The sequence below is a fragment of the Marmota flaviventris genome, chromosome 18 (assembly GCF_047511675.1).
Source record: "Marmota flaviventris isolate mMarFla1 chromosome 18, mMarFla1.hap1, whole genome shotgun sequence".
Taxonomy (NCBI): Eukaryota; Metazoa; Chordata; class Mammalia; order Rodentia; family Sciuridae; genus Marmota; species Marmota flaviventris.
The window spans coordinates 5,568,801-5,625,825 of record NC_092515.1 but is presented as its reverse complement, the minus strand read 5'-3'; the positions used below and the strand labels follow the sequence as shown (position 1 = coordinate 5,625,825).

At 57.2% G+C, this 57,025-nt stretch overlaps 2 protein-coding genes across 2 annotated transcripts; one reads left to right on the top strand and one right to left on the bottom strand.

Annotated features, from left to right (window-relative positions):
- Positions 1–757: 757 nt before the first annotated feature.
- On the bottom strand, positions 758–42,481 carry Shank1 (SH3 and multiple ankyrin repeat domains 1). The gene is made up of 23 exons (XM_071605231.1): positions 42,227–42,481; positions 41,796–41,999; positions 41,212–41,283; positions 40,279–40,387; positions 39,921–40,072; positions 38,178–38,345; positions 37,632–37,748; positions 33,143–33,220; positions 32,878–32,944; positions 32,267–32,597; positions 31,220–31,413; positions 27,732–27,845; positions 27,479–27,554; positions 26,999–27,025; positions 19,526–19,608; positions 19,172–19,296; positions 18,559–18,694; positions 18,210–18,290; positions 17,352–17,420; positions 16,821–16,939; positions 7,452–7,548; positions 3,341–6,449; positions 758–1,475 (listed from the first exon to the last, which is right to left on the bottom strand). The coding sequence occupies exons 1-23, from the start codon at positions 42,479–42,481 to the stop codon at positions 758–760; spliced, it is 6,501 nt and encodes a 2,166-aa protein (XP_071461332.1).
- Positions 42,482–48,783: 6,302 nt separating this feature from the next.
- Positions 48,784–50,966, top strand: Clec11a (C-type lectin domain containing 11A). Its single transcript, XM_027920500.3, has 4 exons — positions 48,784–49,111; positions 49,325–49,511; positions 49,691–49,882; positions 50,276–50,966. Exons 1-4 carry the CDS (start codon positions 48,965–48,967, stop codon positions 50,719–50,721), a joined length of 972 nt encoding a protein of 323 aa, XP_027776301.1. The 5' UTR covers positions 48,784–48,964; the 3' UTR covers positions 50,722–50,966.
- The last annotated feature ends 6,059 nt before the right edge of the window (positions 50,967–57,025 follow it).

The window sequence follows — 57,025 nt, the reverse complement described above, 5'->3', positions numbered from 1 at the left end:
TGCATCATGGGTTCAGAGAGGCTGAGGAGTCTGAGGCTGTAGGAAGTGAGGTGTGCACAAGAGGGTCCCAGCGGAAGAGTGTGAGCAGAGTCAGAGCGGAGGGCGCAGAGCGGAGGAGGGAGCGAAACGCAACGTGTGCCAGGAAAATAGCGTGTCTGACAGCTGAGGGGGCCCCGGAGCCTGGACGCAAAGGCGAGTGTGCAAGACAGCGAGAGGGCCAATCTGTGCAAAACTGCAGCCCAGGGAAGCGGGTAGAGGCGAGTGGGCGTGCAATGGAGCGCACGTGCAGGAGGGGCAGCCGTGTGTGCAGGGGAGGGGCGAGGGGGGCTGGGGCCGGCAAGGTGGGAAGGCTGCTGAGAGGCGGCAGGTGGTGGAATCTGAGGGTGCCCCCTTCCCCTGTGGCCTGGGAGTCAGGCCCCCATCCAGTCAGGCTCAGGGCTGACCCTCTATGGCTCTGTCTGACCCCTCCCCCCAGAATCGACCCTTCCCTCCTTCTGGATCCCCGTGTCCTTTCTTCCATCGCCCCCCTCCGCCCCCTGTCACAACGCAGTCTTGTGTCAGCCGCCCCCTCCTGTAGGGCGCAAAGTGTCCGGCCTGCACAGGGCCACCTGGTGGCCCAAGGCCTTGGGAGACTAGGGCAGGGCGCAGTTTCAGCAGAGTCCCTGGCCCAGGGAGAGAATGGTGGTCAGGGTTCAGAGGTCAGGAGGCCAGCAGGCTCAAGGGTACTGTGGACGGGCTGGTCCGTCCAGGCCAGCCATCACCTCTCCAGGAAGAATTTGAGAGCCCGGTCAATGTTCATGCGGTGGCCCACCCTGGTCACACCCAGATCCACATAGTCCTCCTTGGTCAAGGCGGGCAGGTGGGAGCCATCGATCTCGTGGTCCAGGAACCGGGCACGGTGCTCAGCCAAGCCCAGCCACTCGAGCCAATCGGCCACATCGAACTTGGTCCAGAACCCCAGAGGTTTAGCGCCAAACGGCTTGTCCGGGGGCAGCGAAAGCAGGCGGGTGGGTGAGAGGGAGCGCGATGCCCCTGACAGAGCTCCTCCAAGGCCCCCGGACATCCCCGGGTGTGGTGGCACAAAGACAGGGGCAAACGGGTCAGCAGAGCCTCCTGCCCCTCCGGTGGGGGAGCCACGGATGTCAAAGAGGCCCGGATAGAGGGGTCCAGAAGGCAGGATGGGCAAGGACGAGGGCCTGGGCGCAGGGCTGACCTTGTGCTCCGAGGTGGGCAGCAGAGAGGGGCTGGGGGCCCGCCGGAGCAGAGGGGGCCGCATCTCGAACTCCACGCCCTGGAGGTGGCGGGTGGACGTGGAGGAGGAGGAGGCTGAGGGTGAGGTGGCCCCTGGGGCTGCAGCTGCTGAAGGGGGCACGCCAGTTCCAGTGGGGAGTGGTGGCAGAGGTGGTTTGGGCCAGTTCTGAAACAGGCTGCTGACTGGTTTGGAGAGGAGGGAGGACTGGGAGTCGTCGGAGAGCCTGGAAGGTGACCAGGGGCGAGGGTGGAGGAGAAGGGTGCAGGGGGCCAGGGCAGGGTGAGAGAGAGGCAGAGGTCAAGATATAGGGAGAGAGACAGGAGGGTGGGCAGAGAGGTGGAGAAGAGAGGCAGGGAGAGATGGGAGGAGCACAGGGGTCAGATGGACGTCAGGACAGAAATGAAGGGAGAGAGAGAGGAGAGGACAGGGACAGGGTGACAGTCAAGAGATGAAAGAAAAAGAGACATTAAGTGATAATAATAATAATCGCCATCACTCACTGCTGCTCACGTGTGCCAGGCATCGTTCTAAGTGCTTTCCATATTGCATCTCAATTTAATCCCCACGACAGCCCTGACGCAGGTTACTATTATTATCATCATCATCATCATCATCAGCACAGAGAGGTTAAGTAACTTGCCTAAGGACACACAGCCAGGAAGTGGCAGAGCCGGGTTATATGGCACCAAAGTCTGAGCTCTTAACCACTACTCTATACTGCCTTTCGGGTTATGGCCAGTCATAGCAGAGTGGAAGACAGGGAGACAGTGAGAGAGAAACAAAAAGAGGGTGGGCATTCAGGGGAGAAAGATGGATGGGGACAGGGGACAGAGAGAGAGAGAGAGAAAGAGAGATGAAGAGAGGGAGATGAAAGAGAGAAGAAACAAGGGGAGAAATAGGTTCCCCTCATCCCTTTACCTCCCTCCAGTACAGGCCCACCTCAGGGCCTTTGAACTGGCTGTTCCCTCTGGGTAGCTCACTCTTTCCCCAGACAGCCTGGTGATGGGCCCCTTCCCTTCTCCACTCTCAGCTCCTCTTGCCTGTTTTTTGAGAGACCTTCTATAACCATCCCATTATTTTATTTTTCTTAAGGATGGTTGAAATCATTCTGTGCCGCCCCCCCCCCCGCCCAGCCTCACTAGACTGTGGGCTGTGGGGTCTGTGCCCTGCCTTGTCCACTCTGGAGCCCTCCTCACCCAGAATGGTACCCAGCACATGGCAGGTGATACATTGTAAGGGATAAATTTGTTGGCTAAATTAAGTGTCCTCTCCTCAACTCAGAATATTCAAGAATCACGAGTGAATTGCTTTAGAATCTCAATGGCCTAATAAATCCACACTTGCATGTTAATCCTGATGATCCCCAACTCTCAAATGGAAGTCCAGTGCGCTCTGGGGACGGATGCCATTCTTAAGCTCTCCCTCCCTCCGTGGGTCTGATTCAGGACAGTAACCACTTTCCCTAAGGCTCAGAGGTCTTGACGGGTTCAGACTAGCTGTTGGGGGAAACTGGGGCATCTTCCTGTATTTACCCACCTACACGAGGCCCCTGTCCTCCTCCATCTCCTAACAATGGCCCACTTCAAACTCTTTTGAGCAGGCACTGTGCTGCCCCCTTCTACAGAGAGGTGGAATTCCTTTGTCTAAAATCACCTCGCTTCAGGGCTGGGCCGGGCCTGGGACCCAAGGAACTGGGCCCCAGAGCCACACCTGTAACCACTGTGTCCCCCAACGTTACATCCTGAGCCACACCACAGATCTCAAGGAGATTCCAGGGACTGTCAGAGGAATTGACCCCACCAAGGAGAGAGACCTCAGCAAGCCGCTCTGAGTCTCTTGTTCCTAACAGGGTCTCATCCTGGGGTGTGGGCTGTGGCGGGGATGGAGGAGGCCAAAGGGGCCACTGAGAGGAAGTCCGAGGCACTTGGGAAGGCATGCATCTTCAGGGCCAGGTCTGCAACCCAGCCTCGTTTCTATTTCCTTTCTGTCACCCAGAGACCCTAAAAGGACACAGCTATGGGGAAGAGGGACTCTGGTACCCACATGGGCCTCTCTGGCCTCCACTGCCAGCCACTAGCCCATGCTCACCTCTGCCGCTGTAGGGAGGAGGTCCTCTCGGGGACGTAGCTGGGTCCCCCGTGGTGACTGTCCCCGCTGCCCCCGCTGCCTCCCCGGGCCCAAGGCAGAGCCCCTCCAGCTGCCGAGGAGCCCCCAAACTGTTGGAGCTTGGAGCTGAGTTCACTGATGATGCTGGCTTTTACTGTGGCCAAGGCTGAGGCCTGAGGCTGGGTCAGAGGCCCAGGCAGGGGTGGTGGTGGCGGGCCGGGGCCCTCCTCCCAGGGCAGCAGCTTCCGAGGCAGGGAGGAGGCCGTCGGCAAGGGCACCGGTGGGACTTCTGGCTCTACTGCCACTGAACCCCCAGCTACACTTGCTGTCGAGGGTCCTGAGCAAGCACTCAGGGCCAGCAGCCCATCAGTTCCAGCCCCTGTCACCGAGACGGTGGGGCTGGTAGGGGTGACAGGGTCTCGCAGTCCCCCACTGGGGCCAGGCCGCAACCCTCCACTGGCCCCCAGTGCCCGGCTCCGGAGCTTAGAGGGAGTCATGAGCTGTGGGGGGTACGGTGGGCCAGGAGTCCCGCTCCCCCCGAAGGCCTGGCCGTCCAGGTAGGCCACATAGGTGTCCAGAAGCTCGGGCCCACTGGACACACCAGCCCCAGCCCCACCCCCGCCACCTCCACCACCCCCTGCGCTCCCACCACCTTCAGCAGACAGGCTGCTCAGCGTGGATGCACTACTGATGGTCTCCAGGGGGTGGTCACTGCTGCTCCGACTGTCCACCTCCTCAATACCAGAATCCGTGCCTGGTGGAGGGTCTGGACCCGGCTGAGGGACTGGGGGAGCCGGTGCTGCTGGGGCCGGAGGGCCTGGTGGAGGGGGGTCTCCAGGAGCTGAAGGAGCCCCCTGGGTCAGTGTGGCCACCTCACTGTCGTAGGACGTCAGGCTCGATGCGGTGGAGTCCAGGGTGGGAGGGGCGGGGGCCACAGCCGGGGGTGGCACCGGGGGTAAGGGAGTGGCGGGGGTGGGAGGGTCCGGCAGCGGGTGCGGAGGCCCAGGCGTGAGAGGCGACTCTGGCTTTTCGAAGCTGTTGGAGAACTCCAGAGGCGGAGGCAGAGGTTCCACAAAAAGGAATTCGCCGTCGTCCACGTCCACCGAAGGAGCGGGCGGCGGCAGGACCAGCAGGGGGAGCCCGTTCTCCTCGCCGCCCCGCGGGGAGGTGGGGGAGGCAGGCACGGAGCGGCGCGGGCTGGGCGGCGGGACTCCGGGCCCATCTTCCGACGGGGGCCCCCGTCCGCCCGACGCGGTGGCCCTCGGCTGGCAATTCTCGAGGAACCGCACGTGCAGGGGCAGCCTCTCGGGCTCTTCGGGGGCTCCGGACCGCCAGGCCTTGCTCACGGCAGGGTGCGGGGCCGGGGGCTCGGGCCCCAGCTGCAGCAGGAGCGGCCCGACCCCAGGAGCTGTGGGGGGCAGGCGGTGCAGCAGGGAGCGTCGCGCGGCCGGTGGACTGGCCGGGAGGGACTTCTCCTGGCTGCCCAGCCCTGCCCGGTACCCCAGCTCCCGGCGCGCGGGGTCGGGCGGCGAGGCCCCCCAGAGGCGCAGCACTGGCTCGTGGTGGGCGTGGGGCGAGTGGTGGTGCGGGGTGGGCGGCGGGGCCTCGTAGCGCGGCGACGGGGGCCGGGGAGGAGGCTGGGGCGCCCCGCCGCCCTCCGAGGACTCCTTCAGCGCCCGCTCGCGGGCGGCCAGGGCCAGCCCGAGCGGGGAGGCCGGATCCAGGGCCTTGCCGGTCAGCGGGTGGACCAGGGGTCGCGGGGGCAGGAAGCTGGTAAAGGCGCTGCTGCCCCCGCTGCCCCCGTAGGCGCGGCCGCCCGCTCCGTAGCCCCCGTAGCCCGCGCCGCCGCCCGCGCCCGCCGACTCCAGCCGGAGGTAGGGCTCGGCCGAGAACATGCCCTCGTCGATGGATTTGGAGTGGCGCAGCCGCGGCCCCGGGGGCGCCCCTGGGCCCAGCCCGCCGTCGCCGCCGTCCTCGTCCCCCGCGTCGGTGGACAGGAAGAGCGTGGAGCGCCGGCGGGCCTCGTTCTGCCAGCCCCCTTCCCTCCGGGCCGCCCCCACCAGGGCCGCTCCGAACTGGCTGGTGAAATCTAGAGTGGCCGGGCCGCTGGGCGAGGCGGGGGTGGGCACGGGCGAGGGAGACGGCGGCACGGGCGACACGGCCGGGGCGGGACTCGGCGAGGAGCCGCCGCCGCCGCCGCCGCCGGCTGCCTCGGGCTGGGTCGGGGGCTCGGCCTCGGTGCTGCTGCCCTGGCTGCTGCGGCCGCTGCTACTGGTGGACGGAGCCTTGATGATGATGGTGGGGATGGGGATGGAGTTTTTCTCGGAGGGCGCGGCCGCGGCTGGCGGCGGCTGCGGGGAGGCGGGGGACGTGGGCGACGGGGCGGGCGGGAGGCCACCCTTCTGGGGCTCGCCCTCCACTTTGGTCTGCTTGACCAGCGGGCCCTTGCGGCCACGGCCGGAGCGGGCTGGCACGTACATGGCCGCGCTGGCCGCCCTGGGCGGCAGCTGAAAGTAGCGCAGGGCCGGGGCCTGGGAGGAGCTGCTGACCCCGACCCCGCTACCGTGGTGTGAAGGGGACGGGGCTCCAGGGGTCGGGCTGGGCCCGCCGCCCCGCCAGCCTCTCAGGCTCGGCTGGGGCCCCAGAGCCAATCGGGGAGGGGGGTCGTCCGGGGAGCCACCGGTCTCCATCTCTGGGGGGTGAGGGGGGTGGGCGTGGTGGTGGTGGGGCTGGGGGGGTGGGGCGTGGTGGTGGTGGTGGTGGGGCGGGTGGTGGTGGGCAGGGGGGAGGGGGCCACTGTGGTACAGGCTCTTCTCACGGCCCCCCACGCGGGTGTCGGGAAGGGAGGGTCCATCAAAGGACGCGGGGGAGGAGGCCGGGAGGGGTCCACCTGAGCCTGGGTTGAAGGGGCCACCCCGGGGGGAGGGGGTAAGGCGGCCGGAGGTGGAGGGGGCCGGAGGTGTGCTGTAGGGAGGCTCTGGTGGGGACGTCGTGGGTGGTGGGGGGATGTCCTCCGAACCAGGCACAGACAGGCTGCGGCTAAACTTCATGGCTGGGGGTGCTAGGTAGGGTCTGTCATCCTCTGCAGCCCCTAGGGAGACAGAGAGAATCCAGGATGGGGCCTAGGGGCAGGAGTCTCCCGCTCCCCTATCCCATAGAAGACAGAAGCAGTAGTAGGGATGGTGGTGATGATGATGGTGATGATGATAACGATAACCTAGTATCACATGCTAAAAATTTCAGATATTAGCCCAAAGCCTCCAATTGATACACGTTGTGCACTGCCCAACAACAAACAGCAGAGGGAGGAAGAGGGCACGGGGAGAAATTCATCTGAATTTCCTCCTGGAGCCATGAGGGGGCGCCTTTTTCTAATTTGCAGAAAGGCTGCGGTCTGCTGGTGGTGGCTTGGGGTGAGCCAAAGTAGCTGGAGCTGGGAAGGGATCGCCGTGATTATGGGGGTAGTGTGTACTTCTTTTCATGTATATGCAGGAAGGAAATGCAGTCAGCGCCTCAGACCTGTGATTATACAGGTAGAATGCGCAGGGTGCAGCCAATGTTTAAGAGAAGTGATGGAGAAAGCACTGGGCACACAGTGAGACGCAGACAGACCCCAAAGATGCAAGACTCGGGGAGACTGTGAACACTGGACGCTGGGGAACAGCTGGATCCAATGGGCAAACCTCTCTGGGAAGCTTGGAGGAGTTAGGTCTTTGCCTGCTCATCAACTGTCAGGACTGTCTTTGACCCTCTCACCTGTTTCCCATCCCGCATCTGCCCTCCTCCCAACCTGTTGTCAACTCCCAGTTGACTAAGGGCCCCATCCTCTCTTCTGAGCACTAATCCTATATCCAGGAATGCAAAAATGTCCAAAGCCCAGAGCAGCCACCTGTTCCATCCAGGTCACACAGCTCAGGAGAGGAGCCAGGATTCACACCACACTTCCCCAGTTCCAAAGTCTGAGCTCTTTGCCAGACCTGACAGAACGTGGTCACATGTGGAAGTAGAAAACACCTCCAAGCGCCCTTGCTTGACACGTAAATGATCAGCCACCCACCCCATGTCCCTCACATGCACCCTTCCAGGGACATACCGATGGATTTTTGCCGGAGCATAAGCCCAGGTCCCGGAGGCAGGAAAGAAGGACGCTCATAACTTGGCTGGGAGCGGTGGTGGGGATCAAAGCTCGACTTTGGGGCGGCAGCCAGCAGGAGAGGAGAGAGCAGAGGAGAGTCAGTCAGGGCATGGAGCCTCCCGGTTGCCCACACAACCACCCCGCATTCCTCTGCCAGAGCTCGACAGGCAGGGGGGGACCGTGGGGAGAAAGTGGAAACACATCTAAGTCAGGGCAAAGTTTTTAGTGTGGGCAGGAGGAGAAAGGACGGAGAATAGAGCAGATGAGCAGCCAACCCCATGGCGCTACCATCACTAAGCTGGGCAGTTCCTGCCGTCACTTCCTGTGCCCATGTCCCCACTGGCGCTCACCTGGAGGGCAGCAGGAGCCTCTTTTTTCCTACTCCTGCCCCTACTTATCCCCACACCCCTTTCTGGGTTGCTGGTCATACAAAAGTCAAAGGGATGTTTTGAGAAGAAATTCAGGGCACGCAATTGCCCCGCCTGGACTTCTCAAGCAGCATCCCATGTTGGTTAGAAGCAGATCTGAATTCCCAATTCTGGTCTGCTGGTGCCCTGCAGACCCCTCCCTTCGAGCTCCCCGCCGTGGGCGGCTCCTGCTGGCAGCACCAGAGAATCGCAGGTTCCCCGAGGGAGCCAGCTTCTTTCTCAGAGCAGTGCCCAGGAGGGACTAGTAAGGCACAGGCACAAGGCAGGTCTGGCTCCGGGGTGCAGCTCACACTCCAGAGCTCCTTGTGGGATCAGGCTGAAGAGACTCCAGTGGGGACCAGTCTGCTGGCGTCACTCTCTGAAGGTTCCACCATAGCAAACGGCCGGCACGGGAATCACCATCTTGGGCTCCCATTCCAGATGACCCACGCTAAGACGCCCTCTGTCACCCGGCCCTTGCCTGCACCTCTCACTTGTTCCCTCTGTTCCCACCACACCCCACCTCTTCTGCTCCCCAACACCCCAGCTCTGTCCTGGCCTAGAGCTGACAAGTCCTGGCTCTTCTCCCTGCAGCCTGTCCTCCCCTGTCTCACCATCCTTTCATCTTTGACTCCTCCACCCCACCGTCCTCTGCCTGTCCCACAGCTGTCTGTCATGTTTTCCTGTCGCGCCTGTCTTCATCTGAAATGACCTAGTTCACTTGCTTGCTCTCTGTACCAGCCTCTAACACGGAAGCTCCCTGAAGGCAGGGCAACCTCTCCCGGCACTCGTGCTACCAGCTCTAGGGCCACAGTACTGCTAGGGGAAGTGTTTTAATGTCTTTTAAAAAGCAGAAGGAACAAAAGGAAGACAGGCCATCAACAGTCATCCTTTGGTATCCACGGTGATTGGTTTCAGGACCCCAGTGGGTACCGGAACCCATGGAAGCTCAAGTCCCTTATCTAAAATGGCACAGTATTTGCATACAACCTAGGTACATCCTCCTGTATACCTCAAGTCATTTCTAGATTATCTATAATACTTATGAGAGTGCAAATGCTCTGTAAAGAGTTGCCCTACTAATATTGCTCAGAGGGTAATAAGAAAAACGACATGTTTGGTACAGAGGCCATTTTCCCCCCACATGTTTTCAATCTGTAGTTGGTTGAATCAGAGAATTTGGAAATTGAGGGTACAGAGGGCCAACTGTATTTGCCTTTGTACCCACATAAGCATGGAATATAGGAGGGGCTCACAGAGGCAAAGTTCCCAACGCTCGGGGAAGTAAAAACAGAAATCTGCCTGAGGGCAGCCACGGGCAGCCCTCTCCCCTGCCTGATGCTCCACAAGCAACGGGTCAAATGAGGGTGACTGACCGAGAACCAGCCAGCGTCCCGCGCTGCTGGCGTACACTCCCCAGCTTCTGCCTGGTGGCCCTAGATGCCTCCCTTCTCCGTTTTTGAGACCAGAAGTGCAGAGACAGAAAACCGGATCAGGACAAAGTTCCCGCCTTTGGGACAGGACTCTGGGTGGCCACCAGGCCCCTCCTTTCCCCTTGATCCAGCCTCTGCGTTTCCTGCTTCAGAGCCTCAGCATTTGCCGGCCCCTCTGCCTGGGACAGCCTTTCCCTGTATTGCTGCTCTGCTTGGGAAGACTCCCCTCCATGCTGGCTGGCTGGCTCTCCTGGGCATCTGTGCAGTCTCAGGGCAGTCATTGACCATTTAGATGTAAATTTAAGTCTCTCTATGGCACTGGCTACTGGTGGCTACCATGCTGGGTGGCACAGATGTGGCACATTTTCATCATCACAGGAAATTCGACTGGACCGCCCTGGTGGCCCTGGTGCAGTAGAGCCCAGACCTTCCTAAGGTCTGGGCCACCCGTCACTGCACTGCCTTCCTGCATTGGTCCTGATTCTGTGTTTGTCTCATTCATTCTACAAATATTTACTGAGCACCTCCTCATGCCAGGGCTGATGTGATGCTGTAGATGCAGCAAATTCGACAAATGTCCCAGCCACATGAAGGGCAGGCAAGCCATAAACAAAATAAGTCAGTAAAATATAATGGGTTGACGAAGGTAAGTGGAAGTGTATGTCACTTCTGGGACGTCTCTTTAGCCATAACCCAAGAGGCAGCAAGGTGCCCTTTCTTGCCTTTCTGCCTTTCAACCCTGCAAAGTTCCTGTTACTTGGAATTGCTGGTGCAACAGCTAGAGCTCCAGCAGCCCTCTTGGGCTCTACATCTGCTTTGCAGGCAGAAGCAAAGCTAAGATACTGGAGCAGAAAGTGAGAAGAACCCCAGGTCTCCCTTACCATGAAGGCTGCCATCTTCCTGGGAATCCCTACCCCCAGACTTCTCTAACATGAAAGAGACATGAGTATTTACCTTGCCAAACCACGGTGATCTGGAAATTTCTCTCACATACAGCAGAACCCAATTCTGCCCCATCCCACCCCGCACGTGTAAGTTCTCTGAAGGAAGTGACCTCACTTGACTGGTTTACTCCTACAACCTCAGACCCTAGCAGTGGGTGCTCAATAAATACGTATAAAATGCAGAATTGTTTGAAGGCCATACAAGACCCACTGACAAGATGTGAGTGAACCCTGAGGGCAAAACAGTCCTGTCCTTCTGAACATCCCATCAAACAGCATAGCGCCAGCTCCCAAAGGGCACAGGACGGTGTCTTCCGAGCTGTGACCACTTCCCCTCCTCTGTTCTCCACTGAGTGGTCTCAGCCACCCAAGTCTCTCAACCTTGCTCAAACTTCTTCTCCTGCCAAAGGCCCTGCTTGGTTTCCCGTCCTTTCCTGCGGCTGTCTGTCTCAGGGAACAGAACCCTGTGAATGGTAAAGGTATTATTCAGAGGTGCAGAGAAAGAGGAGGGGCAGGTGAAGGGGACATCTTTGTGTGAGCCACTGGCCAGCTGCTTTCTACACAGGTCCCCCTAAGCCCTCAAACTCCTGATCTGGGGTCAATGAGGCTGTTCTGATGATCATGAAAGAGGCTGTGGATCAGAGGGGACAAGGATTTTGTCCTAGATCAGCCGGTGAATGAGGAGAAGATTAAAGAGGTATTGGAGAAAGCAGACCAGGGTGGTGGGAGAGCCAAGATCAAATACAGGTGGAAAGAGAGGGGAGGAAGCTGAAGCAGACGTGGGGCTGTGGAGGTGGAAGGCAGGGGAGGAGGGCAGGAGGCAGGAGGGTGGGGAAGGGCCCGGAAGAGCCAGGGGACTAGTGGGGTCAGGGAGATGGGGGTCGGGTGAGAGCAGCTGGGAACTGTTTGGAGTGATGCCCAGGCAGTCAGGGCGACCGATAAGCTTCAGGGTGAGAGCCCAGAGTGTTCCTGGCTGAAGAGGGTGAAGATCAGTGAAAGACCCTTCAAGGTGTTAGAGGAAGGAGAGAAGAAGATAAAAGAAGGGTCCGTTTCAGAGGTGTCCGGCGGAGACATTATACCGTTGGAGGCGTCGGTCTGACAGCCTGCGGGGAGAACTGGCTTCCAGATGTGGCAGCCCACCTCCATCACCAAGCCCAGGGCATCCTCTCCCGCGCAGGGCGGCAGCCAATCAGAGTGCGCCAGAGGCCCGTGACGTCACCGGCTGCCGGGCAAGATCCTCCTTAGAAGGAGTGGGCCCGAGGGTCCAGCTCTCCCGTGGCCTCGGGGAGGGTGCCCCGAGGCAGAGTGTGAGTCCTCCTGCTGGGGCGCAGGCTGCCAAGGGGCTGGGAAAGAGGATACAGCTCCTGAGAGGGGTAAAGGAGGCAGAACCATGGGTGTGGGAGGGCCCGGAATGGAGATGGAGGGGCAGATGGGGGCAGAGAGGGAGGTGGGGGCTCAGAAGGGCGGGAAAGACTGGGGGACAGGAGGGGAAATGAAATGCAACAGGGAGAAAGAGGGGCCCAGAGGGGCGAGCCTGGTAGGCCTGGAGGCGGGGAGGGCTGGGGCAGTTCCAGGCCACTAGCCCAGAGTGATGAATATAATTAGACGGAGAACCTTAAGTTGAGAGAAAGGCTGAAACTAGCACCCATACAGAGACTGGGGGGACCAGAGAGCAGAGACAGTGTTCAAGAAAGTGAAAGCCATGCAGAAGGACAGACAGGCGAACAGCAGATCCCTCGGAGGAGACATGGCCTGGGCCTTGGCCTTAATCTGCCTGGGCTCTGTGCCCCCACTGCAGCCGTGGGTCTCCCTCCCCACCCCTTAGGCTGAGTGTAACAATGTCCTGGGGAATTGAAACCTCTCAAGGCCCGAGTGCTGCCTCTAGTACAGACACAGAGGGGTCCACACGAAGGATGAAGAGGGAGAGAAGCAGAGGTGGAGATACAGAGGAGAATAACTCCCAGAAATTCGAGAGGCCAGTGAGATGCAGAAGCCTCCATATTGGCTGCCGGAGCAGGAAAGATGAGGTTGGCAGGTGGGGTGGAGCAGAGAGGGGCAGAGAGCCCCACATAAGAGGAGCTTTAGAGAGGACCCAGGGACAGATCCAGGGAGTGAGAAAAGAAACAGAGGTTCTACTGGGCAGATGGCCACAGGCTCCTGGACTCCCGGACAAGGAGCAACAGGAGGACTCAGAGAAGAAATCAGGCGAACGCCATGAGCTTCACTTCTAGGGGGAGAGAGCAGGTGGGCATCTGGTTTCATTACTGGCTGGTGGCTGAGCCCAGCTGGGTGGTCTTTGGAGCTCGGATGACTAGTTCAAGGCTCGGGATTTTGTCTCTCCTGTAACCAAGTTCACAGTGTGGCCCCCACACTGGGGCTTCAGGGCACTTCCTGGGGGCTCCATGTATTTGCTGAATGAATGAAAGTAAGATTTACTTTCACTAATCTGATATTCACGAGTCACAGTGGGGTCTCTCATCAACACCTTGCCATGCTAGAGTTACCCTCCATTAAGCCTCATCAGAATGGGCAAGGTCAGCTCTGACCCCATGTAACAGAAGAGGAAGTTGAGATGCAGAGAAATGAAGTAATGTGGCCAAAAGTGGCACATGAAGTTAGAAGGATTTAAATGCACATTCACCTAACAGGTGAATTACAGAATTTCTGGGGTCTGAGAACCAAGGGAAACACCTGGGGCAGATTCACAGGGAAGAACATTCAGAGAGAGCAGAGGCTGAGATGCCTCTGGAAGGAAAGGGAGGAAAGGAAGCCTGAGGAAAGAAAAGCCATCACGTGCCAGCCCACCAGCAAATCCTGAATGAGTGGGGGAGGGAACAGGATCGGAGTCCATTGAGACTGAGACTCTTTTAGCCTCAGAATGGTGAGGCAGTGGTGCTCAACCAGAGGTGGCTTTGCCCAACCGGCAACAGTGGGTCATCTCTGGGGACAGTGGTGGACTGGAGGCAGTCCTGGAGGATCTTCCAGGGACGCTGCCAGACATCCTACAACACACAGGACAGGTCCCGCAACCCAGAGCCATCAGGCCCCGAACACAAACAATTCTGGTTATCTGTGGTAGTTAGGGTCTGTAAAGTCAATTTGCATTTTTGTCAACCTGTCAGTACGTCACCTTGTTTGTATGTGTTCCTGTAGAGACATACCTTACTTAATATAGTTTGTGGATTGGCATTAAACTCACCGCCAGCAGCACCACAACTCATGCCTGAGAAAGCTCGTCTCCATAAGGCACATCACGGCCTTCCTGCACTCAGAAATACTAGGTGGCATTTCAGAACTATACTTGGGGGACATTTCAAACACTGAAATCGCCAAACAAAAGGCACAAAGATGAAAAAAAAAATCCATGGTATGAAATCAGTGACTCTAGGGTGCCAGTCTACAGGGGTGTGCACTGGGCAGAGCGCTGGCTTAGTCCACCTTAGTCAGGAGCACGCATGTTGGGTGACTTGAAAATTCTGCGACTCTGTCCATGTCCATGATGAATCACAGAAAGACCCACAGATATTGATTTGGGGGTCCAATTAAATTTTAGTGAGCAGGTGAGTTTGCAAATGTAGAATCCTCAATTACTGAGGATCCAAGAAACCCTGGTGTGTGTCAAGAGGACTTGGACCTCGGCTCTGATTGAACATACATTGGATGAGAGATCTAAGGCCAGCAAATTCAAATCTCTGAGGCCCTCTATTCATCCTCTGTTAAATGGGGATGCTTTCTCTCTCTCCTGCCCTTCCCTCCTGCCCTGAGAGAAGTTTGCTGGTACCAGATGGTACCAGAGGGTGAGGAGAGAAGACCACAGACAGAGAAAACAGTGACAAAAAGCTAGGAGCCCAGAGGGAGTAGATTTGGGCCTCATATAAGGAAGAACTTTCTGGAAGCCTGTCCACACATAGAAAACAGGAGGTGATGAGCTCTGAAGACAAGAGCTCTTTGTCTTCAAGCTCGGGCTGGAAGAGGATTGAACCAGTGAGTGGTAGAGAGAATCAATTAAAAAAAAAAAAAAAAAGAGGTGGACTAGATTCTGGCTGATGCTCCCAGATGATGGCCCAGGAATCTGTGCAACTCAGAGCTGGATGCGAAATTTCAAAAACCCCAGAGTGAAAGTTTTGGGAAGTGGGGAGATGATTTGCTCCAGATCAGAAGGTGATAGAAAAGCATCTCTGAGAAGAGGGAGGAAGAGCTGGGCTCTAGGGAGGCCACTATTTGTTGAGAACCTGCTACGTGAGGAGTTGGGCTCCTTTAATTCTCCTAAAAAGCAATACAGTCATCTTTCACCCCATTTTACAGAGCAGGAAAGTGAGATGCCCAGAAATTAAGTAGCATAATCCAAAATGATATAGTTAGCCAAGGAAGTCAGGATTTGAAGTCACATCTCCCTGACTTTCATGGCCACGTTTTGTTTTGTTTTTGCACCAGGGATTGAACCCAGGGGTGCTTAACCACTGAGCCACATCCCCAGCCCTTTCTGTTTTTATTTTGACACAGGTTCTCACTAAATTGCTTAGTGCCTTGCTAAATTGCTGAGGCTGGCTTTGAATTTGTGATCCTCCTGCTTCAGCCTCCTGAGCCGCTGGGATTACTGGCATGTGCCACCGTGCCTACGCTCCACTTGACCATGCACTTTTGAACTTTTGAACTTGTGGGGAGGTGAGCATGGAAGATAGACTCATAGCTGCAGGGATTTCAAACTTCTTTGGAAAAGGGCATAAAGACAGGGCCTGTTGCTTACAGGCACTCCCCCAAGCTCTGAGAAGTGGCTAAAGACCTACTGCCTCTAAACTGGACAGAAATTCCAGGAGTCCTGGGGCAAAATTGGCCACCAGTTCTTGAATCTCGTGAAAGTATGAGACCCTCTATAGGATGCGGCCTAACCCTTGGGGAGGCTGTGGGTAGACTTCAGGCACAACTGTGCACTTAGACAGGAATAAACTACAAGTCTTTATTTTTACATCCTCCAGTGAATATTCAACTCTTCCTCAATTAAGGATGTAGGCAACAAACTCTGCTAGTCTCAGCAAGACCAGCGCCTACATGCCCAGTAGAAATCACAGGCATTTCCATATCCCATCACAGTGGTACGCAGTTCTCAAAATAGTGTTTATGCTCCTCATGATTTTGAAATTAGAGTAGTTAAGATCCACCACCAGATCTTGTGTTGACAAAATGGGACCAATATTACGATATCACAAATTTTGCCTTTTAAAAATATTTTAAGCCAGGCATGGTGGCGCATGCCTGTAATCCCTGCAGTTCAGGAGGCTGGGGCAGAAGGATCACAAGTTTGAGGCCAGCCTGGGCAACTTAGGGAGACCCTCTGTCTCAAAATAAAAGGAGCTAGGGATGTAGCTCCGTGGTATAGTACCCCTGGGTTCAATTTCTTGTACTGCAAAAGAAGAAAGTAATAATAAAAAATTTGATTACTATTTTGGTGTAACTGTCCTTTTTTTAATTGTACACATTTTGCATCTATAAGCATTATTCTGAGACAACTGATCAGCCTGCCAAAGGGGACCATGGCCCCTAAAAGCCAAGGAACCCAGCTCTAGAGTAAATGGCCCCTTGGCCACCAGATGGTAGGTGTGACCAGAGGGCAGGACCTGGGCAGAGAAGGAGGAGGGCTCAGGGAGAGTTAAGGCAGTGGGTGGCCTCAGGAGGTGACTGGTGGAGGGTGGGGTGAGGTATTGTCAGATCTGGGGGTGGGGGGACATTGGTGTCAAAGGCACATGTCAGAGAGTACACAGCCAGGGAGAAGCCAGCAGGGTTCTTCCAGAAGAATCCAGGCTGAGACTGGACTATGAGTCTAGGGCCTGACTTCCTGGGTTGGAATCCTGTCCCCTTCTCTGAGCCTCAGCTTCTGTAAATGGGCTAACAAGCGTATGTACCGCACAGGGTGATTCTAAGGAACAAATGAGATCATCTTTGCCAAAAACAGCATCCCAAACTGATCAACAGCCACCTTCCAGAGGTCACCTTCTAGTGGGGAAAGGCTGCAGAGAAGGGACAAAAATAATAATTCATACATATGTTTTTGGAGATGAGGGCTCACTGTGTTGACCAGGCTGGCCTTGATCCCCTGGGCTCAAGCAATCCTCCAACCTCAGTCTCCCAAGTGGCTGGGACTACAAGTGTGTAGCACCGTGCCCGGCTTAATGATTAATATTTCAACAACTACCACTTGTTGAGCAGCTGTTATGCCAGGATCTCCATCTATGATATCATTCTGCCTTCCTTGAGACCCCCGAGGAGCAGAGAGAGGCAGGACAAGAGAACTAACATGAGGAGCAGGAGTGGCCAGTAGAGCGAGGCTATGAGAGACTGGATTTGCCGGAGAATGAGGGGCAAGAGGACGGGCCGAGAGAAAGGGAGCCAGCAAAGTGGGGAGAAAGGAGGGGACCCAGGAAGTGATGTCCCTCCAGGGCTGGCATGAAGCACAGGCAGTCAGGAAGCCTTTTGGAAAGGGAGGAGAAAGGGGCTCCAGGGCGGCACGTGCACCCCGCTGTTTCCTCCCCACCCCAGGCTGCCTACCTCGGTGGCAAAGAAGCCTTTGGGCCGGTGCTTGCCCAGGGACGCCAGGCCACCAGGCCCAGGACTCTCGCTTGCACTGATGGTCTGTTGAGCTGCCGCCAAGATTTCGTCCAGTTTGTCTAGACAGAGGCAAAGGTGGGTGGGTAGACCGAGAGATGAAGTTTGCTCAGACCCCGCCACAAAGGCAGAGCTGGCGCGTGTGTGGGGGAAGCCCGAACACCGTTGTGAAGGAACCAGAAAAGGGCTGCTATCCTCCACCCCGCGCACCGGTAGTCCTGCTGGGAGACACCTCTGCCCGCAGCAGGCAGGGCCCAGCGATGGGAAAGAGTGAGGCAGAGAGTAGGAGAGCCCTCAGGGGAGGGGGCGGGCGGCAGACAGAGGGAAGGGGTGAGATCGTGGCATGGCTGGGGTACAAGACACGCGCTAAGTGGAAGTGGCTGAAGGGCGCGGGGAGAAAGAGTGAACGTGGCGCCCAGCAGGGCCGAGGGGTGGGGCACGCGGGCAGACCCGGAGCAGAGCTGGTCATCTTACTGAGAGCCATCTGATACACGGTCCGCTTTTTCTCCATGCTGGGCACTGGCGCAGGCTGCTGCTCGTACTCTGTGGGCAAAAGAGACGGATGAAGCCCAAGGGCGCCCCAGCGGACGGGGCGGAGCAGGCTCGGCCCGTGGGCGTGGCTAGCAGGTGCAGGCCGGTGGGCGTGGCCAGCGGCTGCGCAAGCGCGAGTGGGGGCAGTGAGGGGCCGGGGGTCAGGGAGGGGCGAGTCCACCGGCGGGATCGGGAGACAGGGGCCCTCCCGCCAGTCCTGTACCCACTCACCACTCTTCTTCTTCCAAGGGGAGACTAGCCCGGGGGAGAGGCAGTAGAGGAGCCAAGAGTTAGGACTTCAGGGGGAGGCGAGAGCCCCCTCTCTGGAACGCCCCCCTCCCTCAGGGCCCCGGGTGGCGGGTGGTCAGCTGCCCGACCCGCCCCTGACGGCGGAAACGGGACCCCCCTGGGTCCAATGGGCCCTGTCTGGAAGGAGGGGTTCGCTCTCCTGTGTTATTGGGATTTGGGGGGAGCCAGTGGAAGGAGAGAGAGAGCGAGAATGGGGTGGGGGCGAGGTGGCACTGATGTAGGGAGGCCTGAAGGAAAGAAAGAGCGACCCGCAGAGAGCGGGACACATATAGACCCTAAGAGAGATCCCGACAGAGAAACAGAGATACAAGAGGACAGGGGAACGTGTTCTCTCAGCGACACACAGGCAGGCCACAGAGTCTGGCCCATAGATTGGGGAACAGAAGGAGGACGAGGACCCTGATCACTAACAACACTAACAAACTCGAGGGACCGTCCAGCCCCCTCCCCACCCCTCCCTGGCCCTCAGCCCCAGCAGCCCCTCAGGCTCACCCATTTCCTCCAGCTCTGAGGTCATAGACTTGGAACGAAGGGAGATGGCTGGGGGCGGGAGCCGCTTAGCCTGCTGGGGTGCTGAAAAGGCGACGTGGGGGTGGGAGTCATCAGAACCATGGGGACAAGACCCCATGACTTCCTGCCACCACACTGCTCCCAGAGCTAGAGAACAGCACCTCCGGCATGCTGAGCCCTCCCTGCCTCCTTTTGTCCCCAGAAGGGTCATGAACAAGCAGCCTTGGGAAAGTGCAGGCCTTGGGTGGTGGGGACCAGCCATGAAGGCTCCTGAGGGTCTTGATCTGGTATCTGAGATGCCCAGGCCTTGCCATGCAGGTGTGCGAAGTACCTTTCTTATGGACAGCTTCATCCATGTCCGGGTGCCTGGTGACCATCACCACCTTGACCATCAGTGTGTTGCCCCCTTGGCGGATCATGTTTACCACCTGTCGGTGGCCGACCTTCACCACGTTCTGCCCATTCACCTGTGGCACAGGTTTGGATGAGGGAGGATCGTTTTCAGCTTCAGAATCCCAGCAAAGTGGCCTCCTACCCTGCCCTGTCCCCGTCCACCACTCTCCCCTCCCTCTGAACCTCCTCACCATTCCTGCCCTGGCCAGGCCCCTACCCCCTTCCTGAACTCCCTGGCTCAGGGTCCAGGAGGAGGCTCTGCGTACCCTATTCATCCCGGTCCCCTTCTCATCCCCCAGAAGTGTGTGTGTGTGTGCGCGCACACACATACACACACATGCATGCGCATGTGTTGGAGACAGCTCTGTGCCACTCTTTCAAGACACTTCAGAAGAGACCTCAGAGGGAATTGTGGCTGGGGGTGGCCAGGGAGCTGGGAAGCCTGGTGCCAAAGGAGACTCTGGAGTTGGGCAGGCAGATCTTGGTGTGGACTATGAGGGGACTGGGGGCCTGTCATCATGGCCCCATGGAAGAGAGGTGGCAGGACTCACCTCGATGAGGAAGTCTCCCATTCGAAGTCCAGCCCTCCATGCCACGCCGCCCTCGTCCACTGACTCCAGGTACTGCAGCGCCGGGAAGGCCGGGGTGGGGGTGAACTCCTCGATGGGGGTCTGCGCTGCAGACAGGGAGGAGCCGGCGGGGTCGGAGGGGAGGGGGTGGAGAGGCCAAGCAGGGGATGGGGCTCAGACCCAAGTCACGGAGGCCTCACCGTAGCTGAGGGACCAGCACCCCAGGGTGGGGTGGTGGGAGGGGTGGGATCCCTTCCTCTTTCCATTCCTCCCACCCTGGCCCTGCTTCCTGGGTCAGAGAGCCCTGCTCCCAGCCCCTCCCCGGCCGGCACTCACCCTTGGCCCCCCGGAGCACGAACCCAAACCCCTCACTGTCCTTCTTCTGCAGTAAAACTGTCTTCTCCTTAATGATGTAATCGCTGGCAGGAAGGCAGGAGGGATGGGGGTGGAGAAGGGATCATGAGATACAGAGCTGGCGCCCCACCCAGCAACCCGGTGCCCCAGCCCCTGCTCTGCTCCGGGACCATTCACGGCACCTCCTGGGATGTCTCTCCGTGTGCATGTGCTGGCAGCAGCCCTGACAGGCCTCCCCCTCAGAGCCCAGAGTGCTCTCTCTCCCACTCACTCTTTCCTCATTCATCCATCCATGCATCCAGCCACCCATCCATTCAGCAAGTAGTTACGGGGCCCACTGTGCACCAGGAACGCAGAGGGCTGGGGAGAGAAGCCTCCGGAGACCCGCAGAGCTTAGCTTGGGTCCCTGCTAGCCACTTCCTATCTGTGACCTTGAGCCCATGACTTTAACCATTTGTGCCTCAGTTTCCTCACCTATAATGGGGGATAATTACAGACCCTGCCTGATGGGGTCATGAGGGAATTCAGAGTGGGTAACATGCATGGTGCATGGCACAGCGCCTGGCAAAAGCCTGTGTTCAGTGGGACCTGAACACAGGTCACCATCCTGGGATCAAGGTATTAAGTCACAATGACACGTCCTTTGACGAGACCCCCTCTCAACTCCGTTACTATACATTACAGTAACACTTCCTGAGGTCCCCAAGCCAAGTGGGACTCTGCTTGCTTTGTACTACCCAATATGGCAGCCACTGGCTGCATGTGACTATTTTTATGAAAGTTAATCAAAACTAAAAGCATTCAGTTCCTCAGTCACAGTGGCCACATGCAGCTGGTGGCTACTACCATGCAGGACAGTGCTGACACAAAACATTTCCACCGCTGCAGAAAGTTCCAGTGGGCTTTCTTTAGGCCTTGGTAAATCTCAAGTGCATCCCCCGAATGCCATCAGTATGCCCTAGTAAAATGTGAACTCCCCATGAATATGCTGACAGTCCTCAGGAAAGCCACCAAGTCCCACCAGTACATTTGGGCAATGCTCACAAACCCAGTAAATATCAATGAAACTGAAAACTTTGCATTTATATCCCTGCCTGTGCAGGTTTGCTCAGACCACTGTCCCAAACTTCAACATCACTACTGTATACCTCAGCAATGCACAGCTCATCCTCCAGGGAGACCAAGACCCCAGGTCCATCAAGAATGCTCAAACACCCTGGACCCAGACCACTCCCTTCAGAACCCCCAAGAATACCTAGGAGCCACAGAATGCACACCTGTTTGGTCCCAAACATCCTTCAGTAATAACTGGAGCTGGAGACACTGCATACTTGTAGCCCCTCCCCACTGTTCCTCTTGCACGTCCTCAGGTATGCCAACAAGGCCCAGACCCCCTCAGTGTACCCCAGTAACATCCATGCAGCTTCAGCACACTCCAATAATAGCCAAGCGTGCTCCCCAATTACCTACCCCCACAGATTTAGCAAAACAGCCCTCCACGAATACTCCAGTATATTTCAGTAACACCCCCACATATCCCAGTATGCTCCAATAATAACTTCCCCCTCACTCCGATCTCAGTGTATTCCCATAACACACCCCCTGACACATCCCAGCACATGCCAATAATACCCAATGTGCTTCTAGTGTATTTTGGCATCACCCCCACAGGCACCCCTGTATACTCCCATGAACCCCACGAGTTCCACTGTAAAATCTATACATCTGTATCATAGCAACCGTGTTCAGCACGTGTACTGCCAGCCCGTCTCCACCCTCCTTAGCGCGCCTTAATGTGCTCGACAGCACATATGTACACACAGACACATCTGAGCCGCAGCCCTTGCTGGAGAGTTCACCCTGGTCCAATAAACACATCCACACCACACCCACCATGTCTTCCTCCCCCCTGATCTTCTATGCAGCCCAGGGCCTGGCCACCTTTGCAGCTAATGGAGCTGCTGTTGGGAGAGAAGGGCTGAAGGAGGCAAGGTGAGGGGAACAGGAAGGACAAGGGGCCAAGAAGCCTTGGGCGCAGGTACAGTGGGGAGGCAGGGTCAGCAGAAGTTGGTTCTGAGGTCAGGGCTGCCTGCTCCTGACCATGCATTTGGTGACATCCTCATCCCCACTTTTGCCCCGCCCCCAACCTGACAACCTCCTCCAAGCCTTATGTCCTTGCTACTCCCATATCCTTTCCAGCTCTCCAGGCCCCGCCTGCAGCCAAGAGTGCCCATCAGCACCCTTTATCCCTCACCAGCAGCACTACCTCTTTCCTTCATTCATACCTCTCACCCCTCCCTCCCCCACCTTCCCCTTACCCCACACCGTCCTCACTCTCCATCCACAAGCCTCAGAATCCTCCGTCCCACAGCACAATCAGTAAAACCCCATGCTGTGATACACCCAGAGGCACTTGCTATGGGCAGGCAGTACATAAAGCCCCTCACAGGCAAAGCACTCACGTGTCCCCCCACAACCAGCCTGTGAGGTACATGTAAGTACCATTTCCACTCTGCAGGTGAGGGAACAGAGGAAACAAAGGTTAAGTAACTTGCCTGAAGTCACAGGGTGAATAACATTCAATAATATCCAAGAAAATACCCGGGCCACTGCAGTAATAATACCCTCTACTCCATTGCACCCAAATACCTTGAGCACATACACAAAATCACCAGGAAATGTCCTCCTAAAGTTTATCTCAAGTTATGCCAACCACCCAGCGAGTAACACGTATCAAACTGCTAAATGCCACTGTTTTAAGCACTTCATGTTTATCTATCCATTTAATCCTAACATCAGTCCTAGGAGGCATTAGCTGTTATTGTTCCCATCTTACAGATGAGGAAACTGAGACACAGAGAAAAAACTTGCTCAAGATCACACCAGCTACAAAAAAATGTGGAAGCCATGATTTAAACTTCCCACAAGCAGTATGTCCCAATAATCCATATACCCTAAGTGTCCAAACACCCCCAGATCACCACAGCATCCCTCTGTCCTTCCCTCCCAATTCCCACCTCTGAATCCCATAAGGGACCTCTCTCCTCGTTCTCATGACTGGGTCACATGGGCCCTTGCTATCTGTGGTGGCCCCCATCCCGCCAACTTCTCAACTGCCCTCTTGTCCCCCAGCTTCCTGCAACTCTGTATTTCATCTCCCCTGTCCCCTCCCCCTGACCTCACTCCATACCATCTTGCAGTTCCTCCTCACCCTAACCACTCCACCAGCCTGCACAGCCCTCTGCAGACCCTCATCCCACCCCAGGGGACCATCTTTCCACCTCCCACATTCCCTTCCCCAAAATGTCCTCCTCAGGCTCCTGTGACCTCCTCACCCTATCCATGCCACCTCTCCCTGCTTTCCTTAGCCTCATCTCTCCAACGTCCTCTTTGGCCTCCTCTGTATGTGTCCCCTAAATCACCCCCAGTTCCTACTTTCCACCCTACCGGTTCATCCATGGGAAGCTCTCCTCCTTGCATCCTCAACTCAGTTCCCCAGCACCCACCGAGCACCCTCCAGCACCCTCCGCAGCTCTATTCGCAGCTGCATTCATTTACATTCCCTGCGTCCTCTCCCCTGCTCTCCAGGCTGCCCAGATCCCCACCCCCAAATCCTCTTCGCATTCCCGCATTCCCTCTGTACCCTATTTCCTTTCTTTGCACACTCCACACACCCCATGCTCCAGCATCCACTCCCTACTCCAGCACCCCCACTCACCCTGTCCCTCCCGCTCCTACTCAGGCCTCTCCACCTTCCCCTCCCCCACATGTGCTATCCACACTGCACCCCATTCACGCTCTCTGGTGCGGACTACCTGCCTGTCAGGAGCTGGCAATGCGCTCTCCCCCAGGCCATCCCTCGGCGTCCCTGAGAGGCCTCTGGAGCTCGGCGGCCAGCTCCTGTTCCCTGGATCCCACACGCGGAGACTGCGGCGTCCACTCCCCCACCCCCACGCGGAGGTCCTTCTCACACACTCAGAATCCCACAGCCCCACGCCTGCGGCTGTACATGGCGCCCCTCTGGTGCTCAGCCCCTCCCCGTGTACCCATATCCATGGGCATCTCCACAGCAAGCTCAGAGGCCCCCACACAGGGAGGCCAGCCCCCTTCTCCATGCTGAGAAGTGGCAAACACAAGCAGATGCGGCTCCCCATGCAGAAGCTCAGCTGTGGCCCAGTACACGTGCCCGGCATGGGCAGAGGGCAGAACCTCTGGCTCACAAGGGTCCCCTCCCACGCAAGACCCCCTGGGGGCAAGGGGAGGGGCACATGGTGATAGAAACACAAGAGGGACCAGTGAAGGGGCTAGTGGGGGAGGGGCAGGCTGGGCACTGGAGGTGGGGTGTTGGGAAACATAGCCGCAGTCCCTGGGACAGATCCACTCCATCTCTCTCTCTCTCTCTCTCTCTCTCTCTCTCTCTCTCTCTCTCACACACACACACACACACACACGCATGCACGCACACACACGACTCCCCAGACAGCCTCACTATAGTTCCAAGTCACACAGAGACAAACACTGTCACACAGGGCCACACAGATGGACACAGCTGTGGGGTGGGCTAGGAGCCCGCCAGCTCCCCATCTCTCTCCCTCTCACACACATACATACACATACGGCTGCAGGCGGTCACACACACGCATATCGACACAGCCATACTGACACACGCACAGTCGCACAGTGACACGCAGCGGAAAAAGAGGAGGGGAGGGGAGGGGAGACTGGGGGCGGATTGCGTGTGTGATGGGGGGACGACTGTGAATGGGAGAGAGGGGTATGAATGGGGGGACTTGCCAACTCTGGGAAGAGGGGCGGGGAAAGGGGGATCAGTGGAACAGGGGCCTGGGGGTGTCGGTGCCTGAGGGAAGCCACTGTGGCTCCCCGGGGAGGGCTGCACAGAATGGGGGCGCTGACGGCGGCAGCAGGGGCAGTGGGTGCCGAACCTGGAGTGGGGTCCGTCTGGAGGGCCAGACTGGGGAAGGGTCTTGCGGAAAGAGGAGAGGGGGCCAGGAACGGCCGGCCGTGAGGGGGTGGAGGACGGTCCCGGGGCTGAGGAGTGTGCGCGGGGGCTCTAGCAGAGGGGCCCAGGGAGCCGGCCGAGGGATCGCGAGGAGGGATGGAAGGGTTCTAGGCCGGGCCGAGGTTAGGGACAGGCAGGGAGGGCAGGGGCAGTCTTGGGCTGGGGGCAGCCCTCGGAGGGGCGCTGGCGGCCGGGCAGGGTCCCGGGAGCGGGCCGGGGCCTCGGGCCAGGCCGCAGGGAAGGGGCGGCGCGCTGGGTTACCTGTAGATGTACCAGACGCTGCGCCGCCGGGGCCCCAGGGCCGGCCAGCTGGAGGAGAGCGCGGGGGGCGGCTGCGGCAGGGAGCCCCCGCCGGGGCCGCCCCCGAGACCCCCGCCGCCGCCGACCGCAGACAAAGCCATCGCCGCCGCGGCCCCGGCCCCGGCCCGGGTCCCGGTGCCGGCCGCCCCCGCCGCCGCCGCCGCCGCCGCGTCCCCGTCCCCGCTCGGCCGAACCCCCGTGTCCGGGCCCCCAGGCCCCGCCTCATGCTGACCCGCGCCGGGAGGGGGGAGGGGGAGGGGGCGCGCACCCCCCCGCGGGAGGGAGGGCAGGGCCGGGGGCTCACATGCCGGGGGGCGCGGGGGCGCGGGGCGCGGGGTCGGGCCGCGGCGGTAGCGCGAGGACCGCGGACGGCGCCGGCTTCAGCACCGCGGACAGCTCCGGAGGCGGCGGCGGGCGGGAGGCTTAACCCCTTGGCGTCCTGCGCCGGGTGGCGGAGGGGGCCGGGCAGGGGGAGGGGGCTGGGAGGGGAACGCGGGGGCCCCCTTGGCGGGAGAAGGGGGAGGGGCGAGGCGCGGGGGGAGAAGGGGGAGGCACTTCCGGTCTGCCCCCCCTTAACCCCCCTCCCCCCTCCAGAGCCCTCCCGCGCAGGTGCAGAGCGAGGGAGAGCGGAGAGAGGGACGCACAACATCACACAAGATGCCTCGCAACCGCGTGCAGGGACGCATGGACAGAGCCTCACTTCCCGGGCAGGGACACCACGGGTGAGAGAGGCCCCGGGAGCGGACACGCAACCCACCACCACAGACCAACACACAAGGCACCCCAACACCGCCTGAAAGGGCCCAGAAAGGAAGTCCAGGACATTCAGACCTGGCCCCTGGGGAGGCAAGACAGCACTCCCCCATGGCCCAGAAGCCCTGCCAGAGGGAGACACACAGCACCCCAAGCCGGCAAGAGGGGAGAGTGGCGCACACCAGGAGGGGGATACACAGCTGGATGGCCCTGCTCCAGCAGGGGTGCTGGGGCCCAGTAGTGGGATGCAGGACAGACAGAGGCCAGGCCAGGTCACCACAGAAAGGGCCAGGTAGAACAGAGGGAAGGCAGGAGGAGGGGGCCTCAGGCACTCCACACACACAGCAGCACAGGGAGCCCCAGGAGCAGTGGAGGAGAAAAGACAGGAACCACAGTAGACAGCAAGACAGGCTAACAGGAGGGGAAGGAGGTAGAGAGTGGACCATCCCCAAACAGCTGGTGAAGCAAGTGACCTCCCAGACCAAGGCCAAGGAGAGGCCCAGAGAGATGTGGACAGAGACAGAAGCAGAGGCCAACTCTCTGAAGCAAGAACACCAGGGGTGGGGGAAACCTTGATACTCACCCGGTGCCCAGAGCCGGAGACGTGCCAGGTGAACACGCACAATGGTCAAGCGCCTCAGACCCTCGGGGCGCAGGGTGGCATTCCAGTCCCACTCCCTCTCCCCATGTTGTCATTTCTCTTCCCACCCCAACCCTGACCCTTCCCCACTGGCCAGAACACAGACACAAAGGTTTGGACACATTTAATGGAAGGACGCTATGAACAAGGAGACCCTTCCTTGGCTTGTGGGGCGGCGGAGGAGAGTGTCATCTCTCAGACACCAGATTATGACCCTCCCTCTCCCACAGCCCTGCCCTCTGGAAGCCCAAGCCCTGGAGTTCTCCCTTCCTCTGTTCTCCCCTCCCCCAGCATTCCAGATCCTGGATTCCAGATCAATCAGATAGATGCAGATGCATGCACACACTCCTCTGTGCTGACACGCACAGCAACATGCACAGACCCACAGATGTGTACAGAGACCCGCCTGTCCACATGTGTGATCAGACACATGAACACTTCTGGCAGTGCTTGCCCACAGACTCAGAGAAGCACAGATATGCAGAGCCAGTTGCACAGTTAGCACAGTCACAAATGCACCCGGATATATCGAGTGGGACAGAGCATTTTTACAGGGACCTCCATCTAAAGGCCTTCCAGCCACACATGCACACGGATGGGTGTCATGCACACCTACAGAGACACACATCCACACATTGGGAAACCTCAGCTCTGGTCGTGCACACGCACACATTCATTCACCCCACAGGCACCCCGTCCTTCCCATCCTGACCCCGTCCCCTCCCTGCCCCTCCCCTCTCACCTCCCTGGGCCAATCCCATCCATCAAGCTTCAGAAGCAAGTCAGCCAGCAGCCAGGGAGGGGAAAGGTGTCAGTGTGCCCCTCTCCCGACCCCATCCCACCTGGCCCTGCCCGTCCCCTCCCTACACCAGTGCAAGGCAGGGGATGCACACACACTTCCACTGCATGTGACTGCACAATGGGGCACATGAAGGAGACCAGAGCCTCCACCCAGCCACACACACGAACACCCCCGGGGTACCCAGCCACCTCATTAGTCTCTGGCTACCCCAAAATGGACAGTCTCAGTGGCTGCCAAGCATGGTTTGAAGTTGGGCTGAGTTGTCTGAAGCCAATGCCTTCTCCCACCCTTGACACCCCTTCAAATTTTGGGAGGAGATGAGATGGGGGCTTAGAGCTGGTGGACATAGCTAAAGTGTGGAGTCTGCAGGAAGACTAGGGCGGGGGGGGGGGGGGCACCTGATAGTGTAAAGACATTTACCTTGGGGCATCAAAGCTGTCGTAGGAGCCCACAGTATAATGCCGGAAGAGTCTCTTTGCTTTGTCACTGCGGCTTTCTGCAGGAGGACAAGGAACAATCTTGAACCCTTGCTTTGGAATCCATGAACCCACCCCAGGCTCCTGGCCTGAGCCTTCCTTCTACCTCCAGCACCCCACCCGTTCCCCAGGAGGGGGAGAGGAAGGGAGATGAGGATTCTAGGGTGTACTGGGGACAGTTGGGAGTTCCTCGTTACCTTGCTTTCCCTCCTGGGAACGGTTTGCCACCTCTTCCAAGCAGTCAGAAGGGAACCAGCCAACACGACCTTTGACCTGGCCTTCCCAGAAGCCTCCTTCCCCGATGCTGAGCACTGGACGGGAGCAGAGACATGGGAACATTTTGATGTGTCTATGCTGCTCCCCAGCCGCCAGCACACTCCTGAACAAGTAGCCTGCCCACAATCCCTAGCACCTGGCTTACGGGCATCCTCAAGAAATGTCTGAAGAAGGGTGAGGGGATCATGGGAGAACCAAACCATGTCACTATTACCTTCAAGATTTCTGGACCCAAGGGGGACATCAAGAAACATAGGAGTGAGGGGAGCTGGGCCTGATGGTGCACGCCTGTAATCGCAGGGACTCCAGAGGCTGAGGCAAGAGGATCGCAAGTTTGAGGCCAGCCTCAGTAACTCAGCAAGACCCTAAACAACTTAGTGAGACCCTGTCTCAAAAAATTAAAAGGTCTGGGGATGGATGTAGCTCAGTGCCAACAACCCTGGGTTCAATCGCCAGTACCAGTTGTGGCTCAGTGGTAGAGCACTCACCTAGCACGTGCAAGGCACTGAGTTCGATCCTCAGCACCACATAAAAATAAATAAAAGAAAGGGATTGTTTAACTAAAATTAAACTTAAAAAAAAAGAAAGAAAGAAAAGAAAAGAGCCATCGGGGGGAAAAGGCATTTCCTGACATGGTCCTCCCAGGTTAGGGGCAGGTCCTCCGTCCTTATCTATCTCCCCTGATAATCAGCCACAGCCAAGCTGTATAATTCCCCTAAATCATCCTAGGCCCTGTGAACTTGGGTGGCCATTGCAAAGACAAGCTGTGCTCCCCCTGCCACCCTGCTTCTGCCACATTCTGAAGTGTCCTTGCCACTTAGTCTTTTATCCTTTCCTCCAGGGCCCTCCCTCTTTGCCTCCCTTGGCTCTAGAAAGAAAAAGAAATTAAAATCTCCTCCTTCCTTCTCCTCGCCACAACTCAGGATGCTTGCTGCCAGCTCCACCTCTTGGCCAGTGGGCACATCTTCACCCTCTGCCTGTTACATGCCTGGCGTTGAAGTACAGAGACGGGTGACCAGGCTAGCAACGTTTACCCAGCTATCACTCTGTGCCAGAACCCTACAGTGAGCATCTTCACTATCGCTGTTTTACTGACAAGGAAACTGAGGCTCAGGGAGCGACATTATTTGCCCAAGGTTCTAGGGCCCGTCACTGGCAGGGTGGCTTTGAACACAGATCAGTTTCCAGAGCTGATGCTTTGAGTTATTAATGTGCTGCCAACTTTTCATCCAAGGCTCGCTGCTGCTGCTGCTGCTGCTGACAAGTGATAGACACTTGTCTTCCCTGTTCTCAGCATTCCTCATGACTCTGTCCCCACTCCTCCACCTCATTCAGTCTTTGCACCCACCCAGGGAGGGAACAACTGTTTTTCCACTTTGTGCATGAGGACACTGAAGGTGACAAAAAAAAAAAAAAATCCCCTATCTGGAGATGGCTCAGGCCACTCTAGGAGTTGAGATCCTTTTCCCTACACAAACGGCCTCCTTTGATAGGATGTGGGGAATTCAGCTGAGGTGTCCAGGGTCATGGACAAGAGCAGAGATAGCAAGTCCAGGGGCCTGGGTTCCTGGCTGGCTCTGCCATGCTTGGCTGGGCAGTCTTGTAATCAGTCATTTGTTACTGGATGGATACTTATTTAGTGCCAGTCATGACCAGGGTAGATACTGTTGCACACAATCACTGTGGCTCATGGAGGTCCCAGACAAGTGGCTGTTGGAGAAGTAACTCTACAAGCCACTGCAGGATTGGAAATTGAGGCCAGAAATCAAAGGGAAAGAACAGGGTGTTGGGAGAGAGGGCAGATGGGCGTGCATAAACTAGATGGCACAGGGCCCTGGGGTCCCTGAGGATTGACATATTGGCTGGAGAGCTGAAGGATCCCAGGAGTTGAGGAGGCAGAGAGCGGGAGGAAGGGCTTTGCAGGCAGAAGGAAGAGTCTGGCACAGAAAAGGATGTAAAGTGTGTGGAGAGCGGAGAGAAGGAGAAGGTCTCCAGAACCACATGCGTGAAGGAAGAGTGGGCAGGAGGGCGCCGAGGCCAGGGGACAAGGTTGGGCTTTGACTCTGACAGCAGAGGGAGCTGGTGAGGAGCTCAGGGGCCTCACGCATGCAGGCCAGCCTTGAGACAACCAAGTCCCTTTAATGAAAGGGGGATGTGAAAACAGGAGGAAGTGGGTCCTCTCCCTACACAGAAAGACAGTGGAAGATACTGCTCTGGTCTTGGGCACCCTGAAGGTCCCTTGCCCCGGCCTCGGCTCCCCTTTCTTCTTTCCCTCATCCTGTCCCCCCACTTCCCAGGCCACTGGCTCTGACGCATCTTGTCATTCATCCATTCACTCAGCAAATGTGCACTGGGCCTCCTGTGTGCTGGGTCACTAAACTGGGCCTTGGTGACCCAGAGACCAATGACCTGTGACCTCACTGTCTGCAGGAACTTAGACTATGGGGAGACAGACTACAAAGCAGACCAAGGAATCAACCTGGTCCCCACGTGCCTCTTCAGGCCTTCCTTTGCTAGTCTGGGTGGCCGGGCTGTCCTCCTCTAAGTGCCTGAAGTAGGGCCACTTATGACACCAATGGCTAGCCCTTACTCAGGGCTTATTATGTGCAAAGCATTGGTCTAAATGCTTTATAAGACTATTTCCAGCCTTGTAAGGGTCTTATTTTAAAGATGAGGGAACTAAGGCCCACTCAGAAGTGGTGGGGCAGGATTTGAACCAGGCAGCCTGGCTCTCAGCCAGCACACTGCTCCTTCTCCTGGTGTTGACCTTGTGTCTGCAGCTCACCTCCCTCCTCCAAAGCACTGTGCTATCCAAGAACACACCGAAGGCCCGGCCGGGTCTGCATGTGGGGGCCAGTGCACTGTTCTCCAGGGGAGAATGGGAAAACCAGAGAGGCCACCCTGGTATCAGCAGCCCCCACTGACGGAGCCCTGGCCTCAGCCAAGCCTCACACACCTGCCACCTCCTCAGAGCACCCTCCCATTTCTCAGATGAGAACACCTGGCTGCGGCAGGAGGTGAAGTCAAGGGTGCTGGGCTTGGACTGGGGACATTGGGCAAGTCACTTCATCTGTGTCCCTTCACTTATACAATGGGGCTCAGGACCCCTTCCTGAAAGGGCGACCAGACATCTAATGAGACCACGGGGGTGAAATACTCCAACCTAGCTATCAGGGTTCCGCGAAAGTTCCTTCCTCTCCTTCACCTGGACCCTGCTCCTGGCAGGATCCTCTCAGTGTGCCTTCTCTTCCAAGGCAGAGGGACCTCTTGGGGCTCACTGGGGTCCCCAGAGTGCAAGGGACATTCTAGGTGCCTAGGTGCTGCTCAGATTCACCATGTCTCCTCCCAAACGAATGTGGCGCGCCTGCCCCCGCCTGGCCCCACAGTGCTGCGTGGCCCGTCCTGTTACCTTTGATCTTCTCGCCCTTGCTCAGGGAGATTTCCCCCTCAGCTTGGGCCTGGTACGACTTGACAGCCATGAAGGAGCGTCCAGGTACCGCTGAGTAGAGCTTCCTCCGCCTCCCGCGGCTGCCCAGGGAGCCCCCAGGGCCCCCTGAGCCCCCTGTGCCCCCGGCTGGCCCTTCCCGGGGCGTCCCGCTGGAGCTGCATACACAGAGGGTGTAAGAGGCAGGGGGCGTGGAGGGAGGGGGCATCTCTGGGAGAACAGGGGTCCGCGGGTGGGAGGGGGATGGCGCACCAGAGTGGGGGAGGGGTGAGTGGGTTTCCCAGCTCTGGAGTCCTCCGGGGAAGAGGGCATTTAGAGGCTCCCTCTGCCTGCCCACCGATGCACCCCAGCCCCCTCTCCTGGCTCCCAGCTTCCGCTCTGCCCCCTCCCGCAGTCCTGCACACACTGCCTGATTCAGCTTCCTGAAACGGAGCTGGGACTGTGTCATCCCTCAGCTCAGGAGCCCTCAGCGACTCCCAGCCTCCTCCTGGGTCGGGTCCAGGTCCTTTGCCCACCACTCCCGGCCTCTCCCACTTCCTCGCTGTGCCTGGCTGGCCCTGCTCTCTCTGCCCAGGCCGGCCTCCCTGCCCTCGAATGACTCCTGCCCATCCTCCCTCTGCCCTTGGTGACCTCTTCTCCTCCCTGGGCTCATCCCCAAGTCTGGACACCCCTCCCAAAGCCCCTGCCCATGCCCACAACCCTCCTCCTGCTCACCCCACCCTGACATTCTGTCTGTCCTCAGGGGCTGGAACTGATCTTTCTTTTGGGGACCCCCAGTCCCAGGCCCCTGTCATGCACAGGTGCTTAGCTACAATTAGGTGATTTGGGGAGGGGGTCAGGAGGGCAGCTGGTATGTCCCCACTTATCCCTGGGGACTGACGCCTAGATGGGGGGGCTCCCCCTCTTAGGACAGGAGCAGAACAGCTGGGCTGACCTTGGGGAACGTGTCAGCTCTGAGGAGGGCATTGGGCTGGCAGGGCACTGTGGGACCAGGGCCAAGTCCTTCCCTACCTGGGTCGTCCTCGGGGCTGCCTCTTGGCCTCCTCGGGGTGCCTCCCTCGGGATGGGGAGCGGGCCCGGGCGCCCCGGGGGCTGCTGGCACTTCGGAGGGTCCCACTGCTGAGCTTGGTGCTGGGGGCCGAGGACTGAGACTGGCCCTGGGGTCCCGAGGGTGGGCCAGGGGCCCCAGAGGACGAGGCCCCCGGGGCGGAGAACACCATCCAGTCAGGGAGTGCCATGCTGGTATCGCTGTTGGCCCTCAGCAGCGCGGGGGGCACCGTCAGCCCTGCACCTGGGGGTCCCCGTCTCCGTGCTGCATACTTGGGGGACTCCTGGAAGGGCACTGAGAGGGCAGTGGTGGTTGGGGGCAGATGAGGTAGAGGTGACAAAGGCAGGTGGCATTGTATGGGCAAAAGGTGGTGGGGGAGGGGCCAGAGAGAGACAGAGATGAGAAAGAGCAGGGGCCTGGGATTGCTCCCCCCACCACTCTTGAGGCCATTCTGGCCCTTTGGGGTTTTCTCCATCCCATCCTGGCTCCTCTTTCAAGCCCCCAGCCCCCCAATCCCACCATGAACCCCAGTTGCCCTCGACCCCCCTCTTCGCTCTAGACCCCACTCGCTCACCCACGTCCTGTTCCCGATGGTTGCGGATCAACTCCCCCAGCTCAAAATTGCCAGCAATGACTGCCACCTGGACGGAGAGGCACAGGGAGGGGGTGGCCCAGGTGGCGGAGAGAAGACAGGAAACCACCTGAGGTCCCCTCCAGCCCAAACCCTCCCCTCTCCCTGACCAGGGGCACCCCTCCCACCATTCCTGTCCCTACTGTCTGTCCACTGGGTCCTCTTTACCCTCCCTCCCGGCCCCTGCAGCCATGAGACCCCATGAGACCTGGAAGGGTGTCTGTCCATTGTTATTTTTCACATCCTTATTGGCGCCTCGATAGAGGAGGATCCTTGCACAGGTCTCCTGAAGGTGACAGCCAGGGGCACAGGATGAAAGTTAAAAAAAAAAAAAAAGATGAAGGTCACCATGAGTGGACGCAGGCACTGCACTGGGAACTCTGGGAATGACCCCACCTGAACCCATGCTGCATAGGGCGCAGCCACTCACGGTGAGTGTAGCCCACCAGCACTTTAAAGGTGGACTCCTGTTTCAAGGACTTACACAGAGTTGTGCAAAAGAAATTAAACATCTCGAATAATTTTTGTATTGATTCTGTATTGAGGTGAGAAGATATTAAATACATTGGGTTACATAAAAGATGCTACTAAAATGAATGAATTTCGCTTGATGGTTTTTCCTTAAACGTGGCCATGAGGTGTTTAAGGACATGTGGAAGATGTGGCTTGCGTTATATTTTGCCGGAGGGTGCTGATCGGAACTAGGGCTTCTCGACCTTGGCATACTGGCTTTGGAAGCCAATGAGCCTTTGTCACACGGGGCTATGTTCTGCACTGTGGAGTGTAGAGTGGCATCACAGGCTTCTGCCACTAGATGCCAGTAGCAGTCCCTTCCCCAGTCATGACAACCAAAAATGTCTCCAGACATTGCTAACTGTCCCCTGGGGGGCAGAAGCACCCGGTGGAGAACCACCACTCTAAATCTTCGGAAGGGCTTACTACGTGGCAGGTCGGGTGCTCAGCCCTTCAGAACTGAGCTCACCGAATTTCCTAACAACTCAGTGAGATGGAAATTATGGTCCCTATTTTACAGATGAGGAAACTAAGGCTCCAGAGGAGCTCAAGGTCACACAGTGAATGACTATCAGCACTTGGATTTGAACCCACATCTGTCTGACTCTAAAGCCTTTGATCTTAACCACATACTTTGCCAGGTCCAGAAGGGAGGGGGCACACACCATGGAGGACAGAGGGTTGAGGACTGGGGGCAGTGGGGACAGGGATGCCATCTGCAGCCATTATCGATTCTGTATCAATATCAACAGCATGTCACTCCTCAGTGCTCTCTGGTCTATCCTCATGTCCTTGCCATGATCTGGGAGGCCCCACCTGAGCTGTCTGCCCTGCCCCTACCCACCAACTTCGCCTTCTACCATCTTTCCTTGCTGCCCATGTTCTAGCCACACTGGCCTCCTTCGTCCTCTGTCAGGCATGCTCCTGCCCCAGGGCCTTTGTACCTGCTGCTCCCTCTGTTCGGAATTCTTCACACCAAGGTCTCCCCACTGCTTGCTTTCTCACTTCATTCAGGTTTTCACTCAATGCCACCTCTTTAGATAAGTGCTTTGGTTTTGTTTTGCTGTAGTGAGGATGCGACTCAGAGTGTTGCATATGCCAGGCAAACATCCTCCCACTGAGCTACATCCCTAATCTTTTATTTTTCATTTTGAGACAGGGTCTCACTAAGCTGCCAAGGCTGGCCTTGAACTTGCCTGCCTGAACTTGATCCTCCTGTCTCAGCCTCCCCTTCCAATGAGCTGGGATTACAGCATGTGCCGCCATGCTTCAGAGAGGCCTTCTCTGAACATTCTGTCTAAAGGAACTCCCTTGTTCTGTTCCTTTCTAATTGTTTTATTTATTTTTATGTGACACTCTTGCATGTGACAGGCATTCTTTGAAGCCAATGTTAACTCATTTCTTTCTAACACCATGTCCTGACATTCCGTTTTGATGTCATTTTTCTCTTTGGCATTGTATTGTCTGTGGCACTTGCCACCAGGAATAGTACCTGCACACAGGGACTGTTCAGTGGACAGTCAGTCAGTGGGGAAACTCTTCTGCCCTGCCTTGGCGTGGCCAAGTCCAACCTGGCTGCCCCAGCTCAAGTCCACTCTGGCTCCCTGATGCTAATTTCAAGTATCCACAAGCCCCTTCCTATCCTTCCAGATAAGACCCTCCAGGGATACAGGCACAGGCCCATCCACAGGCCAGGTCCAGTGAGGCCAAATCCCTTGCCCAAGACCCACAGGCAGTTAGCAGAGCAGCCAGGAGTCCACCCTGGCCTTCTCATGCTGGTGCTCCTCTGTCTCCTACAAATGACCCCTCATAGAGGAGGATCCGATCACCAAGACCACCCCCTGAACAGCAGAGTCACTCCAGTTAGTGTTGTGTGTGTGTGCTAAGAATGTGTGTGTGTGTCCGAGTATGTACACACTGTCCCCTAACGGCACTGGTATTACCTCCACCTGTATTTCTGCATATTCTCACACACTTCCAGCTCCCACGATGGGGGTACAGGGCCCAGGCTCTTCCTTCTACTCTACCCTAGTCCAGAAAATGCCCAAGTCTTAGTTAGTAGCTCCCTCCTCTGGATGCCTGGGGAACCGCATATTTACTTGCAAACGGGATTCAATGATTTGTTTACATCTGCCTCTGCACCAGACTGTGAACTCCCCCCACCATTCCCAGGGCAGATGCTGTCTCTGATTCATCTTGCATCCCCAGCACCTGGCACGGGGCACACAGTAGGTGCTTAAGAAATGCACATGGAAAGGATGAGGAGATGGAGGATGTGGAACTGTCAGTCAAAATTCATTTGTTCATTGAGTCATTCATTCATTCACTCATTCCCTGAGTCATTCAATCTGTTGAAACAGACACCCCTGGAGCATTCTGAGGTGGGCACTGCGCACAGCCCTGCAGGAACCCAGGATGGCTGACTCGTCATTCATTCATTCGCTCCACAAAGATGCAGCCGGCCTACCATATGCTGGGGGCTTGGACAGAGCAAGTCCTCAAACTCAACCCCCACCCACAAGAACAAACAGTCTAGACATGGACCTGACCTTCACCACAGAGGCTAGACAGGCAGACCAAGAGGCCAGGGAGCAAGATCAAGGAAAGATGGTCAGCCCCAGCCCCAGCCCCAGCCTTTGGAAAGCTTAAAGCCTGGGAGGGAAGACCAGGGGATCTTGAGAAGTGGAAGGTGAGCTCCCATTTATTACCGCCATGCCAAGAGCAAGCAAAATGTTAACCCACTTAATCCTTCTGTGTGGTGGGCATCAATTACTGACCCATTTCACAGTTGAGACAGGGGAAGCCCAAGAAGGGGAAATGATGTGTTCAACCAGTCTAAGAGTCACTGTGCCTGCTATATCATTAATTGTTTGTGCTAAATATTCCCTGCTCAAATGAATGGTATGTCTTCCGAGTGAATCCTGATTGACACTGGAAATGATAATAATAATAATAACAATTATTATTATCATGACTGTCTTCTAGGGATGAACACTTAATATACATGATCACTCAGCCCTTTCAATCAGCTGGCTTTATTCCCATTTCAGGGAGAAGGACAGAGTCTTGGAGAGGAAAAGGGGCCTGTCCAGGGTCCCCCAGGCTGCCCAGGACTGGGGGGGTCCCCCTTCTCCACGGCACAGTGGCCTCAGAATCAGAGGACCTGGACACCAAGTCTGCTGTCAGGGAGCAGGAGAGACAGAAGCAAGCAGGAGGGGAAGTGGTCTGGTTTGACAAACACAGTCCTTCCTCAGCGCTCGGCATACTGCTCACCGCCACCAGGCGGCACGTGGCCACCTGCCAAGTCCCCAGCACTGCAAGTTCTCCTGAAGCAGAAGGGGCTGGGCTGTTTTGGAAGACTTCCTGGAGGAAGGGGGCTGCCAGACCAGCAGCCTCATGCCAGGCCCTGTCTCCCTAAGTTCTTCAAGGGCAGGGAGCATGGAGAAACAGGCGGGGGCCAATGGCTGTCCAGTACAGCTCCCGCGCCTACGTGAGCCCTCCTGCTGCTGTGACTGCCCACCTCTCCCAGGACCTCCTGGGGGCAGTGTCCACCCAGCCTCGAGTTGCTAAAGGCACAACCCTGCCTCATCCCTGCCAGGGCTGCACTCTGGCCTTGCCTCGGTCCCCAGCTGTGCCCCCACACAGCTCCCAGGCACCCTGCTGGCTGGCTGGAGACACATGGCCAAGGGACCTGCTGAACCCCTTTTCCTTCCTGCAGTGGTCCCACCTGCCCTCCTTCTGCTCTTCTGCACAGGCTGTGCCCTCTGCTTGGCCGTCTCCGGCTCGTCTCAAGGGCGCACCCTCCAGGAAGGCACCTCCACCCAAGGCAAGCCTGGGGGTGGGCTTCTGTGGGGACCTGGATTCCCTGTGACTTCACTCTGAGCATCCTGGACTGTACCAACAGGGGCTACTGTCTGCTCCCCTCCGGGCCACAAGGTCAGCACACTGTCTCCAGCACCCAGCTCTGGGCCTGACACAGGGAAGGCACTCTGTCGGTATCTGTTGGATGGATAGATGGATGGTTGGACAGACGGATGGAAGGATGGAGGATGAAGGGTGAAAACCGTGGAGGAGCAGAGACTGCGGAGGTGTGGAGGCTGGAGTCCCCGGGCCTGGCTGGGCACTGGGGAGGTGGCTGTGGGGAGGTGGCTGTGCGGAGCCGGCTGGGCCCTGCGGGGTCAGACCTTGTTGTAGAGAGCACAGATGTGCAGGGCCGTGTTCCCCGAGGCGTTCTGGGCTCCAGGCTCAGCCCCATAGAAGAGCAGGTGTTCCAGGTGCTGAGAGTGGCCCCGCTGGCAGGCCTGGGAGGTCAGAGATCGAAGGGCCAGATCAGACACGGCCTGAAACCGTCCAGGTTCTCTCCCCTGGAGCCAGGAACCCCCACATCTACCCGCTCTTCTCTTTCCACCCCATTCCTGCCCAAGGACGAGGCTGTCAGCTTCACAAGTCTGAATGTTTGGTCATTTCCACGCCTGGGTGTCCAGTCTGGTACTCAAGAGGGCCAAGAGGCCAGGCCCGCACATCTCTGTGATGTTCACTTCCCCAGCCTATGACCCCTTCGGTCCTGATGTCCATGCAGCCACCTTTTACCCTGTGCAGACCACTCTATTCTCACTCCTGCCCTCTGCCAGGACCCCAGCATCTGGATCCCTGCCCCAGCTCTAGCCCCTGGCATGCCTTGGGGCCTGGGCCTTGCCCACCCCTACCCCTTGGGGCCAAGTCTGGAGCACCTGGTGGATTTCCTGCCAGCCGTTCTCATCAGCTATGCCCAGCTGGGCCCTGTTGTACAGGAGCAGTTCACAGCAGCGGGGGTCGCCCCCCACCATGGCCGTATGGAACAGAGGGGTCAGCCCACGGCGGTCCTTGTAGTTGGGGGAGCCCCCAAGGTCCAGGAGTGCCTAGGAAGGGAGAGAGAGCCAAGGAAGAAAGGACAGATGACAGTCACACTAGAACCAGCTCATTCTGAAGTGCTGGTGAGGAACCCTGGTGACCCTCACTGGCCAAAGCCTGTCTCAGCTCAACCATGACGCCCTCTAGGCCTCAGGCCAGGCCTTTCCCCTTGCCAGGCCATTCCCATCCCTGGGGAACAATGAAGGGACAAGGTAGATGTCTCCGAGGACATCTCCTTCTCACGTACTGCCCAGTCTTTCATCCACGGGTGACCGTGGATGAGTCATTAAAGAATGTCGGTAGCTGCAGTGCCCCTCACCCCAGAGGACGCACACTGGGGGACAAGGAGAGATGAATTGTGGGTGCCGGAGGGCCTATGGCCAAGTGAGACCAGAGTCCTGAAGATAGGGGACAGGAGGGAGCTGGGAAAGGGCGAGCGTGGGGTGAGGCAAGTCCTGAGCCAGCCTCATTGGGGGTGCAGGCTGAGGAGTGGGGAATTATCCTATTTAAGAGATACCTCTGGGTGTGGAAGGTGGGTGACATCAAATGCTAATAGGAGAAAGCGTTGAAGGAACCCTGTGTGAGGACAGGCTGCAGCAGCACTGTCCAGGGGGACATTCTGCAATGCTAGAGATGATCTTCAATGGTGCCACCCCTATGGTGGCCACAGGACGGCAAGGACACCCGAAAGTGGCTAGTGAGACTGAGGCATTTAAATTGCAGTTTTACTTCATTTTAATTAATTTGAATTTAAACAACCCCACAGCGGCCGGTGGCAATGGGTCGGGGGAGGCCTAGGGGCTGGGTGTGTGTGTCCAGGGTGGAGGTCTGGGGCTGAGTATGCAGGGGTTGATTCCACTGATAAAAGGCAGCTCTGTGTGGCTGGCGCTTGGCTACATTAAGGGTTCTTCAAGAAAAGAGTTGGAGAAGAGAATGGTGTGCCAAGTCCACTGGACCCTCTGAGAAAAGGGGTGTTCGTCCATGGCCACCCTTGGGTGCAGCCAATCCTGGGCTGTGCATGAAGAGAACAGAGTGTGCTGATGGGGGGGTCCTTCTGTGATGTATTTTGTGGGTACCGGGGGGCCTATTTGGAAAAGAGCATTTGAGGCACAGGGGGATGTGAAGCAGGGCTGAGCTTGCCCGTGAGAGGAGAGGCGATGCACGGCAGCAGGCACTGGCTGAGGAAGGGCAGGTGGAGGGTGGCCACCGTGTGCATGGAGAGGTGGGAGCACAGCAGGTCGCTGTTTTAAGGAACATGAGGTGGGCTGACGCCTGGGAGACAGAAGTAGGATGGGTGCTGCGCAGGTGAGTGTCTGAGGGTCTGGGTGTCTGAGGGAGGAGGCTGTGCTGGGGAGAGTCAGGAGCTACCTGGGCAGCTAGTGCGGCACGGGTGGGCACACCTGGGGCCTGAGGAGTTGGAATGACAATAGGGACTGTGTATTTGTCAGTCCGTGGAAGGGGGCTTTGTACCAGGGGTAGCAGGAGCAGCTATTTATAACAAACTAAAGAACTAGGGTTTGAGAGAGGACCAGGGGGAATGGAGACAGGGTCCCAGGGCGAGGGGGTGGTCACGGCAGCCTCACCGTGAGAGCCAGGCAATGCCGGGCACACGCGGCCTTGTGCAGTGCTGTCATGCCATCCCGGGCCCGGAAGTCAATGTGGGCCCCACCCAGGCACAGAGTTCGAATCACCTCTACCGAGCCTTCAGTCTGGGCCGCCAGGGTCAAGGGGGTCTCTGAGGGGCAAGAAAGGCCAGTCACATGCAGGCCCTTAGCCTCCAGCCCTTCCCACACCACCTCCTTGGCTCCCCAGCTTGACACCCACAACCTGTGGTCCCATGGTCCCCCTGTCCCATGGTGACAGTGGTAGGGAATTTGGCATTCCTGCCCCTGCTGCCCTATCTGGCCCCTGCTGTCCCCCACGACGTGGGCTCCTCCCTACCTCCCGAATCTGAGTCATGGTAATTGGGGTCCAGCCCCTTGTCCAGCAGGCGCGCCACCTTGTCTGACGTCCCAAGCTGCACGTACTCCAGGAACTTCTTCAACCCCGTCTGTGTCATGGACAGAGAGAGAACACAGGCTGGTTAGGGACTGGGGGGAAGGGCAGAGGTCTCCAGCAGCACCACCCAGTGGAAATGCACAGCTAGCCGCAAGTGGCATTGAAATTTCCTGTGGCCACCTCCAAAGCAAAAGAAAAGAGGAACCATCAATTATATTGAAATTCAATCTGAAGAGCTATGTTCTGTACCAATATATCCACAGTGCTCCAGTTCAGCAGGCAATCCATAGGAAAGTTATTAATAAGACACTTCACTTTTTTTTTTTTCACAGAGTCTTTGCAATCCCCTGTGACCCAACTCCATGTTGCAGGTGCACAGAAGCCACATAAGGCAAGTGGCTCCCAAAGTGGATGGCAAGATTGGGGAGGAAAGAGGGTGCACAGTGCGGGGGAGCAGGTAAGAAGGGGGTCAGGGTTTCTTCCTTCTGAAGCATCAAGAATCCTCCCTCTCCGGCCACAGCAGCCCCTGACTTCCTTCCAGCTCTTAGGTGACTAGGGGAGACACCGGGGAGACGAGGCCCCAGGATTGGAGGGTTAGATCCCAGAACAAATACCAATGGAGAAGAGGGGTTGATCCTTGAATTTGGTGGAAGTTCAGGCTATGGGATTGGGGAGTTTCAGGGCATCTATAAAGTAGTCCCCAGACGGGCAAACAGGAGTAAGAAAAGGACCCTGAGTGGACATGGGGTCTCAGGAGAAGAGAAGCGGGAGGCAAAGGAGCCAGGTAGAAACGGAATGCTCCTGGGAAGGATGAGCGGCCTGAGAGGGAAGAAGGAAGGGGTGAGGTTGGGGGCAATGCCAGCAGGGGTCTCTCACCTTTGTGTGCAACTTGGCCAGCTGCTTCTCATCCAGGTTGGTCTGTTTGTAAACGCGGGTCTTGTATCGGAACTGAGGTCAGCAGTAGGGTGGGGGGAGAGACACAGACTTAGAAGGGGAAACCTGGGCAGGTAGGTCTGACCCCTTCTCATCCCCCAGGAGGAACTCAGGGTTGATGTGGAAATAGCTCTGGAGCCTCGGTTGGGGGGCAGACAGTGGCAGAGAGCTTTCCTGAGAGTGCTGGGTCCTTGAGGCATAGTTCCCTACAACTCCTACCTTGAAGAAGCAGGCATGAGGACCCCACAAGGAATGTTCTAGAATGCCTACTGTAACTGGGGGGTCCTTCCCCAATCCATGGGGCAAGAGAAGCTTGGGGTGGTGAAGGGATTTCCCCAAGGCCACTCAGAACAAATGGTGATCTGAACTCAGCCTCTGACTCCCTGTGGGTCCTAGGATATCCAGAAGAGCTCACCGGGGTTCCCCTTGTTAAGGTCTCAACTGGAACCAGTATGTGTTTGGGGGTTGATGGCTTTAGGACAGGACTCATGTTGTCAGTGAAGGGGTCAGGAGGCTGTGGACCTCACCTCCAGGTAGGGTACCCCTTTCTCAAAGGACTGGGGGTACTCCCGCAGCAGCCTCTCCTCCTCCAGGAAATTGGCATCCCGGCCTGAGGTGGCCGGCTGGAACAGGCCGTAGTTGAGCACATCCTGCAGGCTCTCACTGAGGGCACAGAGCACCTGCTGCTTGGCTGTCCAGATGGTGGCATCCGGGTTGAAGCGCAGGCATTTCTGGTGGGGGGGGGAACCGGGGCCAGGGTGAGTCAGGGGTCCAAGGTAGGTTGGGAAGGAAGTGGACAGCTGGGGTGGGGAGTGATTCTGGACACAGGGGCAGGAGAAGGGGAAGCACATGGCGTCTGAAATGGGAGCCAAGGGGGCTTCCTGGGAGGACACCCAGCCCCAGGTGCCACTCAGACTCTGTCCCCACCTCTGCTTCTGGCAAGTAGGTGGTCACTCACTGTCTGGTGCAGGTCCGGGATGCCAATCCTGAAGACCATCATGCTGAAGTGGGCGTCGTCTGGGACAGACATGGAGCGACCCTGGAGGCCTCGGGCAGAGGCCAGGCTACCAGGTGTCCCACTGCCCTGGCCCCGGGTCCCCCGAGGGCCTTGCCCTGGCCCGTCTGGGGAGCTGTCGGACTCTGAGCCCCCCTCGGGACACTCGCTGGCACTGTGGCGTTCCTCGTCCTCGCTTGTGGCAGGGCTGTGGGTCATCGTGGGGCCACGGGGCGACGGGGGACGGCAGCATCACAGGCGGCTGCAGGGGCCAAGGCTGACTGTCAGAATAGGAGCCCAGAACCCCTCTGAGGCCACTGGCACCACTTAATGGACAAGTGGTCAAGGGCAGGTTTTCCCCACTGTTCTCATGTGCCACCTCTGCAAGTGCATATCACCCCCGATCCTGCCATGCTCCCAGCACCTGTCTCCTTCCGTGCCCTTGGCCCTGCTAGCAGCCCCTGCCCCCCCTGCGCCCCACTTTGCCGCTGACCTAGTGTGGCCGTGTCCCAGAAACCGCAGAATCACCGCGGGAGCTACTGGCCCACTTTGTCAGGCCACAGAAAATGCAGCTAAAATTAGCTAAGGACAGACAGGTGGACCAACCCACCGGCATCCCGCCCTCCTGGCCTTGGCCTGGCCCCTCACCCTGAGGGAGGCTGAGGCTGAGCTGTAGTAAAGGGGAGATGGAGGTGTGGTGAGCCTGGGGCGGCAGGAGGTGCCCATGAGCAGGTGGAGTCGGTGACTTCACTGAGTGTGGCTGACTACATGTGCAGAGGGTTGCTGGGAGTTGGCCATTCCAGGGGAGCAAGGGGCATTGAGATGGGTTGTCACAGATCAGAGCATCTTGCACGGGGTGTACCCTAGGGAACTAGGAGCAATGGCCTTTGACAGTTATTGGGGCATCTTAAGAGGGCATGTGGCTGGGTGGGGAGGCTGTCCCAGGGACAGCTGCCCAGGTGTGATGGCCTGGGTGGGTGTGGGATGCTGTGAATAACCTGTGGGAGTGTTTCAGGACTGGCGCTGCAGGGCAGCTGGGCTGGCATTGCCTGCACTGGTGGTTCCACGGAGAAGCATTGGTTGGGGGGTGGCTGGGAGGAGACTAAGAAGTGAGGTGAAGATCTGGGGGCAGGGGTAGGGGTAGAGGACCTCTGGATCCTCACGGTTCTCCCCTAAGGTGGCTCTAAGAAGGTGGGTCCCTTCCACATGGGGTCTGCCTCCCTCATGTTCTCCCCTACTCCCACCCCAGCACCGGAAACCAGAATGTCTGGTCTGGTCCCTACCCCCAACACCAGGCCCGGCTCCTGCATCGTTGTCATGGAGATGGGAGGCAGTGGAGGGTACTGCTGACTTTGGGGGAGTGGGGATGGGTTAGGGGGTTGGGGAAGGGAAGACAAAATGTGTGTGGAGGGAAGAGAGTTCCAAGAACTGTGGGCGAGTGAGCATCTAACCACGGCCAGGGCCCCTCCCCCACGCGTGGCCGGAGCTTGGAAGCCCCCTCCCCCTCCAGGTACGCAGCCCGGCTGCCCCACCCACCCTGCCCTGCCAGAGACCCCAGCCTACTTCCAATCCTCGGTCCGCCCTACCACACGTCCCGCCTCTATCTGGGGCCACAGCCACTCCCCCTCGGCTGACCCTGGCTGACCCCCAGCTCCAGTCCCGCAGGAATGGGGTGGCCAGTTGGATGAAAGAAAAGCTGGTCCCCGGCCACCCGCGCGCACGACTGCCCCAGCCCCCAGGACCAGCTCGGCCCCTCCCCCTCCGGCCTCGAGGGAGGGAGCGGGCACACTCCGCCGGGGCGGCATGAATCAAACGCTCCGCGGCTAAGAATAGCTGGCACGCAGCTGGTACTGAGACGGGCTGAGGAATCGGCGAGGGGGGGGGTGGAAAAGGGGAGAGGGGGTGCCCTGGCAGGCTGCGGGGGGACAGGGGGCGACTGGCGTGGCCGAGAGCGGGCCCGGGAGAATGAATGGAGGCGGAGGGGGGAGGAGAGAGAGCTCGGGCTGAGGCCGAGAGGCTGGTGGGGGAGAGCCCCGGGCCGGGGAGAGGGGCGGGGGCTTCGGGAGCGGGACTCGGGGGCGGGAGCCGAGGGGGTGCGCCGGCCGGCGGTGAAAGGACTGGAGACGGTGGGGATGGGGGGAGCCTGGGTCGGGGGTGGGAAGAGATCGAGGCTCCGGGAAGAAGAAGTGGGAGCTAGAGGCGGTCGAGGGGGGCGGAGGATGCTAGGGCCTAGACCCGCGCTGAAGGGGGTGGGAACCAGGGTGACCTGAGGGAGGGGCCCAGGTGCGCCAGGGTGGGCGAGGCGGGGGAGTGGCCGGGCAGGGCCAGGAGGCGGTACCGCGACCGACCCTTGGCCCTAAAGAGCCGGTAGGCGGGTTCGGGCTAGGGGCTCTGCTGGCGGGGGATGGGGCGCACCCTCTCACCAAGGATGCGATCTGGGACGGGGCACCCGGGACCGGGGCGTAACCCAATTTGGTGTCACCCGGGACAACGATCCCCTCCTCACCCGCACCCCCCACAGCACACCCAGGCCCGGAGCCGGCGCCGGGCCAAGGACATCCGGGGCGCCCCCGCCCCCCCCCCGCAGCCCCAGCCCCGCAGCTCCACCAAAACCCCAGGTTCCCGGCCCCCTTACCTGCCTGGCGGGGCTGCTGAGTCCCGGTCGGCGGCGCCCGCGGCCCCTCCCCCCTCCCCCCACCCCCCACCCCCCCGGAGACGGGGGACCCTCAGGCCATGCCCCACCGCCCCGGAGGGCGAGCGGGCCGGGGAGGGGGCGGGCGGGGGCCGGGGGGGAGGGCGGGGGTGCCGAGGACCTCACCCCCCCCGCGGGCCGGGCCTGGCCATCCGCAGAGCGCCCCCCCTTCTGCCGCGGCCGCCGCGCCCCTCCTCGCCCGCCCCCGGCTCGGTCCGGCCGGCTCCGGGCGCCGCGTCTCCGCCTGCTCTTCCTCCTCCTCTTCCTCGGGCCGCCGCCGCCGCCGCCGCCGCCGCCGCCCGCTCCGCGCCTCCTCTGCCACCCTTCTCGCTCTCTCGCTCTCACTGTCTCTCCCTCACCCTGTCTCTCTCTCCCTCCCTCTCTCCCTCCCTCCCCTCCCTCCGCCCTCTCCCCTCCCTCCGGGAGCCAGCAGAGGAGACATCGCCCCTCCCCGCGCCCCCAAACCTCGCCCATCCCCCCCACCGCCGGCTCCGCCCCCTCCCCTTGCCCTCCCCCACCACTCTTCTCCACTGCCAAGTCCCCAACCCCGGACTCCACCCTGCTTGCCCCCCGTGCACCAACGATGGGGTCCCGCCCCCCCCCAAGGGTACCCAACAAACATCCGGAGACTGCCCTGCCCCAGAGTGCCTCCCACCCCCTCTACACACAGTGGGGTGCATTAAGTATTTGTTGTCAGGCACCCGAATCCCCAAATTGGATTTTGAGGGTTATAGATTCCTGTCCTGTGCCCCTAAACACACAACACACACACACACACACACACACACATACCCACACTACTTAAGCACAGGGCAAGGCACACGTGGGCACACCTGACAGGCACTGTGTCCCCCAAGGCACAGGTGTGTAGAGTCACCAGCCTGCATAGAACTCACAGACAACCCCACGTGTGCATACTGGGCATGCCGTCCAGGCACAAGGTACTTGGGGACACACGACTACAAACATACCCAGCTGCCTGTGCTTGTCATACCCTTGTGCCCTCCAGAGCATGCATGCAGCACAGTGCAGGGCTCACCCACCCCACGCCCAGAAGCACACCTGGGGGTGCGTGCTCATATCTCACAAACTGGAACAGAGGCACATGGTAGGGAGGAGTGTGTGTGCCTTCCTAACACACCCACAGTACCACCCATCACACAGGTTTGCACACACCTGTTTAGTTGCAAAATACTGTGCCATAACTCCGCCCCAGGACATTTCTTGTGCAGGTGCAGTGTGCCAGGCTCTGAGACTTTCACCTTTCCTGTGTTCCAAAGGCACAGAAAATTGAGGCACAGAGAGGCTAAGTATTTTGCCCAAGGTTGCCCAGCTATAAAGAGGCAGCATTCAGAATTAGGGACAGGCAGGCTGGATCCAAAGTCTTCATTTGTCCTCTATGTGCACTACAGGGCGCCATAGTTGCATATCTTCACTTATCACAAATAGTCCTGCACAGCCATGTGCTCAGAGCCCATGTACACACACACAGTCAGCTGTGTTCATTCGTGCCCAGGATGCACTCAGAAAGAGTGAACGCCACAGGGCAGCCCAGACTTCTACCTTACTCCAGCTCCAATGGCACCACCTTAGTCACCAGTAAACACAGGCACCTACAGTGGAGAGTTCTAGTCAACTCTTCAGTTTGCCTCCAGCTGCAGGCTCTCCAGGGCTCCTGGGATGAGCTGGAGTGGGTGCCAGCCTAGCCTAGGGAGGCCCCTATCCTGATGCACACCCACCCGCCAGGTGGTGAGCAGCTGGGCCCAGGGGAAACAGCTGCTCTTTTGGGTGCCAGCAGTGAGAAGCGGTGCCCCCTCTACAGCCTACAAGGCCTTTCTGGACCTACACATTACCTCCTGAGGTCTCGAGGCCTAGTGAGGGGTTTCTGGGCCCAGATGGGCACTGGAGAGACCCAGGCTCCAAAGCAGTGAGCAGCCTGCCCAAGGTCACGCTGCCCTCGGTGTACCAGCTTTCTTGGAAAATGGAAAGCTGGATGTGTTGATTTCCAAGGCCCCTCCTGGGGCTCCCAGTAGCCGAGGGCAGATGCCCTGCTCTTTGTAGGAGCCAGAAGTCTTGGCCAGCTGCCACCAGGCTGGTGACCTCCAGAGGGCTGTGCTATTTCCCCTCTCAGAGCCTCCATTTCCTCTTTTGAAGCGCGGACCCCTTGATTCCTGGCTCATGAGCTTCATGCTTGTTGGCACAACCAGCCAGCCTGACGCTGGAAAAGCCCTGCATGACTCACAGGGCTGGCACAGGGTGGCCATGGCATGGCCTCTGCTCCCCTTGCCTCTGAGCCTCTCTCCCACTGTCCTCACTGCCTCCACCCAAGCTGCAGCCACCACCCTGGAAACTCAGGATGCATGCTAAACACCAGCCAAGCCCCGGGCCTTTGACCAAGCTCTGCCACACCAGGAACAGCTACCTCCTTACTCAGCGGGAGTCAACACCTACTATGTGCTAGGGAAGCTGGGGGAAACAGCGTGTACAAGAATCCCTGCTTTCATTAGCAGGAGGCATATGTGTTAACTGATAGGATCATGCCAAGTGAGTACACCAAATTGATAAGGAGAGGCACTTTATAAAGCAATTTATGGACCTGAAGCTTCCAAAGAAGGCTTCTTGAAGCTGAGACCCCAATAATGAGGGGGAGCTGAAGGAAGAACCTTCTAGAAGGATGGAAAGACGAGTGCAAAGGATGAGGTGGGGCAGAGCAAGGAGGCCAGCAAGGCTGGAGCCATGGGGGCGGGGGCAGGGGCAGTGGGGGCGATGAGGTTGCAGACCTGCAAACCTGCAAGGGCTCCTCTTTCCCAGCCCCCAGCCAGGCAGGCTATGCTGAGGACTAAGGCTCGGGTTTGGCTTCCCTCCTGCTTATGATGGGAAGGTGGGGGAGCAGGGGAGTGGGGAATGATGTGATCTGATTTATGGTTTGGAAGGATTGCTCTGGCTGCGGCAAGCAGCCGGGATTGGAGGGGCTTGGGAGGAAGGAGGGGGAGGGCAGGGAGGAGGTGACTGCAGTGGTCCAGGCTGGGTTGAGACAGCTTGCCGAATGCTCAGAGCCCAGCATCTGTCTATTCTACCACCTGGAGCAAACTTCTCTGGCCACTAGCCCCCAGTCTCCACCCTCTGCCCAGCCTCTTACCCTGGGGACTTCTCTGTCTGCTTGACTGTGAGCAGCTCAGCATATGCAGTCTCCAGCATAGCACTGCCCAGTGCTTGGCCTGCAGGAGGCTTCCAGTAAAATGTAGGCACTGAATCCAGGAACCCCATCTGGGGCTGCACACACAACCATAGCATGCTTTTCACACATGTCCCCACAGGCACTCATCCTCTCACACCCACTTGCATCACTAGGCAAGGGCTGGGAGGCCAAGGGTGGGCCATCCAGGTGCAGGAGGTGCCCCAGAGCCTGAGAGTGGTGGAAAAGTCTCTTCCATCAGGGTGTGTGGGCGATGGTGGCTGCAGGGTAATAACAACCTTAGTGAGTCCCAGAGTTCTCCCCCCTCCTCAGGAATGGCCAGGAGGGGGAGAAAGGAATAAGGTTGAAGCCCCAGCAGCCCACTACTGCCAGCCTGGTCCTGAGGGGTTCCTTTCCAAGGCCAGGGCCTGCCATCCCCAGGATCCCTTGGAAATCCAGCTCCATCCTCTTCCTGACCATCTGAGCTCTTGGCCAGGCAGAAGGAAAGAACAGGGCGGAAGCGAGCTCTGTGGAAAGAGGGGGGTGTAGGGAGACCCAAGGCGGGATCAAGGCTTTGGAACGTTGGAGGTTTCCGGCCACAGAGGCAGGACCTCTGGGGAGCCAAGAGGGCGGGGAGACACACACAGAGGGGCGGAGGAGACCAACGGACAGAGACAGGAGCAGGAGGGGAGGCACAAGAAAGAGGCTGGCAAAAGCGGGAACCAGGGGCTAGTGATCTGCACACAGGACAGGAGCTTTCACCAGTCTCCAGAGACCCTAGCCCTACACCAGACACCCTGACATCTGCAACCTTGGGTGCTGAGAGCCCAGCCTGATGCAGGCAGCTTGGCTCTTTGGGGCCCTGGTGGTCCCCCAACTCTTAGGATTTGGCTACGGAGCTCGGGGAGTCGAGAGGGAATGGGAGGGAGGCTGGGGAGGTGCCCTGGAGGAGGAGCGGGAGAGGGAGGCCCTGATGCTGAAGGTGAGCTGTGGAGTTTTGGGGATCTGTGGGCTTGGGAGGGGGTATTCCAAGGTTAGGGAAATGGTTAAGGGGGAGTCATGAGGATAGACTCAGAGGATGGGGGTGATGGGTTCAGAGAAAGGCTTCAGGATCAGAGCATGAGCTGAGCTGGAGAGGGGACAGTGGGGCATCAGGAGCGGCAAGCTGGGGCTGACCATCCCTCCCCTACCCCAGCATTTGCAGGAGGCTCTGGGGCTGCCAGCTGTGGGGGTGGATGAGAATCTTGCTGTTACTCCCGAAGGCAAACTGGCCTGGGAGACTCAAGAGGATCAGGGGGAGGAAGAGGAGGAGGAAGCAACGCCAACCCCTTCCATCATCCCCAGTCCCTCTCCCACCCATGAGGACACCATCACTTATATCTGTGAGTAAGCAGAACCTGGTGTGGCCTTTCAGCTGCTCACGGCCCAGCCCAGAGCCCCCACATCCCAGGGGGCCCCGCCCCAGTCCTCGCCTCCAAGAGTCTAGGCTACTGATCCAGAACTTCCAGAAGTTCCAGAACCCCAAGGTTCCTCCTCCAGCGCTTGCCCTGTCCTTCCGCAGTGGGACGCCTGGCCGGTCTGGACGCAAGCCTGCACCAGTTGCACGTCCGTCTGCACGCGTTGGACACCCGCGTGGTCGAGCTGACCCAAGGGCTGCGGCAGCTGCGGGAAGCAGCGGGTGACACCCGCGACGCGGTGCAAGTCCTGCAGGAGGCGCAGGGCCGAGCGGAGCGGGAGCACGGCCGCTTGGAGGGTAAGTCCCCACCACACACAGAAGGGAAAATGGGACGATCCGGACCAGGTTGGGCACTGGTGGGAGGAGGGGCCCTGAGAGGCATAAAGAGTTGGGGACCCTGGATGTCTTGGGCGAGAGTGTCCCGAGAGAATTGTGGTGTGTTGATGCCCAGGAGGTTCGAGTAACTGGGATGGGCCAAGCGCGAGACACTCCTCCCCTCGCAACTGTGCTGACCAACTCGGGCCGCGCCACGCCCCCTAAAGGCCCGCCCCAGCAGACTGGCCCCACCCCCGGCAGCCCTGGTGGTCGGCCTTGTAGCTCCCCGGGGTTCTGACCCCGCCTCCTCCCGCACAGACCCTGGTCCCGCCCCGAACGCTCTGACCCCGCCTTCCCTCCCCGCCCCGCCCACAGGCTGTCTAAAGGGGCTGCGCCTGGGCCACAAGTGTTTCCTGCTCTCGCGCGACTTCGAGGTGCAAGCGGCGGCGCAGGCGCGGTGCGTGGCGCGAGGCGGTAGCCTAGCACAGCCTGCCGACCGCCAGCAGATGGAAGCGCTCACTCGCTACCTGCGTGCAGCGCTCGCTCCCTACAACTGGCCGGTGTGGTTGGGCGTGCACGACCGGCGCGCCGAAGGGCTCTACCTCTTCGAAAACGGCCAGCGGGTGTCCTTCTTCGCCTGGCACCGCTCGCCCAGCACCGAGCCGGGCGCTCAACCCAGCGCCGCGCCGCACCCGCTTAGTCCCGACCAGCCAAACGGCGGTGCGCTGGAGAACTGCGTGGCGCAGGCCTCGGACGACGGCTCCTGGTGGGACCACGACTGCCAGCGGCGTCTCTACTTCGTCTGCGAGTTCCCTTTCTAGCGGGCGAGTCCCCCGCCTCTCCGTTCCATCCCTCCACTGTGCACACCTCTCCCCCCCCACACATACACACCAAGACGCCTTTCCCTCCCTGGGCCCCGCGGTGAAAGTGTGTCCCCATCCCCGGCTGGGCTGGGCGCTCCTGGGAGGACTCTTGCGGGTTCGGGGTCCCTTCAGTGTCTGTGCCTTTTCTTGAAGCTGCGAATACCAGGCTTGGTCCGGCGCCAATAAAGCCTTGTGGAATCTGTCTTGAGGGACTCTGGAGGCACTTTTGACTTATCTTGCCTCGGGCGAAGCAGATTCTGGCACTTGGGTACCTTACAGACCTGCTTTTTATGGTTGACATGTGAGCCCAGTATCAATGGCTGAGAACATATGTGCATGTGTGCACGATTATGTGCTCCCTTGCACATATGTCACGAGTGCACATGTGCACACACTTCAGATGCCTTCACCTCCATTGTGTCCCCTCTGAAGGCCTTTGGGACCCAAGTTCTGTCAATCATTGCCCCAGACCCTGGCCTTGGTCCTGGTCAGAGATCTGGGAAACACGAAGGTGCTGAAGGATCTGGCAGGTCCTACTGGAAAGAACCCATTTAATTTTATTTAGTGTTAATTAGTGTGTCTCAAGCTCATTTTTTCCAGATGGTACCATTTCATCAAGCCCTGATTTGAAAGGAGAGACACCTCCTACTATTTTTCCCTCTCCCAAACTCCTGGGCTCTGTGTTCAGAGATTAACAACCTTCCCTGCCAGGAAGCTCAGGTTCCTTCCCAATGCTGCTGCCTCTACTTCCTGGCCAATGAAAGGATGAGTCAGGCTCTTCCTGTCTGAACCTCAATTTTTGTATCTGAACATGGGTACCATCTCCCTTACTTTGTATGGCTCTTGTGATGTTCAGGTGAGGCTGGGAAAATGAGTATTTGGGAAGAGGTTGAACATAAAGCCACACACTATCTTCCTCCCTTGCTGTTTTTCATAATTTTATTCCCTGGGAGCAGTGAAAATACCCAGGAGTTGGCCAGCCTGGGCCTCAGCATTTTTACCACATTATTTCGGGGAGGAGCTCATGGCATTATCCCAATGCTACTGCCAATGTTGGCATCATGGGCCTGACCCTGACATTATTGTGGAGTCCGGGAATAGGGATGTGACCCCGGCTGCCATTACATCTTTGCTCTTGACCTTCCTTCCACCATAGCACCACATGCCTAAAGTGTCATCATTGGATCTACTGTCGTGGGGGTGGGGGACAAGCCACTCCTGTCATCTCTAGCAGAGTAGAGCACTTCCTCTTGTCCATTGTGGAGTTATCTTTCAGCTACAGGACTGCACAGGAAGTACAGAAAATGGAGGTGGGAATGGCCTATGGTCAGGAGGGCTTCAATTGGTGGGGACAGACATGGCTCGAAAGTCTTTCCACTCTAAGCAGCTTCCCAGGATTAGAGGGGACAGACAACAGGATACTTACAGCAAACCAGGACAGATCAGGCCACAATGACGAGTATGTGCCATTTCCAGAGGGTTCACCACGGGACACGGTTGAGACTATACAATAGAGACCTGCCTGGATTCTGGAGCCAGACGGCCCAGGTTCTAATTCTATTTTAGCCACTTATCTACGAGATGAGTTTGAGTGGGATTTTGCCTTGCTATGCAGGAATAGTAATAATTCCCACCTCTTCTAAAAGATGGCTGGAATACCTAGGCAATCCACTGGTTATTCCAACCTCACCTTCACCGCTGTCTCCTGACACCTGCCTTTGCACACGCAAAAGTCCCTGTCCTCCCTTTTCTGCAGGGTGAACACCCATTTACGAGAGCCAGCCTTTTCTCAATACCCCACAGTTAATGTCCCTCTTCTGTATTACAAAACCACTGCCTGCTCACCTGACTCAGCCAGGCTGGGGGACACTGATGGCAGGGGTAGGTGTGGATAGGTAGGACCAACTGTTGCCCGCAGCCTCCCTGGCACATGGGAGCCCCCTGAATGAAGATACAATGTGGGACCATGATGGTGAAGGTAACCCAAAAATGAGTTGGATCTCTGCAGTTTTTCCTCCCTGCCCTGCCTAGGATAAGTCAGGCACCCACTGGGTCCTGGGGACGGGGAAGGCTTTCCACATCACCATAGGTGTTATTATCTGGTCTTCTCCCTGACAGGTGGCCAGGGCCACCACACCAGCTCAGGAAGTGTTATGGCATGAAGAGAGGATATGGGTGGGGAATGGTGCACATTGGCGAGGACTGTTTATGTACCAGAGTAGCGCGCGCGTACGTGGCTTTATGTGGTCAAGGACTGGGAAACCTGCCCACTCTGCCAGGAAGTCCTCCAGGCGTCCCATAGACTACAGCTGGGAATGTTCCTTCTCTGGCTTTTCAATTTTCGAGGCCAGAGTTATGGACCAGAGGACGCCAGGGCAGCTGACTGGGACGGATGCATTAAAGGATCCCAGATTATAGTCCAAAAAGAGCACGAAGCTTGATATTACCAGAGGAGCAGGAAAAACCAGGGGCCCTATGGACTTTCAGGACTACGAATCCCAGGAGGCTGAGAGGCGCGTTCTCACGTCCCAGCAGTCGTCGGGAGTCTCCTGCAGCGTTCTCACAAGCCCCGCCCCCTCCTTCCACGTGGGCTTCGCCTACATTTCCCAGCAAACCTGGTGACCACGCCCTCATCAGTGAGGTCAGAGCTCAGCAGTCCCCAATCAGAGCTCAGACCTCTCCCCCCCCCCCCCCCCGCTCCTTGAGGTGCTTTGGGAAATGTAGTCGATTCCCTGGGCCAGGAGTAGGAAAACCAGAAGCAGCAGAGTCCACTTGTGTATGTCTTTCCACGCAGAGTTTTGCAAATACGGCTGGCTTACCGTGGGGCGATCATAACCATTATTTAACGGTGAAATGAATTCAGTGTGCCTAGAAAATGGCAAGAAATATATCTCAAAAAGTTGAACATCGTAGTCTGTACGGAACTACCATCTCAAATACAACAAAAAATTTCTTTTGCCTGGGAAATGTTTGCTACACACTGGTCCACACCAACTTAGTTTCTTAAAGAAAATAACAACAACATTTTTTTTTAATTGGGAAATAATTTTAAATTTACACACAGCCTGCACAAATACGCTTATCCAGACTTAATGCTAGTGAGTAACTGTTTATTCCTTTGCTTTAGCTCTGTCATTCTACCCACCCATCCAAGACCAGCCACCAGGGACAATGTCACCCCATTGCAATGAAGGAGACCACGCTTCAGGGAAGAGCTGTCTCCCATCCCAGCCCAGGTGTGCCAGGGCAGTGGGGCAGGTTGCAGATAGGCCAAAGAAAGTGCCTGGAGACATAACTTATTGGGAAAACTTACAAGAGATCAGAATCTGCTGCAAAATATTCACTGGTGACATTCTGACTGAAAGCACCTCTGTCCCTCAGGGTGCTTTGTCAAACAGTGTCTCCTTTCCCTCGGGGTGTTTTGTCCAGTGGTGGTCAGTTGGATGAGTGACACTATCCTTTCTACAGCACCCTTAGTTCCGCACCTATTCCCACTCAGGAGAGGGCTGTTACGTCTTAGGCTGCAGAAGCAGCGGCATCATCAGCATCAACTTGCTGAGTGTGCTTGTGTGAACAGCTTCCCAGGAAGCACCTGTCCTGCTGTGCATGCAAGAAAGTAGCTTTCTACAGCCACTCTGATTCGCCCTAGTTCCCAGTGTGTGCAATCCTTCAAGATGGTTCATATCTGGACTTTCGGGCCCAGGTTTGCTTTTGTTGTTCCCTTAACTTGGATAGGTTTTGGGGAACACAGAGGGGCATTCAGGGACGTGCTTTTTTACTGTTTCCCTTTTCTTTAGGATTGATCCAAGCTGTGCTGGAGTTTTAGGATTTAGAGGAAGAGAGGAATCTGGGTGAAAGACAGTTGAAAGGGTGTTTGAGAACTATAGTTCAAAGCATCAAGTCCCAACAGTAGAGTGGACCCAGGGTCCTGTTTCCTAGGAAACTACAATGTTAATATAAATGTATCATGTTGTGCTCAGACACCTTTATTTGAAGCTCTCCACCAGGGCTGGAAATCAGTGCTTCTCATCTGTGTCCAAATGGCTGGTGTTCCATTCTTATGTGTATACTTTTAAATAGCAATAATGTTGCTGTTGGTGATAGCACAGCAGTAGTTACTCACAAAGGGATTGCGATGACACTTTACAGGTACTGGCCCGGCACATCCCTAGATGAAATATTTCCAGTTAACCTTGCAGCTGACTTTATCTGTTTCCATAAAGGGAGGGCAGGGCAGATTTTCACAGTCCTAGCTAGTTTTCCTTTCTCACTATATAGGTGTTTTCTGAAGCATTTGAGCACTCTCTTACATAACTGCAGTAATCAACCTCAGTAAACACAATATTTACGCAACACTTTTGTCTGATCTCCTGGTGACATTCCAGTCTTGTCAGTTGATTGGGTGATGTGCCTCACAGCACTCACCCTCTGGTCCAGGATCCAGTGTGGAGTCTCACTGCATTAGTTCTCAGGTCTCTTCAGGGATGATCCAAGCTCCTCTCATCCGGAACATTCCCCCATTTATGATACTGGCATTTTGGAAGAACATCCCCTCTGCCCCTCCTTTAAAAGTGAAAGTTCCTCATTTTGAGTTTGTCTGACGTTTCCTCATGATGATTGGTCTCTGCCAGGATACAGGAGGTGAAGTGCGTCCTTCTGATTTTCTCATCTGGACAGTCAGTGTCCAACTGTCCCTTGTTTTTGTCACTAGGTTTGATCGCTTGGCCAACATGATGTCCAGTTCTTCCACTGTGTAATTGCTGTTTTTTTTTTTCTTCTCCTCTGTAACTAATGAGCAGTCTGTGGACAGATACTTTTAAGACCAGGTAAAATCTGGTTCATCATTAAAATTTTCCCCTAGATTTAGCATCCATTGATGATTCTCGTGATTTCAAAACTGGAAAATGACCACATACAAGAAAAGAACTGTATACAGTTCCGTTTCTCTCATGAACATAGATGCAAAACACTCAAATCACATAATAAATAACCTATTAAATCTAATGTTGGATCAAAATTCATCATGATCAGGTAGAATCTGGGCCTCTGATACAAAGATGGTTCGGACTTTGTAGAATCTTTCAGTGTCATTCATCATGTCAGTGGACCAGGGAATAAAATATCATGGTTTCAATTAATGTGGAAAACCAATTTGATAAGGCTGGCCACCTGTCCATGATTAAAAGCTAGAATACTTAGCAAACCAAGGAAAGAAGGGAACTTTCTTAACTGCATAGAGCTTCCAGCAAACACCACAGAAATTTTGGATGGCGTTCCTTCTGGATCACGAGCGGGCCAGGATGTCCCCCTTATGGCTGTTGCTCTGTGTAGAGCCGAAGATAAGTCCTGACTAACGTTTCCTTGAAATAGAAAAGGACACAAGAGGTGTGGAGACTAGACAGGAAGAGAGAAAGCTTCCACTACTTAAATATGATATAATTTATACCCGGTAAAGTCAATAAATGAGCAGATAAACTACTAGACCAAAAATAAGTGATATCAGCAAGGTCTCCTGTGGCAAGATGAACCCGAGAAAAATCAATTCCATTTCTTTACATCAGCAATAAACAAACATCCTATATTAAATATACCATTTAAATCCCACCCAAAGCTAATAATCGTGCAAAAATTAGCAAAGAAGAAAGAATAAACTTCTGCTGCTTAAACTTAATCTCCAATTTGAATGGAACTTCAGGATAGCCAAAATAAAAACAAAGATGTCCCTGGCTCTTGGTTGGGGTGATTGACGGTCACACGGGTGTCAAGACCTGACAAATGATTTATAGGTTTAATGCAATTGCAAGCAAACGTGTGTGGCTTAGTTTAGAGCTAATGATTATTGAGATTCACGTAGAAGACAACTTACACACTTCAAGTGTATGGCACAGATTTGTGCAACTGCCCCCCAGTCAATTTTAGAACATTTTCTCCACCTCAAGAAGAAGCCCTGCATCTTTCAGCGGCCACTCTGACAGACTCCCATCTTCCTGCATTCTTCTTTTGTTTTAAAATACTCAGGTGTGAAAGGGCACAGGGAATCTGGGGCAACAGAACTCTTCTGTGTCACGACTGGGCTGGCCACACAAGTTATGCATTTGAGGAATCTCAGAACTGCCCCTAAAAAGTGTGGATCATACTGTGTGCCAACACAGCTTGAATTTTAACATACTTAATTTTTTTTCTTGTATTAAGGATACAGATTTGACAGCCTTTGAACTAATAACTCAGCTTATTAAAAAAATAAAACCTCAGCCTAAAATTT

Bases quoted from the DNA above. Each gene is read 5' to 3' on its own strand.
- Shank1 (XM_071605231.1), bottom strand. From the start codon at position 42,481: ATGACCCACAGCCCTGCCACAAGCGAGGACGAGGAACGCCACAGTGCC. The intron at 17,421-18,209 runs GTGAGCCTGAGG...TTTTGCCCACAG, and splicing joins CTCAGAGCTGGAGGAAATGG to AGTACGAGCAGCAGCCTGCG. The intron at 16,940-17,351 runs GTAAGATGACCA...GCCTCTGTCTAG, and splicing joins CGTGTATCAGATGGCTCTCA to ACAAACTGGACGAAATCTTG.
- Clec11a (XM_027920500.3), top strand. From the start codon at position 48,965: ATGCAGGCAGCTTGGCTCTTTGGGGCCCTGGTGGTCCCCCAACTCTTA. The intron at 49,112-49,324 runs GTGAGCTGTGGA...CCCCTACCCCAG, and splicing joins GGGAGGCCCTGATGCTGAAG to CATTTGCAGGAGGCTCTGGG. The intron at 49,883-50,275 runs GTAAGTCCCCAC...CCCCGCCCACAG, and splicing joins GGAGCACGGCCGCTTGGAGG to GCTGTCTAAAGGGGCTGCGC.